The 70,605-nt window shown below is 41.1% G+C and overlaps 1 protein-coding gene across 2 annotated transcripts; it reads left to right on the forward strand.

Moving 5' to 3' along the window:
- The first annotated feature begins 28,692 nt into the window (after positions 1-28,692).
- On the forward strand, positions 28,693-36,064 carry GIMAP4 (GTPase, IMAP family member 4). 2 transcript variants are annotated; one of them, XM_054496863.2, is made up of 3 exons: positions 28,693-28,769; positions 31,985-32,056; positions 34,239-36,064. In XM_054496863.2, the coding sequence occupies exons 2-3, from the start codon at positions 31,999-32,001 to the stop codon at positions 35,168-35,170; spliced, it is 990 nt and encodes a 329-aa protein (XP_054352838.1). In that variant the 5' UTR covers positions 28,693-28,769; positions 31,985-31,998; the 3' UTR covers positions 35,171-36,064. The 2 variants fall into 2 exon arrangements, with proteins under 2 accessions (XP_054352838.1, XP_054352837.1); XM_054496862.2 differs by having other exon boundaries at positions 28,714-28,769; positions 31,985-32,098.
- Positions 36,065-70,605: the final 34,541 nt, after the last annotated feature.

The raw sequence follows: 70,605 nt of genomic DNA on the forward strand, positions 1-70,605 counted from the left end.
TCTCCCTACTCCCACTGTCCACCCTAAAGTAGATCCCAGTGTCTGTTGTTTCCTTCTTTGCATTCATAAGTTCTTATCATTTAGCTTCCCCTTATAAGTGAGAACATGTGGTTTTTGGTTTTCTGTTCCTGCATTAGTTTGCTAAGGATTAACAGCCTCCAGCTCCATCCATGTTCCCAGAAAAGACAAAACCTTATTCTTTTTGTGGCTGTATAGTATTCCATGGTGTATATGTATCATATTTTCTTTCTCAAATCTGTCATTGATGGGCATTTAGGTTGATTCCATGTCTTTGCTATTGTAAATAGAGCTGCAGTGAACATTCATGTGCATGTGTCTTTATGGTAGAATGATTTATATGCCTCTGGGCATATAAGTAATGAGATTGCTAGGTTGAATGATAGTTCTGCTTTTAGCTCTATGAGAAATTGCCATACTGCTTTCCACAATGATTGAACTAATTTACACTCCCACCAACAGCGTATAAGCATTCCCTTTTCTCTGCAACCTCACCAGCATGTTATTTTTCTGACTTTTTAATAGTAGCCATCTTGACCAGTGTGAGATAATATCTTATTGTGGTTTTGATTTGCATTTCTCTAATGATCAGTGACGTTGCGCTTTTTTTAATATGCTTGTTGGCTGCATATATGTCTTCTTTTGAAAAGTGTCTGTTCATGTCCTTTACCCACTTTTTAATGGGGTAGTTTTTTTTCTTGTACATTTTTTTAAGTTCTTTATACATGCTGGATATTAAACCTTTGTCAGATGCATAGTTTGCAAAAATGTCTCTGATTCTGTAGGTTGTCTGTGACTCTGTCGATATTTCTTTTGCTGTGCAGAAACTCTTATTTAGATAACTGTTTGTCAATTTTGCTTTTGTTGTGGTAGCTTTTGATGTCTTGGCCATGAAATCTTTGCCCAGTCCTATGTCTAGAATGGTATTGCCTAGTTGTCTTCCAGGGTGTTCTACTTTTGGGTTTTCCATATAAGTCTTTAATCCATCTTGAGATGATTTTTGTATATTGTGTAAGGAAGGGGTCCAGTTTCAACAGTTTCAGTCTTTTGCACATGGCTAACCAGTTATCCCAGCACCATTTATTAAATAGGGAGCCTTTTCTCCATTTCTTGTTTTTGTCATCTTTGTTGAAGATCAGATGGTCGTAGATGTGTGACCTTATTTCTGGGCTCTCTAATCTGTTCCATTTATCTATGTACCTGTTTTGGTACCAGTACCATGCTGTTTTGGAGATTGTACCTCTGTAGTATAGTTTGAAGTGAGTAATGTGATGCCTCCAGCTTTGTTCTTTTTGCTTAGGATTGCTTTTGCTATTCGGGCTCCTTTTTGGCTCTATATCAATTTTAAAATAGCTTTATTTCTAGTTCTGTGGAGAATGCTGTTGGTAGTCTGATAGCAATAGCATTTAATCTGTAAATTGCTTTGGGCAGTATGGCCATTTAAACAATATTAATTCTTCATCTTCATGAGCATGGAATGTTTTTTCATTTGTTTGTGTCTTTTCTGATTTATTTGAGCAGTGTTTTGTAATTCTCATTGTAGAGATCTTTTATCTCCCTGGTTAGCTGTATTCCTAGGTATTTTATTCTTTTTGTGGCAATTGTGAATGGGATTACCTTTCTGACTTGACTCTGTTTGTATCTTGTTGGTGTATAGGAATGCTAGTGACTTTTGTACATTGATTTTTGTATCCTGCAGCTTTGCTGAAGTTGTTTATCAGCTCAAAGATTTTGGCCCAAGACTATGGGGTTTTCTAGACATAGAATCATGTTGTCTGCAAACAGACATAGTTTGACTTCCTCTTTTCCTATTTAAATGTTCTTTATTTCTTTCTCTTGTCTTATTGCTCTGGCCAGGACTTCATCCTATGTTGAATAGAAGTGGCAAGAGAGGGTGTTCTTGTCTTGTGCTTGTTTTTAAGAGGAATGTTTCCAACTTTTGCTAATTCAGCAATGTTAGCTGTGGGTTTGTCATAGATGGCTCTTACTATTTTGATGTGTGTTCCTTCAATATCCAGTTGATTGACAGTTTTTAACATGAAGGAATGTTGTATTTTGTCAAAAGCATTTTCTGTGTCTATTAATCATGTGGTTTTTGTCTTTAGTTCTGTTTATGTGATGAGTCACATTTATTGATTTGTGTATGTTGAACCGATCTTGCATCCCAGGAATAAAGCTGAATTGACGATAGTGAATTAGATTTTTGATGTCCTGCTGGATTCAGCTTACCAGTATTTTGTTGAGAATTTTTGAATCAAAGTTCATAAAGGATTTTGGCCTGAAGTTTCCCTTTTTTGTTGTGTCTCTGCCAGGTTTTGGTATCAAGATGATGCTGGCCTCATACAATGAGTTGGGGAGGTGTCCCTCCTCCTTAATTTTTTGGAATAGTTTCTGTAGGAATGGTACCGGCTCTTCTTTGTACATCTGGTAGAATTTGGCTATGAATCCATCAGGTACTGGGCTTTTTTTTTTTTTTTTTTTGGTTGGTAAGCTATTTATTACTGATTCAACTTCAAAGCTCATTATTGGTCTGTTCAGGGAATCAACTTCTTCCTGGCTCAGTCTTGGGCTGGTGTATGTGTCCAAGAGTTTATCCATCTCTTCTAGGCTTTCTAGTTTGTGTGCACAGAGGTGTTTATCGTAGTCTCTCATGGCTGTTTGAATTTCTGTGGAATCAGTAGTAACATTCCCTTCATCATTTCTGATTGTGTTTATCTGGATCTTCTCCATTTTCTTCCTTATTAGTGTAACTAGAGGCTTGTCTATCTTACTATTTTTTTCAAAAAGCCAACTCCTAGATCTGTTTGTCTTTTGAATTTTTTTTTGTGTGTGTGTGTATGTCTCAATTTCTTTCACTTCAGCTCTGATTTTGGTGATTTATTGTATTCTGCTAGCTTTGGGGTTGATTTCTTCTTGCTTCTCTAGTTCTTTCAGTTGTGATGTCAGGTTTTTAATTTGAGATCTAACTTTTTTTTTTTTTTGAGACAGAGTCTCACTCCATCACCTAGGCTGGAGTACAGCAGCACGATATTGGCTCACTGCAACTTCTGGCTCCTGGGTTCTAGTGATTCTCCTGCCTAAACTTTCTGAGTAGCTGGGACTACAGGTGCTTGCCACCATGCCTGGCTAATTTTTGTATTTTTAGTAGAGACAATGTCTCACCATGTTAGCCAGGATGGTCTTGATCTCCTGACCTTGTGATCTGCCCATCTTGGCTTCCCAAAGTGCTGAGATTACAGGCATGAGCCACAGTGCCCAGCTGAGATCTAACTTTTTAATGTGGGCATTTAGTGCTATAAATTTCCCCCTTAACATTGCCTTAGCTGTGACCCAGAGATTCTGGTATTTTGTATCTTTCTTCCCATTATTTTCAAAAAACTTCTTGATTTCTGCCTTAATTTCATTATTTACCCAAAAGTCATCCAAGAGCATGTTGTTTAACTGCATGGCTTTAAGCAATTTTCTTGGTCTTGACATCTATTCCTATCGTGCTGTGGTCCATGAGTGTGTTTGGTATGATTTAAGCTCCTTTGCATTTGTTGATTGTTTTATGTCCAATTACATGGTTCATTTTAGAGTATGCACCATGTGCTGATGAGAAGAGTGTATATATATTCTGTTGTCTTTGGGTGGAGACTTCTGTAAATGTCTATTAGATTCATTTGATCCAATGTTGAGTTGAGATCCTGAATATCTTTGTTAATTTTCTGCCTTGATAATCTGTCTAATATGGTTAGTGGAGTGTTGAATTCTCCTACTATTATTGTGTGAGAGTCTATATCTCTTTGTAGGTCTCTAAGAATTTGCTTTATGAATCCAGGTCCTCCTGTGCTGGGTGCATATATATTTCAGATAGTTAGGTATTCTTATTGAATTGAACCCTTTACCTTTATGTAATTCCCTTCTTTGTCTTTTTTGATCTTTGTTGGTTTGAAATCTGTTTTGTCTTAAAGCAAAAAAAAAAAAAAAAACATATTTGGTTAGTTTGTACCTTGCTAAACTAATTGATGCTAGAGAGGCAAAATAAAAAAACAAACCTGGACTCAAATAAAAATTTAGTTATTATAATTTAAATGAGATTATTTACATATGCAAGTCTACAAAATATTTTTTCTTAGGTAGACCAGCATTAACATTACTTAATAAAAACTCAGGTGTAAAAGATTCCATATTTTTTCCTTATTTTTCATCTTCTTTTCTTCTAAATTGAGGTCAATAACATTTTCTTCTCACTAAAAAAAAAAAAGAAATCTGTTTTGCCTGAAATTAGGATTGCAACTCCTGCTTTTTTCTCTTTTCAATTTGCTTGATAGATTTCCCTCTATCCCTTTATTTTGGGCCTATGAGTGTCATTACATGTGAGATGGGTCTCTTGCATCAGCATATCACTGGGTCTTGCTTCTTTATCCAGCTTGTCACTCTGTGCCTTTTAAGTGGGGGCATTTAGTCCATTTACATTAAGGTTAGTATTGATATATGTGTATTTAATCCTGTCATTGTGCTGTTAGCTGGTTATTATGTTGCCTTGTTTTTATGGTTGCCTTATAGTGGTCTGTGTGTTTAAGTGTGCTTTTGTATTAGCTGGTAGCAGTCTTTCCTTTCTATATTTAGTGCTCATCTCAAGATCTCTTGTAAGGCAGGAATGGTGGTAATGAGATCCCTCAACATTTGCTTATCTCAAAAGGATCTTATTTCTCCTTCACTTAGGAAGCTTAGTTTGGCTGGATATGCAATTCTTAGTTGAAGATTTTGTCTTTAAGAGCGTTGAATATTGGCCCCAAATTTCTTCTGGCTTGTAGGGTTTCAGCTGAGAGATCCACTGTTAGCCTGATGGGTTTCTCTTTGTAGGTGGCTTCCCTTTCTCTCTAGCTGCCTTTAACATTCTTTCATTTCGACCTTGGAAAATCTGACAATTATGCGTCTTGGGGATGATCTTCTTATGTAGATTCTTGCAGGAGTTCTCTGTATTTCCTGAATTTGACTGTTGGACTCTCTAGCAAGGCTGGGGAAGCTTTCATAAACAGTATCCTGAAATATATTTTCCAAGTTGTTTGCTTTCTCCCCTTCCCTTTCAAGCAATGCCAATTGGATTTGCCCCTTTACATAATCTCATAATTCTCAGACATTTTGTTCATTCACTTTTAGCCTTTTTTCTTTTTTTTTTGTCTTATTTCAGAGAACCAGTATTCAAGTTCTGAGATTCTTTCCTCAGCTTGATTTCTTCTGCTTTTAATATTTGTGATATTATTGTATTATGTTATTCAGCTCTGTCAGATGCATTAGGTTCTTTTTTATACTGGTTATTTTGTCCTTCAGCTCCTTTATTGCTTTATTGTGATTCTTATTTTCCTTGGACTGGGTTTTGCCATCCTTCTGAATCTCGAAGATTTTTGTTTCTATCCATATTTTGTCTTCTATTTCTGTCATTCCAGCCATTTCAGCCTGGTTAAGAACCCTTGTTGGAGAACTGGTGTGCCATTTGGAGGACATATGACAATCTGGCCACTTGAGTTACTGGGGTTCTTGTGTTGGTTCTTTCTCATCTCTGCATGTTGGTGTTCCTTTAACTGCAGTGTAGATTGAATACAATCAATAGACTTCTTTTTCTGGATGTTTTCACAGGGCCAAGTCTTTGTGCAGGGTCTTTATTTGAAGCTGACTTCTTGTCTCTGGTTTCAGAGGAGCGTATGTTAGTGAGGTATTTTTGGTGTTAAAGCTCTTGGGTGTGATCCAGCAGGTGGCACTTATGTTTGTTGGTCAGTTCATAGACTCTTGCTTGGTTGTGTGGCTCCCCTATGTTTCCTCACAGTTGCAGCCATGTTCCCTCTCAATGCTCTGAAATTGTTGGTTTCTCTCTCCCTTGAGTTCTGGCTGTAGATCATGGCTTGGCACTCCTGGGCTGCCCACTGCAGCTCTGGGCTGATCTCAGTGTTTACATTCCTTCCTCAAATTGGAGGCAGTAAAGGAAGAACCTTAGTAGTGGTTGTGGACTACAGTATTTTGCTTGTCTCCCAGGGGCCCCACCCCAGAAAGATGCAGGTCAGCAGTTGCTCAGTGCAATTAGCCCAAGATGGAGGGTCTGTGCTGGACGGCCCAAGCCAGGGATTCCCTGTCTGGTGATGAGCAATGGGGGTGTGGGGGACCCATGGAAAATGGACTGGCTTCCTCTTCTTGGATGAAATGTAGCTTGTTGGAGGTGTGTATAAGGCACTTAGGACCTTTGCTCCTATGTTAGTCCATGGGTGGCAAAGGCAGTTCCACTGCAGAGGCAGTGGCAGAGAGGCTTACAGTTGCCCTGGAAGGCTCTGTCCAGGGAGTTGCTGAGTTGCTATTGGCTTGATAGCTCTGGTGGTGGGTGTCTGGAGTACAAGCCTGGAGGACCTGTCTGGTAAGGAGATATGGGAATAGGCACCCACATAACAGTCTGGCCAATTTTCCATAGGGCTTCTGCGGTATGCTGGGGGCCCACTCCAGTCTCTAGTCACCTCGGATTTTCCAGTACCTGGAGGTATCACCAGTGAAGGCTGTCAAATAGCAAAGATGGCAAACTGCCCTTCCCTCTGGGAGCTTCATCCCAGGGAGGTACAGGCCTGTTGCTAGCCTGAACACACCTGTAGGAGGTGGCTGGAGACCCCAATAGAAAGGTCCCACCCAGTAAGGAGAAATGTGATTGGAGACCCACTTTAAAAAGCAGTCTGGCCATGATTTCATAGAGCAGCTAAGCTGTGCCGGGGATCCACTTCAGCTCCCGGTTGCCTCGGACACTCCAAAGCCTGAACACTGGAATAGCTAATTTGCCCAGACAGCAAGGATGGTGGTCCACCCTTCATGCTGAGAGCTTCGTCCCAGAGAATTAAAATCTCTGTTGGCTGGAGAACACTAATGGGGGTGGCTGGAGGCCCTGGTTGGGAGATCCTACTCAGGGAAGAGGAATGGGATTGGGTACCCACTTAAAGAAGCAGTTTGGCCACGTTTTGTTAGAGCAGCTGTGCTGTTCTGGGTGGGTCTCTTCTGCCTGTGGTCAGCTAAGACTCTCCAAATTCTGAAGACTTGGTTGGGGGCTAAGTAGCTCAAACAGCAAAGATGAAAGATGGCAGCCTGCTCCTTCTCCTGGGAGCTCCATCACAGGGAAGTGCAATGCTGCTACCAGTGGCTGGCTAGAACTCCAAGCTAATGGGTCTTATCCTGTGAGGTGCCATGGAAGTGGGGCATGCAGGCTGTCACTGCTCAGTCCCCTGGATTCAGCCTCTTTCCTAGGGGTATGTACAGGGATCTAACCTCCCACTTTGCTGGAGTTGCAGCTACTTTTGCCAGAAAGCTTGAGTATCTAAGGTTCCCAGGACTCCATGCATGCCTGAGCAGCTGCTGCACTGAGACTCCATAGCTCTGTTTGTCCACCAAAGACCCCAGTGGAATGGGTTCACAAGAAGATCTCCTGGCCCATGGGTTGCAAAAATTTGTGGGAAAAGTACGGGTTCCTGGGGTCGCACATGCACTCACTGCTTCCCTGGGTGGGGGAGATTCCCCTGCCTCTGTGTTGCTCCTGTGTGGGCCGTCATGCTGTCTTGCTTTTCTTCATTCTCCAGGGTCAAATTATTTCCTTGATTAGAGGCAATGCAAGTACCTGATGTTTCACGTTGAGATAATGTATTTACTTGTTCTTTTTGTTCCTCTCCATGAGAGCCATGCATATTAATTGCTTCTAGTTGGCCATCTTGGCCACCTTAAAGGTACACTCTTTCTGTACTTAACTTGTTGAGCATTTTTGTCATGAAAGGATACTGAATTTTGTCTAGTGCTTTCTTTGCATCTATTGAGGTGATCACATGATTTTTATCCTTTATTTTGTTAGTGTAGTGTGTCACATTTATTTATTTGCATATGTTGAGCCACTTTTGCATTCTAGAGATAAATCCCACTTGCTCAAAGTGTATAATCTTTTTAATATGCTGTTGAAATCAGTATGCTTATATTTTATTAAAGAGTTTTACATCTATGTTCATCAGAGATATTGGCCTGTAATTTTCTTTGCTTGTAGTGTCCTCTGGTTTTGGTATTAGGGTAATCATGGCCTCATAAAGTGAGTTTGAAAGTGTTCCTTTTCCTTCAATTTTTCAGAAAAGTTTGAGTGGAATTGGCATTACATTCATTTTGCTATAAGTGTTTGTTAAAATTCACCAGTGGAGCCTTCATGCCTTGAGTTTTCTTTGTTAGGAGGGTTGCAACTATGGATTTAATCTCCTTACTTGTCATTGATCTATTAAGATTTTCTATTTCTTGGTGATTCAGTCTTGATAGGTTGTATGTGCCTATGAATTTACTAATTTTCTCTAGGCTATCAAATTTATTGGTCTATAATTATTTATGATAATTTCTAGTGGTCCTGTGTATACCTGCAGTGTCAGTTGTAATGTTTCTGCTTTTATTTATAATATTATATATTTGAGTCTTTTTTCTTTTTTCTTAGTTAGTATAACTAAAGGTGTTTCTATGGCCCCAGACTCCAGGCCTTTCCCACTGTTAGGTGGCCCTTTGCAGCCCCAGGCTCTAGGGCCACCTTGCAGACACAGGTCCTAGGCCAACTCCAGCAACAGGTCCGCCCTCATAGCCTCAGGCTCCAGGTCTGCTCCGGCACTGGGCCAGCCCCACAAAGCCCCAGGCTTCAGGCTTGTCCCACAGCCTCAGGCTCCAGGTCAGCCTCTGGAGTCTCATTCTGTAGACTAGCACTCATGGGATGAGGGTTCATGTTGGATCTGAAGATTACCCTTAAGGCCTGCTCCAGGACCAAGCTGGCTCCCATTGACCCAGCCTTTGGGCTGACCCACATGGGCCCAAGTTCAGGTTCATCCCAGGACCAGGCTGGTCCCATTGCTCCAGGATGCACGCCTGCTCTGAAGACTAAGACTTCAGACCAGACATCACAGCCCCAGGATCTAGAATGTACCCGTGGACCCTGCCTTCAGGCTTCTGTCCACAAGCCCAGAACCCAGTGAACTCTGGTGCCAAGCTAGCCACTATAGACCTGAGATTCAGGTGTAAACCCAAAGACCCAATTTCCAGCCTCACCATAGCACCAGGATGGCCCCTGTAGACTCTAGGCCTACAGACTCAGAACCAGGCCCATCCCCATGGTCCCAGATGTGAGGCCTTTCTTAGTGACAGGCCTGCCCACAGGACCTAAGCTCCAGTGCCACCCTAGTGGATCCAGGCTCCAAGCTGGTCATTGTAGATCCAAGCACCAGGCCTGCCTACCTACTTGCTGAGGGACCAGGGTAGCATGCTCAAGGACTCCAACACCAAGCTGTGTTAGGCCATTCTTGCACTGCTATAAAGAAATACCTGTGGCTCAGTAATTTGTAAAGAAAAGAGTTATAATTGCCTCATCAACCTGTAGGCTGTACCAACATGGCTACAGCATCTGCTTCTGGTGAGGGTCTCAGGAACCTTACAATTATGGAGGAAGGTGAAGTGGGAATAGGCACGTCACATGATAAGAACAGGAGCAAGAGAGGAAGGTAGGGGCCACGCACGTTTAAACAACCTGGTCTCACATGAACTCAGAGCAAGAACTCACTTATTACCAAGTGGATGGTGCTAAACCCTTCATGAGGGATCTGCCCTCATGATCCAGTGACCTCCCACCAGGCCCCACTTCCAACATTGGGAATCAAATGTCAACATGAGATTTGGAGGGGAAAAACATCTAAACCATATCACAAGCCCACTGATAAACCCCATTAGCTGGCTTACCTAGAATCTTCGGGCTGACTGGTGAAGGGCTTTCCCTGCTGAAGCCAGTCTGTAAAGAATGAAAAAGCTGCCTACTTCTTTAAATATGCAAACACCAATTTAAGGCCCCAAGGATTACAGATAATCAGAAAAACATTACACCAAAAGAACAAAATAAAACACCATTAATAGACCTTACAGAAATGCAGATCTATGAACTGCCTAAGAGTTCAAAATAATTATCTGAAAGAAGTTTAGTGAGCCACAAGAAAACACAAACTAAACAATAATCAGAATACATAAACAAAGAGTTGTTCAACAAAGAAATGGAAACCATTAAAATGAACAAAATTCAGAAGCTGAAGAACACAATAACTGAACTGAAAATTTCAGAGAGCTTCAATAGCAGATTTGAATGATAAGAACTAGTGAGTTCAAAGACACATCATTTGAAATTACCCAGTACAAGGAACAAAAAGAAGAATGAAAAAGTGTGAAGAAAGCCTACAGACTTATGGGACATCATCAAGTGAACCAACACACATTATGGAAATTTCAGAAGCAGAGAAAGATTAAGAAGCAGAACATTTATTTAAAGAAATAATAGAAAATTCCCCAAATCTGGAGAGGGAAATGAACATCTAGGTCTATAAAGCCTAAAGGACTCTAGACATCATAGCCCCAGGATCTAAGTTATAACTGTGGCCCCTGCCTTCAGGCTTCTGCCCACAAGCCCAGGCCCCAGTGGACCCTGGTGCCGATCTAGCCCCTATAAACTAAGTAGATTAAATGTAAAGAGATCTTCACTGAGATGCATTTTACTCAGTTCTCAAAAGTCAGTAACAAATATAATTTTCAAATCAGTAAGAGAAATACAGCTTAACAGGAAGAAATCTTCTTTTTTTCTTTGAGACAGAGTTGCTCTGTCATCCAGGCTGGAGTGCAGTGGCACAATCTTGGCTCACTGCAAACTCCTCCTCCTGGGTTCAAGTGATTTTCCTGCCTCAGCCTTCCAAGTAGCTGGGATTACAGGTGCCCACCACCATGCCTGGTTAATTTTTAAATTTTTAATAGAGATGGGGTTTCACCATGTTGTCCAGGCTGTTCTCAAACTCCTGACTTCAGGTGATCTGCCTGCCTTGGCCTCCCAAAGTGCTGGGATGACAGGAGTGAGCCACCACACCTGGCCAAGGAATCTTCATATGACTGTTAGCAGATCTCACCAGAAACTTTGCAGGCTGAGAGAGTGAAATGATATATTCAAAGTGCTAAAAGGAAAATATTGCCAACCAAGAATCTTATACCCAGCAAAGCTGTTCTTTACCAGTGGAGGAGAGATAAAAGGTTTTCCCAAATAAAAGCTGAAGGAATTCATCACCATCTACCTTACCATGCATGCAAAAGGGAGTATTTTAGGTTGAAATTAAAGAATGCTAACCAATACCATGAGAATATATAAACGTGTTATTGAGCAATGGGCTTACCAATTAATGTGCATAGAAGCCAACACTATGGCACTGGCTTTTGAGAATAAAAGCTTCATTTTGAGTTTACTGGCAAGGAGACAGGAGGAAATGCTCAAATGTGTCTCTTCAATTTGGGGTTGGGCCAAGCTTTTATGGCATTTCTAACTAGGCCTAGGTGATGCCACTGCAGCTGGTCTGCCAGATTGGTAGTGTTAAAAATCAGGAGGTTAACATTGTTTGTGGTGGGGGTAAATGATTTGCAATTTTGCCTCTGCAACATCTGTAACAACTTAAGCAGTGGTTAATTGGTTTGAGCTGGTCCCACGGTTATAAGCCCCCTGTATTATGTCATTCTTGCATTGCTATAAAGAAATACCTGACACTGGATAATTTATAAAGAAAAGAGGTTTAACTGGCACAGTTTTGAAGGCTGCTCAAGCATAGCTCTGGCATCAGCTCAGTTACTAGAGAGATGAAAAAAGGGAGCTTTCATTCATGGCAGAAGGTGAAGTGGGAGCAGACACATCACACGGCCAGAGCAGTAGCAAGAGAGAGAGTGGGGAAGTTGGGGGAGGTACAAAACACTTAAACAACCATATCTCAAGAAAGCTCACTCACTACTGCAAAGACAGAACTAAGCCATAAGGGATTCACTCCCATGACCCAAACACTTCTCACCAGACCCCACTTCCAACATTGGGGATTATAATTCAACATGAGATTTAGGAGGGACATATATTTAAACTGTATCATTCCACCCCTGGCCTTCCAAATTTCATATCCTTCTCACATTGTAAAATAAAATCATGCCTTCCCAACAGCCCCCCACCCCACACACAAATCTTAACTCATTTCAGCATCAACTCAAGGAAGAGTTCCAAGTCCAAAGTCCAAAGTCTCTTCTGGTAATGAGTTCCTTCCACCTATGAGCTTGTAAAATCAAAACAAGTTATTTACTTCCAAGATACAATGGGGTATAGGCATTGGGTAAACCACTCCAAAACAAAGAAATCAGCCTCAAGAAAGAGACTACAGGCCTCATACAAGTTTGGAACCCAGACTTGTATGGGAAGTCATTAAATCTGTTTTTTTTTCAAGATGGGGGTCTCTTTTTGTTGCCCAGGTTGGTCTCAAACTCCTGGCCTCAAGCAATCCTCCTGCCTCAGCCTCCCAAATGCTGGGATTACATGCATGAACTACCATGCTCAACCCTGAAGTAATTAAATTTTAAAGTGCCAAAATAATCTCCTTTGACTCCATGTCCCATATCTAGGGCACACTGATGCAAGGGGTGGGCTCCTAAAGCCTTGACCAGCTCCACCCATCTATTTTCCACACTGAGGTTGCAAGTTGTTGGTGGATCTACCATTCTTGGGCATGGAGAACAGTGGTCTCCTTCTCACAGCTCCACTATCCAGTGCCCCAGTAAGGAATCTGTGTGGGGCCTCTAACCCCCACTGCCCTATTAGAGTTTCTCCATGAGGGCTCTGCCCCTGCAGCAGCCACTCAGGCTTTCTCATACACCTTCTAAAATCTTGGTAGAAGATGCCAAGCCTCCTTCAGTCTTGCATTCTGTGTGCCTGTAGGCTTAACACCTCGTGGAAGCCACAAGGCTTATGGCTTACACCCTCCAAAGTAGTAGCCTGAGCTGTACCTGGGCTCCTTTGAGCCACAGCTGGAGTTGGAGTAGCCAGGAGGTGGGGAACAGTGTCCCAAAGCTGTGCATGGCAGTGGGTCCCCAGAACAGGCCCATGGAATTGTTCTCTCCTGGGCTTCTAGGCCTGCGGTGGGAAGGGCTGCCTCAAAAATCTCTGAAATATCTTTAAGGCCCTTTTCCCATTATGTTAGCTATTAGCACCTAGTTCCTTTTTAGTTATGCAAATATCTCTAGCAAATGGTTGCTCCAAAGCCTGCTTGAATTCCTTTCCCAAAAAAGTTTTATTTCTCTGCCACTTGGCCAGGCTGCAAATTTTCCAAACTCTCATGCTCTACTTTCTATTTAAATATTCCAACTTTAAGTCATTTATTTGCTCCTGCATCTGATTGTAAGCTGTTAGAAGCAGCCAGGTAACATCATGAATGTTTTACTGCTTAGAAATTTCTTCTGCCAGATATCCTAAATCACTCTTTGGTTGAAACTTCCACCAACTCTTATGGCATAAACACAATGCAGCCAAGTTCTTTGCTAAGGCATAACAAGGGTGACCTTTGCTCCAGTTCCCAGTATGTTTCTCATTTCCATCTGATACCTTGGCAACCTGGACTTAATTGTCCATATCACTATCAGCATTTTGCTCAAAACAATTTAACCAGTCCCTAAGAAGTTTCAAACTTTCCCTCATTTTCCCACCTTCTTCTGATCTCTACAAACTCTTCTAACCTCTGCTACCCAGTTCCAAAGCTGCTTCCACATTTTCAGGTATCTTTATAGCAACACCCCATTCCTCAGTACCAATTTTCTATATTAGGCAGTTCTTACATTGTGATAAAGAATTACCTGAGACTGGGTAATTTGTAAAGAAAATAGGTTTAATCAGGTCTTGGTTCTGCAGGCTGTACAAGCATAGTGCTGGCATCAGCTCAGCTTCTAGGGAGGTCTCAGGAAGCTTTAACTCCACTAGGCAGTGCCCCAGTAGGGATTCTGTGTGGGGCTTCTAACTCTGCATTTCCCCTCCAAACCCTGCTATTAAAGGTTCTCTGTGAGGGCTCTGCCACTGCAACAGGATTCTTTCTGGGCACCCAGGCTTTCTCATACACCCTCTGAAATCTTGGGGGAGGCTGCCAAGCTTCCTTCACTCTTGCATTCTGTATGCCTGTGGGCTTAACACCACATGGAGGCCTCCACAAACTCTTCCAACCTCTGCCTGTTACCCAGTTCCAAAGCTGCTTCCACATTTTCAAGTATTTTTATAGCAGTGCTCTATTCATCAATACCATTTTTTTAATGTGACAATTTTGTTTTGATTTTTTAAAAAATGAGTCTCTTGATTTAATCAGGGCTTTGGGGTCATAAGACATTAATCACTGTCATAGTCATAATGATGCATTTATTCAGGGAAAATTTTAATTTTTTTTGTCTTCCTCTGAAACAGCTGCAGGAACACCTAAAATTAAGCAACGTTCATCTATAAAACATTTACTGAAACTTGATTCCTTTCACCAGAGGAAGGTCCTTACCATAGTTGATGGTACAAGTAAACCTTCTCATGCACTATTTCCAGGCATCATCTTCAGACTCCCTGCCACCACAAATGTGCTTTTCTCCTCCAAGTGCACCTGCAACCTCAGCTCTACTCATTGGAATATTGACATTTACAATGCCACAGTTAGATCCTTTAGGTCCAAGCCAGTGGAAGATTTTGCCCAAATCTTTGGTAAAGATGCTACTTGAAATACCCTATTTTACTTCATTATTTCACACAAAGAGCTCTTCTTCATTCTTAAATTTAAAAACATAGAGAATTGGAGCAAAAGTCTCTGTGTATAGAAGCAGGAACAGACACATCACATGGCAGAGCAGGAACAAGAGAGAGAATGGGTAGGGAAGGTTCCACACATTTAAACAACTGGATCTTAAATGAATGCACTATGACATGAGAGTCTGCTCTTATGACCCAAACACCTCCCCCAAGACCCCACCTCCAACATTGGGGATCACAATTCAACATGAAATTTGGCAGCAACACATATTCAAACCATATCAACTCCATTTCTGTTGCGTATTCCTCAATCTTGAGGGATATGGGGCAATGGCCATTCTAGCTACTTTTTGCTGACAAGGGGAATTGGTCTAGGTTTGAGGAATAAAACTGTTTTACATTTAATTGTAAATATACATGGGTCCCAGAATGTGGTCAAGGCTTTGGGTTTGGGCTCTTATATTAAAGCAGAAAATTTTTTTCATGATTGAGAAAGATGGAAAGGGGGCATATAATGGCTCAGGAGGCAAAGTCCATCAGTTTACCCCCTGTATAGGCATGTGTGTGCCTGCCCTTGATTTTGGGGGTCTGAACCCCTTAAAACTGGCCCTTACAATCTCATGCATCCACCTCTTCCCTGGTAGTCCTTGGGCCTAGAGGAAGGATATATTGCTAACAGAACAGTGTTTGGCCCAATGGGATTTTAAAGGAAGGAGATTTGCAGGCTTTGTTGAGTTATTTCTAGTTTTCAGGATACCATTATTCTGGCTTTCTTAGAAAAAGTAAACAATGAGAGATGAATAACATTGTTAATTTGAGTAGTACAATCAAAAGAAAATGTCTCTGACAGAATGAAAAAAAATCTTATTAAATTAGGAAGCAAAATAAAAACATCATGAAGAAAATTATGGGTCCACCATTACTGAGGCTTGAGAGGGTGGTTTTCCCCTCACAATATGAACAAAGCTGCTGGAAAGTTTGGACTGGGTAGAGCCCACTGCAGTGCCTCAAAGCTGCTGTGGCCAGACTGCCTCTCTATATTCATCTTCTCTAGGCAGAGCATCTCTGAAAGAAAAGCAGCAGCCCCAGTCAGGGGCTTATAGATAAATCTCCCATCTCCCTGGGACAGAGCACTTTGGGGGAGGGGTGGCTGTGTGTGCAGCTTCAGCAGACTTAAATATTCCTGCCTGCCAGCTCTAAAGAGAGCAGCAGATCTCCCAGCACAGTGCTCGAGCTCTGCTAAGGGACAGACTGCCTTCTCAAGTGGGTCCCTGAACCCCGTGCCTCCTGATGGGGAGACATGTCTCATCAGGGGTCGACAGACACCTCATACAGGAGGGCTCTGGCTGGCATCTGTTGGGTGCCCCTCTGGGATGAAGCTTCCAGAGGAAGGAGGAGGAAGCAATGTTTGCTGTTCTGCAAGCCCTGGTGGTAATACCCAGGCAAACAAGGTCTGGAGTGGACCTCCAACAAACTCCGGCAGACCTGCAGCAGAGGAGCCTCACTGTTAGAAGGAAAACTAACAAACAGTAAGCAATAGCATCAACATCAACAACAAGAAAACAACCATGCAAAAACCCCATCTAAAGGTCACCAACAGCAAAGACCAAAGGTAGATAAATCCACCAAGATGAGGAAAAACCAGTGCAAAATGCTGAAAACTCCAAAAACCAGAATGCCTTTTCTCCTCCAAAGGATCACAACTCCTAACCAGCAAGGGAACAAACCAGGATGGAGAATGAATTTGACAAATTGACAGAAGTAGGCCTCAGAATGTGGGCAATAACAAACTCCATCAAGCTAAAGGAGCATGTTCTAACCCAATGCAAGGAAGCTAAGGACCTTGATAAAAGGTTACAGGAATTGCTAACTAGAATAACCAGTTTACAGAAGAACATAAATGACTTGATGAAGCTGAAAAACACAGTACAAGAACTTTGTGAAGCATACACAAGTATCAGTAGCCGAATCGATCAAATGGAAGAGAGGATATCAGAGACTGAAGATCAACTTAATGAAATAAAGCATGAAGACAAGAGTAGAGAAAAAAGAATGAAAAGGAAGGAACAAAGCCTTCAAAAAATATGCGACTATGTGACAAGACCAAACCTATGTTTGATTGGTATACCTGAAAGTGATGGGGAGAATGGAACCAAGCTGGAAAACACTCTTCAGGATATTACCCAGGAGAATTTCCCCAACCTAGCAAGGCAGGCCAACCTTCAAATTCAGGAGATACAGAGAACACCACAAAGACACTCCTCAAGAAGAGCAACCCCAACACACATAATCATCAGATTCTCCAAGTTTTAAACAAAGCAAAAAATGTTAAGGGCAGTGAGAGAGACAGCTCAGGTTACCCAGAAAGAGAAGCCCATCAGACAAATAGCTGATCTCTCTGCAGAAACCCTACAAGCCAGAAGAGAGTGGGGGCCAATATTAAACATCTTAAAGGAAAGAATTTTCAACCCAGAATTTTATATCCAGCCAAACTAACCTTCATAAGTGAATGAGAAATAAAATCCATTAGGGAAAAGCAAATGGTGAGGGACTTTGTCATGCCCAGGCCTGTCTTACAAGAGCTCCTGAAGAAAGTGCTAAATATGGAAAGGAAAAACCAGTACCAGCCACTGCAAAGACAATCAAACTGTAAAGACCATTAACACTATGAAGAAACTGCATCAACTAATGGGCAAAATAACCAGCTAGCATCATGATGACAGGATCAGATTCATACATAACAGTGTTAACCTTAAATGTAAACAGGCTAATCCCCCAATTAAAAGACACAGACAGGAAAATTGGATAAAGAGTCAAGATCCATTGGTGTGTTGTATTCAGGAGACCCATCTCACATGCAAAGACACACATAGGCTCAAAATAAAGGGATTGAGGAAGATCTACCAAGCAAATGAAAAGCAAAAAACAAAACAAAACAAAAAGCAGGGGTTGCAATACTAGTCTCTCATAAAACGGACTTTAAACCAACAAAGATCAAAAAAGACAAAGAAGGGCATTACATAATGATAAAGGGATCAATGCAAGAAGAAAAGCTAAGTATCTTAAATTTATATGCACCCAATATAGAAGCACCCAGATTCATAAAGCAAGTTCTTAGAAACATACAAAGAGACTTAGACACCCACATGATAACAGTGGGATTCTTTAACACCCCACTGTCAATATTAGACAGATCAATGAGACAGAAAATGAAAAAGAATATTCAGGATGTGAACTCAGTGCTGGACTAAGTGGACCTAATAGATATCCACAGAACTCTCCACCCCAAATCAACAGAATATACATTATTCTCAGCACCACATAGCACTTATTCTAAAATCAACCACATAATTGGAAGTAAACACTTCTCAGCAAAGGCAAAAGAATGGAAATAATAACAAACAGTCTCTCAGACCACAGTGCCATCAAATTAGAACTCTGGATTAAGAAACTCACTCAAAACTGCACAACTACGTGGAAACTGAACAACCCACTCCTGAATGACTACGGGATAAATAACAAAATGGAGGCAGAAGAAAATAAGTTCTTTGAAACCAATGAGAACAAAGAAACAATGTACTAGAATCTCTGGGACACAGCTAAAGCAGTGTTTAGGGAGAAATTTATAGCACTAAATGCCCACAGGAGAAAGCAGGGAAGACCTAAAATTGACACACTAACATCACAATTAAAAGAACTAGAGGAGGAAGAGCTAACAAATTCAAAAGCTAGCAGAAGACAAGAAATAACTAAAATCAGAGTAGAACTGAAGGAGGTAGAGACACGAAAAACTCTTCAAAAAATCAATGAATTCAGGAGCTGGTTTCTTGAAAAGATTAACAAAATACATGGACTGCTGGCCGGACTAATAAAGAAGAAAAGAGGGAAGAATCAAACAGACAAAATAAAAAATGATAAAAAGGATATTACCACTGATCCCACAGAAATACAAACTATCATCAGAGAATACTATAAACACCTCTATGCAAATAAACTAGAAAATCTAGAAGAAATGGATAAATTCATGGACACATACACACTCCCAAGACAAAACCAGGAAGAAGTCAAATCCCTGAATAAACCAATAACAAGTTCTGAAGTTGAGGCAGTAATTAATAGCCTAGAAACCAAGAAAAGCCCAGGACCAGGTGGATTCAGGGCCAAATTCTACCAGAGGTACAAAGATGAGCTGGTGTCGTTCCTTCTCAAACTATTCCAAACAATAGAAAAAGAGGGACTCCTCCCTAACTCATTTTATGAGGCCAGCGTCATCCTGATACTAAAACCTGACAGAGACACAACAAAAAAAGAAAATTTCAGGCCAATATCATTGATGAACATCAATGCAAAAATCCTCAATAAAATACTGGCATATCGAATTTAGCAGCACATTAAAAAGCTTATCCACCACGATCACATCGGCTTTATCCCTGGGATGCAAGGCTGGTTCAACATACGCAAATCAATAAATGTAATCCATCACATAAACAAAACTAATGACAAAAACCACATGATTATCTCAATAGATGCAGAAAAAGCCTTCAACGAAATTCAACACACTTTATGCTAAAAACTCTCAATAAACTAGGTATTGATGGAACATATCTCAAAATAATGGGAGCTATTTATGACAAACACACATCCAAAATCATACTGAATGGGCAAAAGATGGAAGCATTCCCTTTGAAAACGGGCACAAGACAAGGATGCCCTCTCTCACAACTCCCATTCAACATAGTATTGGAAGTTCTGGTCAGGGCAATCAGGTAAGAGGAGGATATAAAGGATATTCAAATAGGAAGAGAGGAAGTCAAATTATCTCTGTTTACAGATGACATGATTGTTTATTTAGAAAACCCTATCATCTCAGCCCCAAAACTTTTTAAGATGATAAGCAACTTCAGCAATGTCTCAAGATAGGAAATCAATGTGCAAAAATTACAAGTATTCCTATACACCAATAACAGACAGCCAAATCATGAGTGAACTCCCATTCACAATTACTGCAAAGAGAATAAAATACCTAGGAATACAACTTACAGAGATGTGAAGGACCTTTTCAAGGAGAACTACAAACCGTTGCTGGAGAAAATAAGAGAGCACACAAACAAATGGAAAAACATTCCATGCTCATGGATAGGAAGAATCAATACCTTATAAGTGGCCATACTGCCCAAAGTAATTTATAGATTCAATGCTGTTCGCATGAAGCTACCATTGACTTTCTTCACAGAATTAGAAAAAAACTACTTTAAATTTCATATGGAACCCAAAAAGAGGCCTTATAGACAAGGCAATCCTAAGCAAAAAGAACAAAGCTTAAGGCATCATGCTACCTGACTTCAAACTACACTACAGGGCTACAGTAACCAAAACAGCATGGTACTGGTACCAACACAGATATATAGACCAATGGAACAGAACAGAGGCCTCAGAAATGACACTGCACATCTACAACCATCTGATCTTTGACAAACCTGACAAAAACAAACAATGAGGAAAGGATTCCCTATTTAATAAATGGTGTTGGGAAAACTGGCTAGCCATATGCAGAAAACAGAAACTGGACCCCTTCCTTACACCTTATACAAAAATTGACTCAAGATGGAGTAAAGATTTAAATGTAAGACCTAAAACCATAAAAACCCTGGAAGATAACCTAAGCAATACCATTCAGGACATAGGCATGGGCAAAGACTTCATGTCTAAAACACCAAAGGCAATTGCAACAAAAGCCAAAATTGACAAATGAGATCTAACTAAACTAAAAAGCTTCTGCACAGCAAAAAAAAAAAAACACACAAAAAACAAAAAAAACAACAAAAAAAACTATTATCAGTGTGAACATGCAAACTACAGAATGGGAGAAAATTTTTGCAATCTCTCCATCTGACAAAGGTCTAATATCCAGAATTTACAAGGGAGTTAAACAAATTTACAAGAAAAAAACAACCTCATCAAAAAGTGGGCAAAAGATATGCACAGACACTTTTCAAAAGAAGACATTTATGCAGTGAACAAACATAAAAAATTAGAGAAATGCAAATCAAAACCACAATTAGACACCATCTCATGCGAGTTAGAATGGTGATCATTAAAAAGTCAGGTAGCAATAGATGCTGGGCAGGATGTGGGAAAATAGAAATGCTCTTACACTCTTGGTGGGAGTGCAAATTGGTTCACCCATTGTGAAAGACACTGTGGCGATTCCTCAAGGATCTAGATCTAGAAATGCCATTTAACCCAGTGATCCCATTACTGGGTATATACCCAAAGGATTATAAATCATTCTACTGTGAAGACACATGCACACATATGTTTATTGCAGCACTATTCACAACAGCAAAGACTTGGAACCAACCCAAGTGCCCATCAATGATAGACTGGATAAAGAAAATGAGGCACATATATGCTTGGAATAGTATGCAGCCATAAAAAAGAATGAATTCAAGTCTTCGCAGAGACATGGATGAAGCTGGAAACTATCATTCTCAGCAAACTAACAGAGAAATAGAAAACCAAACACCACATATTCTCACTCATAAGTGGGAGTTGCACAATGAGAACATATGGGCACAGGGAGGGGAACATCACACACCAGGGCCTGTCAGGGGGTTGGGGGCAAGGGGAGGGATAGCATTAGGAGAAATACCTAATGTAGGTGACAGGTTGATAGGTGCAGCAAACCACCATGGCGTATGGATACCTATGTAACAAACCTGCACGTTCTGTACATGTATCCCAGAACTTAAAGTATAAAAAAAAATAATTAAATACTTAAAAGAAAAAAGAAAATTACGAGTTTTTTCTTCTTTAATGACTTGTCAAATAATAAAAACCAAAAACAGTGTTTAAGGCTAGAATCTAATAACAGGTATGTTATAGGTTTCTTTTGAAATACAATTTCTTTCTTTCTTTCTTTCCTTCCTTCCTTCCTTCCTTCCTTCCTTTCTTTCTTTTTTTCTTTCCTTCTTTCTTTCTTTCTTTCTTTCTTTCTTTCTTTCTTTCTTTCTTTCTTTCTTTCTTTCTTTCTTTCTTTCTTTCTTTCTTTCTCTTTCTTTCTTTCTTTCTTTCTTTCTCTCTCTCCCTCTCTCTCTCTCGTTCCCTTTTTGTACCAGATACAAATTATAGTAAAACTAATTTCTGTGCAAAGTAGATTTTTGTCTGGTTAAATGTTGTCTATTTGCATAAAGTGCAGCAAGAATAATGTTTTTCTTTTTTGATTGGCTTTGTTTGAACTTTTCATAAGGAATCTCTGATTTGAAAGACCTCTCTTTTGAGAAGTGTCTGTTCATATCCTTTGCCCACTTTTTGATGGGGTTGTTTGTTTTTTTCTTGTAAATTTGTTTGAGTTCATTGTAGATTCTGGATATTAGCCCTTTGTCAGATGAGTAGGTTGCAAAAATTTTCTCCCATTTTGTAGGTTGCCTGTTCACTCTGATGGTAGTTTCTTCTGCTGTGCAGAAGTTCTTTAGTTTAATTGGATCCCATTTGTCAATTTTGGCTTTTGTTGCCATTGCTTTTGGTGTTTTAGACATGAAGTCCTTGCCCAGGCCTGTGTCCTGAATGGTAATGCTGAGGTTTTCTTCTAGGGTTTTTATGGTTTTAGGTCTAACGTTTAAGTCTTTAATCCATCTTGAATTAATTTTTGTATAAGGTGTAAGGAGGGGATCCAGTTTCTGCTTTCTACATATGGCTAGCCAGTTTTCCCAGCACCATTTATTAAATAGGGAATCCTTTCCCCATTGCTTGTTTTTCTCAGGTTTGTCAAAGAGCAGATAGTTGTAGATATGTGGCATTATTTCCGAGGGCTCTGTTCTGTTCCATTGGTCTATATCTCTGTTTTGGTACCAGTACCATGCTGTTTTGGTTACTGTAGCCTTGTAGTATAGTTTGAAGTCAGGTAGCTGTGATGCCTCCAGCTTTGTTCTTTTGGCTTAGGAATGACTTGGCGATGTGAGCTCTTTTTTGGTTCCATATGAACTTTAAAGTAGTTCATGCTGCTATAAAGACACATGCACACGTATGTTTATTGTGGCACTATTCACAATAGCAAAGACTTGGAACCAATCCAAATGTCCAACAATGATAGACTGGATTAAGAAAATGTGGCACATATACACCATGGAATACTATGCAGCCATAAAAAATGATGAGTTCATGTCCTTTGTAGGGACATGGATGAAATTGGAAATCATCATTCTCAGTAAACTATCGCAAGGACAAAAAACCAAACACCGCATGTTCTCACTCATAGTTGGGAATTGATCAATGAGAACATATGGACACAGGAAGGGGAACATCACACTCTGGGGACTGTTGTGGGGTGGGGGGAGGGGTGAGGGATAGCATTAGAAGATATACCTAATGCTAAATGACGAGTTAATGGGTGCAGCACACCAGCATGGCACATGTATACATATGTAACTAACCTGCACATTATGCACGTGGACCTTAAAACTTAAAGTATAATAACAATAAAATAAAAAATCAAATAAAAAAAGAAAATTTTTGGGATTCAGCTAATGCAATATTAGAAGGAGATTTATAGCTCTAAATGCTTGTAATAGAAAAAAAGAAAAATTTTATATCAATGACATCAGTTTCCACATTAAGAAATAAGAAAAAAGAGCAAATTAAACTCAAAGTAAGCACAAGAAATAAAGATCAACATGGAAATCAGTAAAATAGAACACAGAAAAATATTTTAAAAAAGGAAAAAATCCAAAGCTGTTTTGTTAAAAAGATCAATAAAATTGGCAAACTTCTATCCAGGTGTATAAGAAAAAATATGGAAAAAGTATAAAATATTAATTATTGCATCACTACAGATTCTATATAAATTAAGATCATAATAAGGGAATGTCATGGAAAACTTTAGGCCAATAAATTCAACAACTTTGATGAAACAGAGAAGTTTCTTGAAACTACCAAAGTTCACTTAAGAAGAAATACATAATCTGAACATTCCTGTATTGTTAGGTGTTGGGGGAAGTCAGGGACCCCGAATGGAGGGACTGGCTGGAGCTGCAGCAGAGGAACATAAATTATGAAGATTTCATTTTAATATGGACATTCATCAGTTCCCAAATAATACCTTTATAATTTCTTATGCCTGTCTTTACTTTAATCTCTTAATCCTGTTATCATCGTAAGCTGAGGATGTATGTCACCTCAGGATCACTGTGATAATTGTGTTAACTGTACAAATTGATTGTAAAAACATTTGTGTTTGAACAATATGAAATCAGTCCACCTTGAAAAAGAACAGAATAATGGCAATTTTTAGGGAACAAGGGAAGACAACCATAAGGTCTGACTGCCTGTGGGGTCAGGTGAAAAGAGCCATATTTTTCTTTTTGCAGAGAGCCTATAAATGGACGTGCAAGTAGGAGACATATCACTAAATTCTTTTCCTAGCAAGGAATATTAATATTAATACCCTGGGAAAGGAATGCATTCCTGGGGGGAGGTCTATAAATGGCCGCTCTGTGAATGTCTGTCTTATGCAGTTGAGATAAGGACTAAGATACTCCCTGGTCTCCTGCAGTACCCTCAGGCTTACTAGGATGGGGAAAAACTCTGCCCTAGTAAATCTGTGGTCAGACCAGTTCTCTGCTCTTGAACCCTGATTTCTGTTGTTTAAGATGTTTATCAAGACAATACATGCACCGCTGAACATAGACCCTTATTAGTAGTTCTGCTTTTGCCCTTTGCCCTGTGATCTTTGTTGGACCCTTAGCAGTAGTTCTGCTTTTGCCCTTTGTCCTATTCCCTCAGAAGTATGTGATCTTTGTTAGACCCTTATTAGTAGTTCTGCTTTTTGCCCTTTGAAGGATGTGATCTTTGTACCTACTCCCTGTTCTCGCACCCCCTCCCCTTTTTAAAACCCTTAATAAAAACTTGCTGGTTTGAGGCTCAGAGGGGCATCATGGTCCTACCAATACATGATGTCACCCACGGCAGCTCAGCTGTAAAATTCCTCTCTTTGTACCATCTCTCTTTATTTCTCAGCCAGCTGACACTTAAGGAAAATAGAAAGAACCTACATTGAAATATTGGAGGTGGTTTCCCCCAATAATTAGGGAAACATTGTGTTCATGAGAGAGGCATTCTTTCCTTGGGAACTGAGGCCAACAGAACCCAAAGCTGTGGGAAAGGGAAGCCACAATTTCACATGGCTCATTAGGATCAATAGTGGGAAGATCCACTCTGATATCAAACATTGGTTCTGCTCTTTCTATCATAGAAGTGGATGCATGCCACCAGGTGGCCAACTGATCTCCCTGGGATATGGTGTTGGATCAAAGGCTCAGTGTTGGTCTTGGCTCTATTAGTTTGGTCGCTTAACAGTGGCTGTAGCCAGCTTGGCCTCAGAGACTGGGAGTCAAAATTGCTGCATTCATGCATAACCCCCATCCCTACCACCATGTGATGAGCCTATTAAGCAAGGACAGGTGTGGCTGGGAGAAGAGGCTGGCTGATGTGCACAGAATTGGGTATATTAATTAATATCCTTTTCTGAATTCTCTTTAATGAGTGTTAACATGAGGTACACATGTCTGTACACTTCATGCTCTTCAGAGATGTCCATCTGCATCTCTGTCCTCAAAACTGCATTACTACAGTCCATTATCATCCCTTTTGTTGGGGTCCAGCCTCAACACTACCCACGGGTACCCAAAGTCTGGTGGTGACAAAGGAATGAGAAAAGACAAGTTAAGATTTAAAGTAGGTCCAGGGGGCCAGTTGCTGGAGTGAAGGCTGCAAAAGGCCCAGAGCTCTGGCTGCCTGACAATTTATTGAGTACAATCTTTTGATCTAAGAAGGGGATGGTATAGGGTGAAACGGTGAAGGAGGGGTACATGTGTCATTCAGTTGTGAAAGATCTATAGCGTGACAGTTACATGAATTTCCTTTAAGCTAAAAGTGTATGTCTAACTACTGGGATAATCTTTAACTTATTGGTCTGCAGCTGGTAGGAGTTGGTTTTACAAAGAGTCAGGATGCCTGGTCACATTCCAGTGCTTAAGGGAGTGTTTCAGCCATGCTCACTGGCATGGGGACACAATGGGAATAAGGAGATGTTTCTTCTCAGGGGCCCCCATGGTGTTGCATAGGTGTCCTACACAGGGGTGACTGGCTAAGCTGGCACCCCATAAACACTTCCACCAGCACTTGCCCCCCACTTTTTTTATTAATAACTGCCATTGCTATCACGGCTTGCTCGTGGTGTCTGGCTTCTTTCCCAAGGCATCTTTTGCACCTGTAGACTAAAAATCAACAGCATAGACAAACAGAAATTAAAGCAAAGTTTGTAGCAGTTGATTCTCCAATGGTTTTAATCCATTTCAGAGGATTCAGGTCAGAGAGCCCATCAACAGCTCCATTAAGGGCATTAGCACAAGGTAAGAGAGTTAAGTGGGCTTGAGATGCCTCAAAAACTTGTTCCTTTAATTTTGCTATATCCAGTGTTAGATTTTCCTCTCTTCCTTCTAGATGGCATTTAACCTTTTCCCAATGAGGCACAGAGGCATTATAAGATTGAGGAGTAATACAAAAATCAGAAGTATTCCAATCACACTGTATTTGTATTCTATGTTCCAAGTTTATAATTCAATCCCCCATTCATGGAACTGTTTGATGGAGATCGTTAATCTGATTAGCTAATTTTTGATCAATTTGTTTCTGGGTATTCCAAAGCTTAGAAGAATTCTTTTGCCACTGGTTAACAAAATAAGCAGTTTGAACAGAAGAATGTAAAGCAACACCTGTGGCTGCTGTCGTGGCTGTTATAGCTATGGTACCCATAATGACTGCAATAAGAGTGAAAATAAACCTTTTTGTTCAATTAAGCATTCCCTTTAGTATTTCAGTGACAATATGAAAGGAAAGGGAAGCTTCCCAAGGTCTATTAAGGGAAACAGGTATCCAAACTCCCTCTCAGGCTCTGACAAGCAAGATACTATTATTCTTATCAAATGTAGAGTCAATGCAAGTGAAAAGATGACAGCCAAGACATGATATAGTTTGAAAATCAGGTAAAATATTGATTTGTCCTACTGCCGACATAAGAGGAGGTTTAACACAACCCTGTAATGGGACATCTGATTAGAGGACTAAGCTACAACAAATTGAAGTTTTTTACTATGGGTTTCTGTTTTATATTCTCCTTTTCAAATCCATATTGGGGTTTGAACCATCATTAATTTCTACAGTTCTGGGTGTTCTGGGCCTACTATTGGATCAATCATTTTAGGGCATGGAGGAGCCATATCACTGCCTTCCCAGAAGATAGGAGTCAGCTTCTATTCTACACTTTTGGGTAGGTGCCTTTTTGGAATAGTCAATTGGCAAGCTGCGCTCTTGACATCCCTTGTGCTGTCCAGTACAATTTACTGCAAATTGCCCCTTAGGGGTCCAGTCAATAACGATTCCATAGGAGTTATTTTGCAGTACCACAGCACTGTTTGCAATGCAATCTTCCCAAGTCAGCACCTCACCTTCCTTAGACCATAATGTCAATTGTTCTGGGCATTTTTTCTTTCTTGGCCTAAATTGATTAGTAAGACTATTAGCTATATGATAGGAATTTCCTGAGGATATGACTTTTGTTTTAGATTGAAAGCTCCTTCCACTAACTATATGAATAGAGGCCTCTGATCCATTATGTGCAGGGACATAAACCATCCAGCTTTGTTTCTCATAATCTAAACATCCTGCTGCAGGCCCCAGACATATAGAAGGAAAGCAATACCAATGGACACATTTATTAACATACCTTCCTCCTCTGGATGAGTAGGGCCTTGGTTATCAGTTGGTCCAGGCATCCAAACACTATCATTAACATAAACCTCAACTGGGGAGTCCAGCCAAGTAACAGGTCTAATCAGTGGAGGGAATGGAATATAATCCCAATAGGTATAATTTTGATCAATCTCAGGTACAGGGAGACTCACCGCCAGGGTAATTACCACCATCATAGCTACCAGCAGATTGCAGGAGGTCCGCGGCTTGTCCTGAGACTTCAGGTCCTCTTCTGCAAGCTGGGTCAATCTCTTGATCTGACCCCAGGTCAGTGGAGTTGCCTGGTGAATCTTGCTGGTCACCTTCTGCTCAGCAGAAATCTTCATTTGAGCCATCAGGCAAGTTGGGGGTGCAGAGAAGTTCTGAGGGCTTCTCCTCTTCCTTGGATTCTGACTCACAGCACAGCTTAAGATGTCTTGTAGGCACCCAGACAGGAAGCTGATTTTCTCCTGGTGAAATATAAGCAAACCCTCTACCCCATATAATGATTCTCCCCTCTTCCCAGGTCTTTGTTCTGACATCTTTCCACCACACAAGTTTTCTTTCATGGGGATTTAGTTTTTGCCCTGTTAGATGCTGATCTGCTGAAGTTGTAACCTGATCTCTGGACAAGTTCAAAAAATTTAAAATAATAGGAGCCAGTTGTAGCTGCATATAGGGAGTGGAGTATTCCCCCGTCTCTGCCTTTTGTTTTTGTAATTGAGTTTTTAAAGTTCTGTATGCAAGTTCAACAATGGCCTGTCCTTGAGAATGGCTCAGCTGGGAGGCCTGTTGTACTGAGCAGGGGTTCAGGGGCTCAAGGGTCTTTCAGAATAACTGGTGACTCTCTGGTTTTGGCCCGGCAGTTTCTTCCAGAATGTCACAGCATGACCCATGTTTTTTGTCTCCCTGCAGAGCCTTTGCAAGGTTCAGTATGGTAGCCACCAGGCATACCAAGCTGAATATTACTTCTTTCCTTCTGGGGAAAATGCCTGGTGCAAGTTGTTCTGCCTGACTTTGCCTTTTAGAATTCTGACAATGGAGTAGTTATTTAACTTTAAATAAATTGAAACAAAATAAAATTTAAAATTCAGAACTGCAATCACACTCATCACATTTCAAGTGCTCAGTAGTCACATGTGGCTAAGGGTCACCATCTTGGACAGCACAGAACAACCCCATCCCTGCAGAAAGTTCTATTAGAGCTGCTGGATGATCAGGTGGGCAGGTCCCTTGCACAAGTAAATCTGGACAGCTCCTCCCCTCACTTCCTCTCTTTTCCTGTTTCTCAACATCCTGGCTTAGTATTGTGCGCAAAATCAGAGAGGGGTGCAAGATCTTGATTTTCCAGGTAAGGGAATAGGGGCATGTGTGGTGGGGGTCGGGACAAATGTGTGATTTTGGTGAGGAGGAACCTGTACCTTAAATTGTCTGGTAAAATGTTTTCAGACTATATTCTCATTGGTTCCTGTTTCCTGTCTTTGCTAATTTTAGGTTGTAATCTGTTTTGAAGGCTGAGCCCTACAAATTAATGCCTCTTTCAGGGATTGCTGCTCAGAGGATACTTGTTTTACAAATAAATGTTTCCTTTCACTGGTTGTGGAATTTATATAGAAACTTTGATTCTTCCAGGGATAAAGTTGGGTGAGCAGACAGAATTAGCTCTGGGGGAGCTGGTGGGAAGAAGAACACTGGGATGTGTAAGGAGCACAGCTCCGTATGTGGCCCCACAAAGACTGCACCCAGGTCAGGATTGGAGGCTCTGCAGTCTGAGGTCTTGTTACAGGGTTAAATGTCTGCTTGGAGCTGCCCGTTAAGAAAACTGCCTCCTCAGGGACAGTCCTGGTTTACTGGGCATTGAGCTCCCCTTTAGCGGGTAGGAGGAGGGAGATGCCACCTGGTGTGACTCTCTACAGTTCAGGAGAAGCTGGGTTCTGATGGGTGCTTGTTCCTTAGGCAGAGAGAGGAGAACTCAGCCACCTGAGGTCAGCACCTACAGAAGCACGGTCTCCTGGCTTTGCCTCTGAATTATTAAAAGCAGAGCAGCATTAAAGAGCCCACATACTGAAGGAGGATATGAAGAAACACGCAGAGAATGTCACAAAAACCTAGAATGTCACAGTATTGTTTTCTTCTTGCTGGTGTCCTATCTTCTCTCCTAACACCAGCCACCAAAGCTGATTTTTAAAAATTCTATGATTTCTCTTGTTTACAAGAAGCTATTTCCTATACCCTATTCTTGAAGGATAAAGAAATAGTCATTATTTCAAAAGAAATATCTGGCTTTTCACAGTGTCTCATATTTGTTGGCTTCCTATGAGGTGACTCTGTCTTTAACAACTACCATTTTCTGCCTGTTTTGTTCAAAGTCTGCTCCAATAAGAGTTCTTCAAATATCTTTCTCCATTGCAAAATGTTTGTAGGTAGCAATGAAATAAAACATTTAAAATTAATACCATGTTTCTATAACACTACATATTAATTAATAAAGGAATGGATTGTCGTTTTCACAGATCAGATGTGGGCTGGACATAATGATCAATCAAAGGCAAGAAGCAGGCAGATTATCCATTTATTTATTTAACATTCATCGATAACCATTCTTTGCCCAGTATTGTGCTAGTCCCCAGGGAATAATGAGAAATACAAGACACATGTGGTCTTTCCATCACAAAGCTTGTAATATAAGAGGAGACAGTAAAAAAATCAAACAATTAACTTCCTAAAGTAATACATATTCTGTAAGAACCCTCTGGGGTGCAGTGGATCATAACAGAGGGTGTTGCTGGTAGACAGTGGTGTTGGGGAAGAGTCTCTGAAGAGCCGAGGCCTGTGGGTTGAGCAGGAACAAGCTGGGCACTAGGTTGGAGGGTGAGTGCTCCAGACAGAAGGAATGATAACTGCAAAGGCCTTGAAGGTGGAAGGAGCCTAGAAGATTTCCAGGACATTGAGGGTAGTGTGGCTCACACATAGGAGAGAGGAGAGAGCTGATCACACAGGGCCTATGGGCCATTCTGAGGACTTCAGTTATTTTGAAATCAATAGTAAGCCACTAGGAAATTTAAACAAGAAAAAATATCAAATTTTAGTTTTTTTTTTTTTGAATTTTGCAACCATATGTTTATTTTTGTCACATTTTTCTAAATCTCTTTAGGATATAACAAACTGTTTATTTATTTATTTATTTATTATTATTATACTTTAGGTTTTAGGGTACATGTGCACAATGTGCAGGTTAGTTACATATGTATACATGTGCCATGCTGGTGTGCTGCACCCACTAACTCGTCATCTACCATTAGGTATATCTCCCAATGCTATCCCTCCCCCCTCCCTCCACCCCACAGCAGTCCCCAGAGTGTGATGTTCCCCTTCCTGTGTCCATGTGTTCTCATTGTTCAATTCCCACCTATGAGTGGGAATATGTGGTGTTTGGTTTTTTGTTCTTGTGATAGTTTACTGAGAATGATGATTTCCAATTTCATCCATGTCCCTACAAAGGACATGAACTCATCCTTTTTTATGGCTGCATAGTATTCCATGGTGTATATGTGCCACATTTTCTTAATCCAGTCTATCATTGTTGGACATTTGGGTTGGTTCCAAGTCTTTGCTATTGTGAATAATGCCGCAATAAACATACGTGTGCATGTGTCTTTATAGCAGCATGATTTATAGTCCTTTGGGTATATACCCAGTAATGGGACAGCTGGGTCAAATGGTATTTCTAGTTCTAGATCCCTGAGGAATTGCCACACTGACTTCTACAATGCTTGAACTAGTTTACAGTCCCACCAACAGTATAAAAGTGTTCCTATTTCTCCACATCCTCTCCAGCACCTGTTGTTTCCTGACTTTTTAATGATTGCCTGATTGTAGAGTAGAAAAGGGATTGAAGGGGAGATGATCAATTAGAAGCCTGTTAAGTTGCATACAATTGACAGTGGGTTGTATTAGCACAAAGATGGAGAGAAATGGGTAATTTTGAGTTTTTTGGAAGTAGAATCAATAGGATTTGGTGATGGGCTAATGAGAGAGACAGGATAAAAGAGTTGTAGATGACCCCAAGGTTCTGCAGGAGCCATGGGCTAGATGTTGGTGCCATCTGCTGAGAGGGGAGCCAGGAAGGCAGACAGGATGTGGAGGTCAGGGCTTAATTTCAGCCAGGTTCTGTCTGAGATGCCCATGAAATAGCCAAATGGAGTGAGATACAAAAGTCTGGAACTTTTATAAGCTGAGTGAGATATAAAAGTTTGGAACTCTGAGGAGGGTGTAGGCTACAGACCTCATATAAACTCATCCAAGCCATGAATCTCTAGGTAGAGGGGGGAAGGGGCCAGAACCAGTGTGAGGAAGCACTGGAAGCATTTATGTTTGTGTAAAGAAAAAGGAACAATCTGAAAATGAAACTGGAAATGGAGGGTTGAGGAGACTTTTGGGAAATGGAGCAGGAGAAATCAATGTAGCAAGCTCATGGCAAAAAGAAAGTTGTTGACCACAGGCAGTCAGGGATTCTAGTTGCTTCCATTTCCCTAAAATGACATGGTTATGTTTCTTGATCTACAGGAGTTCAAGTGACAATGGAAGCCCAATACCGCAGTGTGAGCTTCAACCCCAGCACACCAGGGGCCAGTTATGGTGAGATGGCATTCAGTGCTCCCCAGACCAGGCTGCAGGGAGGTTAGCAGGTGGGGGTGGGGGACATGGGGGGGGAATAGGGGTGTGGGTTCTCCTGCCTTGCCACCCAGTCCCCATTTGAGCAGGAGAAAAATATTTCCGACCTCCTTTCTCATTTTCTCCTCATTTGACCTGCTCTTTTATCTTTCTTGACCCTCTGCACTTTCTGCCCATGGTGTGGCTGTAGCAGCTAAGCAGAAGAGAGATTAAATATCCTCTGATTGACCCAGGGCTCGGCACAGTTTCTTACCTCCTGCTTCCTACAACATGGACACACCAGAACAGCTGGTTGTAGCCTCTCTGATTGTTTTTCTGCCCCTTTCTTCAGCCTGGAGGAGAACTGGGAATGAGGAATGTGGGAGTAATTGATCCCTCACCCTGGTCTCTAATTTCCCAGCTCCTGGTGGTCTCACTATAATCAACAAATTAAACTGGCTGGCTCATTCAGTGTATCACATGACCCTCCATTTTCTTCCTTATCCATAGAAATTGACTATATCAGTTGAGATTTTGCTGGTTAAATAAACTATCCCAAAGTGTCACAGCTTAAAACATCAGCCATTTAGTTGGTTCTTAATTCTGTGGGTTCACTGGGCCGTTCTTGGGTCTGGACCAGCTTGGCTCATCTCAGGCACTCACTTATGCATCTGGGGTGAGCTAGTGCTTGGTATGCAACTGAATGGTCTAGGATAGCCTTATGGACATGTCTGGTAGTTAGCAGGCTCTCAGACAGCAAGGGTAATAGAGATAACTGGGCCTTGTTGTTATCATTAAGAAGGCTAGTCCAGGCTTCCTTTCAAGGCAGTTGCAGGAGGAGCAGAAAGAAAAGGCAAGCCACAGTGCATAAGCACTTTTGGAGTCTCTGCTTGCACCAGGCTTTCTACTGTCCTATTGTCCAGAGCAAGTCATAAGGCCCACCCAGATTCAACAGTTGAAGAGACAGATAGCATCTTGATGGGAAGAACTGCAAATCTACATCCCAGAGGCATGCATCCAGGGATGGGAATAGATTGCGGCTACATTTACAATCTCCTCCATGGATTGTCACCATATGTTGTCAACACTGACTAACAGTTGCAGTGTTGGAGCTGGCCTTTGGTGCTTTGTCATTTTGCCTCCCATGATTCTCCTACTTCCTTCCCTATGGCCAAAAAATGCCCTCAGGATATCCTTAGGACGGAGCCTTCTGCTGTGATGCTAACTAAAGATGTGAACGCCAGCCCACGTTTTTCCTTAGATAATCTTAGCCTTCCTGTATCCAGTGTTCTCAGTCACATCACTTTCGGAAATATGCTTCTTTCATTCCAGAATTCGGGTTATCAAACGTGGGAAGCTGTATTTTAAGAATAATGATAAGTTGTATAACCCACTTCCCTGGCTTCTTAATGGGAAGAAGAAATGCTTCATTTTGAATATAAATTGGGAAAATAAATCTCCACTACAGATATGCTAAAGTCAAATCTTGGGTTACTCCCTGCACGACCTTATTTAGAAAGAAACAGCTGGCCGGGTGCAGTGGCTCATGCCCGTAATCCCAGCACTTTGGGAGGCTGAGGCGGGTGGATCACCTGAGGTCAGCAGTTTGAGACCAGCCTGACCAACATGGCGAAACCCCATCTCTACTAAAAATACAAAAATTATCCAGGCATGGTGGTGCATGCCTATAATCTCAGCTACTTGGGAGGCTGAGGCAGGAGAATCACTTGAACCCATGAGGCAGAAGTTGTAGTGAGCTGAGATCATGCCACTGCACTTCAGCCTAGGCAACAAGAGTGAAACTCTGTCTCAAAAAGAAAAAAAGAAAAAATAAAGGTACAAACAGCTATTATTGACAGCTCATAGTTCTCTTCTGAAACCATTTTATTTCTTCCTCTGGGCTACATAGCTACAAAAGGTCAGACTGAGAAGCTCAAAGGAATCCTAAAAAGCAAGACTGAAGATAGGAGATTAAGGGAAGGGCCAGTTGCCCAAGTACTGCAAAATGAGCATCAGGCCCACAGGACTCTCTGAGTGCAGCAGTAACATCAGGAGAAGCCCCCACAGCCAGTAACAGAGGAGGGCACTGGGGGTGAGGACTCTGCAGGGGAATCTAATAGAGGTAGATTCTAACAGCATGGCTTTTTTTTTTTTCTTGATGTCCCAGGGCCTGGAAGGCAAGAGCCCAGAAATTCCCAGTTGAGAATTGTGTTAGTGGGTAAAACCGGAGCAGGAAAAAGTGCAACAGGAAACAGCATCCTTGGCCAGAACGTGTTTCATTCTGGCACTGCCGCAAAATCCATTACCAAGAAGTGTGAGAAACGCAGCAGCTCATGGAAGGAAACAGAAGTTGTCGTAGTTGACACACCAGGCATTTTCGACACCGAGGTGCCCAATGCTGACACGTCCAAGGAGATTATTCGCTGCATTCTTCTGACCTCCCCAGGGCCTCATGCTCTGCTTCTGGTGGTTCCACTGGGCCGTTACACTAAGGAAGAGCACAAGGCCACAGAGAAGATCCTGAAAATGTTTGGAGAGAGGGCTAGAAGTTTCATGATTCTCATATTCACCCGGAAAGACGACTTAGATGACACCAATTTGCATGAGTACTTAAGGGAAGCTCCAGAAGACATTCAAGACTTGATGGACATTTTCGGTGACCGCTACTGTGCGTTAAACAACAAGGCAACAGGCACTGAGCAGGAGGCCCAGAGGATGCAGTTGCTGGGCCTGATCCAGCGCGTGGTGAGGGAGAATAAGGAAGGCTGCTACACTAATAGGATGTACCAAAGGGCCGAGGAGGAGATCCAGAAGCAAACACAAGCAATGCAAGAACTCTACAGAGTGGAGCTGGAGAGAGAGAAAGCACAGATAAGAGAGGAGTATGAAGAGAAAATCAGAAAGCTGGAAGATAAAGTGGAGCAGGAAAAGAGAAAGAAGCAAATGGAGAAGAAACTAGCAGAACAGGAGGCTCACTATGCTGTAAGGCAGCAAAAGGCAAGAACGGAAGTGGAGAGTAAGGATGGGATACTTGAATTAATCATGACAGCATTACAGATTGCTTCCTTTATTTTGTTACGTCTGTTCGCGGAAGATTAAACTTAATGAAAATCTGTTTGTATTTTCTGCATATTCTCTGGCAACCTTGCCCCATACTTACTTATTTAGCATAGTCAGAGTGCTCTAGTTTCTGCCTCTCAGGCACTCATAACTAAGGACCACCATTGGCCATTGGTAGATGTTTGATTGACTTAACAAGAGAGGGACAAATTTTCAATTTGTGAAACTCCAAAGCGGAAAGTATTGGTGCTTGCTACCTTGTGAATTCTTCCTTAGACATGCAGAGAAATTGTATGCAAGAGACCAAAGAAGATGGCTCCAAGCTATATCATGTTACCTCTAATAAAATCTTTTCTTCTAGATTCTTTCTATGTTAGCAGATAATCTCCCATTGTAGCTTCCACTCACTTATTCTTGCGTTCAGAGTCACAGTGATCGTCTTACCCATGTGGTTTGTAAGAAAGAAAGATCAATTCTTTGTTTGCAGTAGGTAATCTTAGAGATGGAGATGATTGTAGAATTATTTCTAGATGAGTGTCAATTTATTTAATTCCATTGTCATATAAGGAGTCAAATTGTTTCTTATCATTTGTTCATTGAAGAAGAGAGACCTGTCTGGAAAATCGATCTCTACAAATTCAACTAAATAATGATCCCCAAATGCTGAAAAAATGAAAGCAGCAATTCAACAGATAATAGAGCAATGTTTAGTATATTCAGCTGTATCTGTAGAAACTGTTTGACCAACCTCAGTTTAACCAATTTGATGAATACCCAGTTCTCTTCTTTTCTTGAGAAAGATAGTTGCAACCTCACCTCCCACACTCAACACTTTGAATACTTATTGTTTGGCAGGTCATCCACACACTTCTGCCCCCACTGCATTGAATTTTTTGCTTATGTTGTTTACAATAAAACTTTTCAATTATCTCATATTTGTGTAGAATTGGAACCTGTTTTGTCTTGGAGAATACTACTGCTACTTCTAATAATACAGGGATGAATTTCGCTTTATGGTAAAAGTTCAAGACAATTTTGGAGCTAGACTTTGTCTACCCTCATGACATCTCCCCTTCCCCCTTTCCCTAGAAGATTTGAGCCACAATCTCAACCCATATATCAGCCAAAGACCACAACTTCCTTGGATCTTCATTATGTGCTGATGGAAATTATGTGTAACCAAGGTGTCTGAGACCTGTGTAGTTTTGTTGGTGCAAAAATTCCCTTTAATATAGAGATAGCAATAGTTGAAGTTCCTATCCGTTTTCTACTTTTCTACTGGGCTCTCCTCACCTAATAATTTCTAGAAATCTTGAAAGCATGTTTTCATGTTCTAACAGTATGTCCTAGAGGTCACATGTGATTATGCCAACTTTCCATGTTCTGCCATCTTGAAATTGGCTTCTCCATGCTCTAAATCATTTTGTCCAAAATAGGATATACATTTCTTTTTTTTAAATTTTATTATTATTATACTTTAAGTTTTAGGGCACATGTGCACAATGTGCAGGTTTTTTACATATGTATACATGTGCCATGTTGGTGTGCTGCACCCATTAACTCGTCATTTAGCATTAGGTATACCTCCTAATGCTATCCCTCCCTCCTCCCCCGACCTCACAACAGTCCCCGCTGTGTGATGTTCCCCTTCCTGTGTCCTTGTGTTTTCATTGTTCAATTGCCACCTATGAGTGAGAACATGCGGTATCTGGTTTTTTGTCCTTGTGATAGTTTGCTGAGAATGATGGTTTCCAGTTTCATCCATGTCCCTACAAAGACATGAACTCATCATTTTTTATGGCTGCATAGTATTCCATGGTGTATATGTGCCACATTTTCTTAATCCAGTCTATTGTTGTTGGACATTTGGGTTGGTTCCAAGTTCTTTGCTATTGTGAATAGTGCTGCAATAAACATACGTGTGCATGTGTCTTTATAGCAGCATGATTTATAATCCTTTGGGTATATACCCAGTAATGGGATGGCTGGGTCAAACGGTATTTCTAGTTCTAGATCCTTGAGGAATCATCTCACTGACTTCCACAATGGTTGAACTAGTTTACAGTCCCACCAACAGTGTAAAAGTGTTCCTATTTCTCCACATCCTCTCCAGCACCTGCTGTTTCCTGACTTTTTAATGATTGCCATTCTAACTGGTGTGAGATGGTATCTCATTGTAGTTTTGATTTGCATTTCTCTGATGGCCAGCGATGATGAGCATTTTTTCATATGTTTTTCGGCTGCATAAATGTCTTCTTTTGAGAAGTGTCTGTTCATCTCCTTCACCCACATTTTGATGGGGTTGTTTGTTTTTTTTCTTGTAAATTTGTTGGCGTTCATTATAGATTCTGGATACTAGCCCTTTGTCAGGTGAGTATGTTGCGAAGATTTTCTCCCATTTTGTAGGTTGCCCATTCACTCTGATGGTAGTTTCTTTTGCTGTGCAGAAGTTCTTTAGTTTAATTAGATCCCATTTGTCAATTTTGGCTTTTGTTGCCATTGCTTTTGGTGTTTTAGACATGAAGTCCTTGCCCATGCCTATGTCTTGAATGGTATTGCCCAAGTTTTCTTCTAGGGTTTTTATGGCTTTAGGTCTAACATGTAAGTCTTTAATCCATCTTGAATTAATTTTTCTATAAGGTGTAAGGAAGGGATCCAGTTTCAGCTTTCTACATATGGCTAGCCAGTATTCCCAGCACCATTTATTAAATAGGGAATCCTTTCCCCATTGCTTGTTTTTCTCAGGTTTGTCAAAGATCAGATGGTTGTAGATATGCAGCATTATTTCGGAGGGCTCTGTTCTGTTCCATTGATCTATATCTCTGTTTTGGTTCTAGTACCATGCTGTTTTGGTTACTGCAGCCTTGTAGTATAGTTTGAAGTCAGGTAGCGTGATGCCTCCGGCTTTGTTCTTTTGGCTTACGATTGACTTGGCAATGCAGGCTCTTTTTTGGTGCCATATGTACTTTAAAGTAGTTTTTTCCAATTCTGTGAAGAAAGTCATTGGTAGCTTGATGGGGATGGCATTGAATCTATAAATTACCTTGGGCAGTATGGCCATTTTCACGATATTGATTCTTCCTTCCCATGAGCATGGAATGCTCTTCCATTTCTTTGTATCCTCTTTTATTTCATTGAGCAGTGGTTTGTAGTTCTCCTTGAAGAGGTTCTTCACATCCCTTGTAAATTGGATTCCTAGGTATTTTATTCTCTTTGAAGCAATTGTGAATGGGAGTTCACTCATAATTTGGCTCTCTGTTTGTTATTCATATACAAGAATGCTTGTGATTTTTGTACATTGATTTTGTATCCTGAGCCTTTGCTGAAGTTGCTTATAAGCTTAAGGAGATTTTGGGCTGAGACAATGGGGTTTTCTAGGTATACAATCACGTCATCTGCAAACAGGGACAATTTCGCTTCCTCTTTTCCTAATTGAATACCCTTTATTTCCTTCTTCTGCCTAATTGCCCTGGGCAGAACTTCCAACACTATGTTGAATAGGAGTGGTGAGAGAGGGCATCCCTGTCTTGTGCCAGTTTTCAAAGGGAATGCTTCCAGTTATTGCCCATTCAGTATGATATTGGCTGTGGGTTTGTCATAGATAGCTCTTATTATTTTGAGATACGTCCCATCAATACCTAATTTATTGAAAGTTTTTAGTATGAAGGGTTGTTGAATTTTGTCAAAGGCCTTTTGTGCATCTATTGAGATAGTCATGTCATTTTTGTCTTTGGTTCTGTTTATATGTTGGATTACACTTATTGATTTGCGTTTGTTGAACCAGCCTTGCATCCCAGGGATGAAGCCTTGCATCCCAGGGATGAATGTAAATGAGCATTTAGCCCATTTACATTTAAAGTTAATATTGTTGTGTGTGAATTTTGTCCTGTCATTATGATGTTAGCTGGTTATTTCGCTCGTTAGTTGATGCAGTTTCTTCCTAGTCTCAATGGTCTTTACATTTTGGCATGTTTTTGCAGTGGCTGGTACTGGTTGTTCCTTTCCATGTTTAGTGCTTCCTTCAGGAGCTCTTTTAGGGCAGGCCTGGTGGTGACAAAATCTCTCAGCATTTGCTTGTCTGTAAAGTATTTTATTTCTCCTTCACTTATGAAGCTTAGTTTGGCTGGATATGAAATTCTGGGTTGAAAATTCTTTTCTTTAAGAATGTTGAATATTGGCCCCCACTCTCTTCTGGCTTGTAGAGTTTCTGCCAAACCCGCTTGATCATGGTGAAGAAGCTTTTTGATGTGCTGCTGGATTCGGTTTGCCAGTATTTTACTGAGGATTTTTGCATCAATGTTCATCAAGGATGTCAGTCTAAAATTCTCTTTTTTGGTAGTGTCTCTGCAGGCTTTGGTATCAGGATGATGCTGGCCTCATAAAATGAGTTAGGGAGGATTCCCTCTTTTTCTATTGATTGGAATAGTTTCAGAAGGAATGGTGCCAGCTCCTCCTTGTACCTCTGGTAGAATTTGGCTGTGAATCCATCTGGTCCTGGACTGTTTTTGGTTGGTAAGCTATTGATTATTGCCACAATTTCAGAGCCTGCTTTGGTGTATTCAGAGATTCAACTTCTTCCTGGTTTAGTCTTGGGAGGTGTATGTGTTGAGGAATTTATCCATTTCTTCTAGATTTTCTAGTTTATTTGCATACAGGTGTTTGTAGTATTCTCTGATGGTAGTTTGTAATTCTGTGGGATCGGTGGTGATATCCCCTTTATCATTTTTTATTGTGTCTATTTGATTCTTCTCTTTTTTCTTCTTTATTAGTCTTGCTAGCAGTCTATCAATTTTGTTGATCTCTTCAAAAAACCAGCTCCTGGATTCATTAATTTTTTTGAAGGGTTTTTTGTGTCTCTATTTCCTTCAGTTCTGCTCTGATTTTACTTATTTGTTGCCTTCTGCTAGCTTTTGAATGTGTTTGCTCTTGCATTTCTAGTTCTTTTAATTGTGATGTTAGGGTGTCAATTTTGGATCTTTCCTGCTTTCTCATGTGGACATTTAGTGCTATAAATTTCCCACTACACACTGCTTTGAATGCATCCCAGAGATTCTGGTATGTTGTGTCTTTGTTCTCATTGGTTTCAAAGAACATCTTTATTTCTGCCTTCATTTCGTTATGTACCCAGTAGTCATTCAGGAGCAGGTTGTTCAGTTTCCATGTAGTTGAGCAGTTTTGAGTGAGTTTCTTAATCCTGAGTTCTAGTTTGATTGCACTGTGGTCTGAGAGACAGTTTGTTATGATTTCTATTCTTTTACATTTGCTGAGGAGTGCTTTACTTCAAACCATGTGGTCAATTTTGGAATAGGTGTGGTGTGTTGCTGAAAAGAATGTATATTCTGTTGATTTGGGGTGGAGTGTTCTGTAGATGTCTATTGGGTCCACTTGGTGCAGAGCTGAGTTCAATTCCTGGGTATCCTTTTTAACTTTCGGTCTCGTTGATCTGTCTAATGTTGACAGTGGGGTGTTATAGTCTCCCCTTATTATTGTGTGGGAGTCTAAGTCTCTTTGTAGGTCACTCAGGACTTGCTTTATGAATCTGGGTGCTCCTGTATTGGGTGCATATATATTTAGGATATTTAGCTCTTCTTGTTGAATTGATCCCTTTACCATTATGTAATAACCTTCTTTGTCTCTTTTGATCTTTGTTGGTTTAAAGTCTGTTTTATCAGAGACTAGGATTGCAACCCCTGCCTTTTTTTTGTTTTCCATTTGCTTGGTAGATTTTCCTCCATCCTTTTATTTTGAGCCTATGTGTGTCTCTGCACGCGAGATGGGTTTCCTGAATACAGCACACTGATGGGTCTTGACTCTTTATCCAATTTGCCAGTCTGTGTCTTTTAATTGGAGCATTTAGCCCATTTACATTTAAAGTTAATATTGTTATGTGTGAATTTGGTCCTGTCATTATGATGTTAGCTGGTTATTTCACTCGTTAGTTGATGCAGTTTCTTCCTAGCCTTGACGGTCTTTACATTTTGGCATGTTTTTGCAGTGGCTGGTACTGGTTGTTTCTTTCCGTGTTTAGTGCTTCCTTCAGGAGCTCTTTTAGGGCAGGCCCGGTGGTGACAAAATCTCTCAGCATTTGCTTGTCTGTAAAGTATTTTATTTCTCCTTCATTTATGAAGCTTAGTTTGGCTGGATATGAAATTCTGGGTTGAAAATTCTTTTCTTTAAGAATGTTGAATATTGGCCCCCACTCTCTTCTGGCTTGTAGAGTTTCTGCCAAGAGATCAGCTGTTAGTCTCATGGGCTTCCCTTTGTGGGTAACCAGACCTTTCTCTCTGGCTGCCCTTAACATTTTTTCCTTCATTTCAACTTTGGTGAATCTGACAATTACATGTCTTGGAGTTGCTCTTCTCGAGGAGTATCTTTGTGGCATTCCCTGTAGTTCCTGAATCTGAATGTTGGCCTGCCTTGCTAGATTGGGGAAGTTCTCCTGGATAATATCCTGCGGAGTGTTTTCCAACTTGGTTCCATTCTCCCTGTCACTTTCAGGTACACCAATCAGACATAGATTTGGTCTTTTCACATAGTCCCATATTTCTTGGAGGCTTTGTTCATTTCTTTTTATTCTTTTTTCTCTAAACTTCCCTTCTCACTTCATTTCATTCATTTCATCTTCCATCACTGATACCCTTTCTTCCAGTTGATTGCATCAGCTCCTGAGGCTTCTGCATTCTTCACGTAGTTCTGGAGCCTTGGCTTTCAGCTCCATCAACTCCTTTAAGGACTTCACTGCATTGGTTATTCTAGTTATCCATTTGTCTAATTTTTTTCAAAGTTTTTGACTTCTTGCCATTGGTTTGAATTTTCTCCTGTAGCTCGGACTAGTTTGATCGTCTGAAGCCTTCTTCTCTCAACTCATCAAAGTCATTCTCCGTCCAGCTTTGTTCCATTGCTGGTGACGAGCTCTGTTCCTTTGGAGGAGGAGAGGCACTCTGCTTTTTAGAGTTTCCAGTTTTTCTGCTCTGTTTTTTCCCCATCTTTGTGGTTTTATCCACTTTTGGCCTTTGATGATGGTGATGTACAGATGGGGTTTTGGTGTGGTTATCCTTTCTGTTTGTTAGTTTTCCTTCTAACAGACAGGACTCTCAGCTGCAGGTCTGTAGGAGTTGCTAGAGGTCCACTCCAGACCCTGTTTGCCTGGGTATCAACAGTGGTGGCTGCAGAACAGTGCATATTGGTGAACAGCAAATGCTGCTGCCTGATTGTTCTTCTGGAAGTTTTGTCTCAGAGGAGTATGCAGCCATGTGAGGTGTCAGTCTGCCCCTACTGGGGGGTGCCTCCCAGTTAGGCTGCTTGGGGGTCAGGGACCCACTTGAGGAGGCAGTCTGCCGATTCTCAGATCTTCAGCTGCATGCTGGGAGAACCACTACTCTCTTCAAAGCTGTCAGACAGGGACATTTAAGTCTGCAGAGGTTACTGTTGTCTTTTTGTTTGTCTGTGCCCTGCCCCCAGAGGTGGAGCCTACAGAGGCAGGCAGGCCTCCTTGAGCTTTGGTGGGCTCCACTGAGTTCGAGCTTCCTGGCTGCTTTGTTTACCTAATCAAGCCTGGGCAATGGCAGGTGCCCCTTCCCCAGCCTCGCTGCCACCTGGCAGTTTGATCTCAGACTGCTATACTAGCAATCAGTGAGACTCTGTGGGCATAGGACCCTCCGAGTCAGGTGCAGGATATAATCTCCTCGTGTGCTGTTTTTTAAGCCCATTGGAAAAGCGCAGTATTAGGGTTGGAGTGACCCAATTTTCCAGGTGCTGTCTGTCACCCCTTTCTTTGACTAGGAAAGTGAACTCCCTGACCCCTTGTGCTTCCTGAGTGAGGCAATGCCTCGCCCTACTTTGGCTCACACACAGTGAGCTGCACCCACTGTCCTGCACCCACTGTCTGGCACTCCCTAGTGAGATGAACCTGGTACCTCAGATGGAAATGCAGAAATCACCCATTTTCTGCATTGCTCACGCTGGGAGCTGTAGACCCGAGCTGTTCCTATTCGGCCATTTTGGCTCTACCCCAGGATATACATATGTTCCTTATTTCCCCAAAGCACAAATAAGTTTAGACTGTACATTTAACAAAAGTTAGCAAAGGCTTAAATATAAGAGAAGCACTACACAATGAAATGTGTGATTCCTTTAGAAATAATCACTCAGAGTAAGACAGCTTCTGTCTCTCACCTATTGTATTACTACCATCTGTAAGCAAATATTTGAACAAAAAGCCACACATACCTCCCAAGAGAAAGTACATTCAGGCTTAATAGGAAAAAATCTCTAACTGCAGTGGTTATTATCAGTGTAACACACACTCAATTATTCTTACCCTTGCATTGAGGTTAATGCTGCAGATGAGGCAAAGAAAAAGATTCTGACTTAAGAAGCAGCAAGCAGATGAGAATCCCAAGTGAAAAACTCTAAGAAGGGTGTTGCCTGTTTGCCTCCCAGGAGAGAAAGCAGACAGAAGTTCCTTGGCAAATAATATGCATTGTGATTAATACAAGAGGAGAGTGAGACATGTTTCCTTCTCTCAAGAGTTTTGAGGGTTCATACCTACTCAAGTACTCATTACCACTCATTGATTCCTTGTATCTCATGGTTGGTTCTAGAGCAGACACTGAGAATCTAGAGATGAGTAAAAGAAGTCCCTTTTGAGATTGGGTTCATTCATCTCAGCATAATGCTTTTGAGAGTCATCTGAGTTGCCTGTTCTTTTTTTTTCTGAGTAGTATTTTATCATATGGATGTTCCACAGTTTGCCTTTCTTTACTTATTCTTGTGCACCTAATTGATTTATCTTGTTTGATTGCATTGGCCAATACCTCCATTATAATGTTGAGCAGTAGTGATACTTCCATTATAATGTTGAGCAGTAGTGGAGATGACAAGCACGCTTGCCTTATTCTTGGCAATGCCTCCAATGTTTCCCAATTAAACAAGTAAGGTTGTGGGTTACAGTAGTATCACTGCTCTGCTTTTCCTCTTCTTAAGATGGAAAGCTCAGATATTTGATTTTAGAACTCTCTTCTTTACTAGCATAAGTCTGTAAAGCTATAAAATTTCTCTCTGTTTATGTTTGTCCACACTTTTATTTGGAGAGGTGGTAAAAGAAAATATTATTTCAATTATGAAAGCTTTCGTGGGAAAATTGAGGAAAAGACTGGATATTTAAATGTTTGCACAACATGAAAGATCTTCCACTGAGGCACCCATTTTGAATGAAACACTTTGAGTCCACTATCAGCTCAGCTGGTAGCTATTTGCCTTGTCCCCAGCCACTGAGAGGACAAGGCAAAAGAGAACAGCAAGGAATTCCCCTGCATGGGTCCTTTCTGGCTGCCTCACTGTCAGGGCTCTGAAGAGATGGATTGTGAGCACAGCTTCAACAACAAAACCGCATTGTGAAAGGTTAAGAGTTTTTAGTACTTATATACCCTGGGGAATGTTTTGTTTTAAAAGATTTCCAAATTTATGAGAGGCGTTGTAAATTCAGGACAAAATTTGAATTCATGGTATAGATGTTTTAAAATCATTTACACTTGTCAAGCAAGAATTCTAGCTAGATATTTGACACAAATCCCTTGTAAGCAGTCTCATTTTCATGTTTCATGACCCAGGATTACTGGACCATGCTCTGTTCCATTTTTGGAACCCAACATAATTTTGCCCTGATTGCTCCCCAAAAGGATTTCATCTTCCTCCACTTATACAGAATATTTGATCAGGAAAATTGAAGCATATGTAGGTATAGGTAGGATATATTTTCAAATCCAGGAAATTAGAGGCTGGCCCACCCCTTGGAGGGCTGGGAACACAGAGGTCTTGGAAGCTTGCTGATGCACAGAGCTGGGTGGTTTTGAGGCACTCATTTGTTGTGACATGCAGGTAGGTCTGCTCATTGTCTCTCTGCTGTTGCTGCCAGAGAATGATCCTTCTTCGTTGTCCACCATCCAAATCTCATGTGAATGTCTCACCTTGATTTATTCTCACTTGGACCATACAGTGTAAGAGGTGATGAGAAATATCATTCTAGGCTCCTCCATGATTCAGAAACAACAGATGATGTTGGAGGTCGAAAGATTGAGGGTCGTGATCCATTCCATATACCACTGGGGCTATATGAGTAGGCAGCAAACTGTTTCTCATAAATGCAGAATGTTGGCAGACTGACAAACTGCATCTTCCACCCAGAAGGGATATTGGGGCAGCCACGCCCCAAGCACAATGTTTCTTGTGATTAGATACATCTGAAGCTTGTTAGTAATCATATGAACCTGTGATTAATTAAGCAGCTGACCAATAGTTACCTCCTGCTCCCTGGCCATTCTACCCAATAAATACAAAGGGCAGTAGAAGCTCAGGGGCTGCTTTTGCTCACTAGAAGGAGGGAGTGCTATTCTTCTTCCCCAGTTCCCCTTCCTTTAAAACAGTTTCTTTTGTCTTAAGCTTTCATTTCTATGTTTGTCCTTTCATTCAGTCTCGTAATGATGGTCTCAAGTAGTAACAGTAGTAACTGTCATAGTGACAGTCTCAAGTAACAACCTTGGCAGTCAGCCAAAAGTGGCACCTGAACAGGGGCAAACAGGGACTATCAGGGACAAACAGAGACAAAAAGAGACCTGAAGGGACCTGAAGAGGCCTGCAGGGACAAATAGAGATAAGTAGGGATAAATGGAGATAAATAGAAATAGAGACAAATAGGGACAAATAGAGGCAAATAGAGATAGGTAGGGAAAGACAGGGACTTGCAAGAACTTGCAGGAACTAACAGGGACTATAGGGACTGAGAGGGACAGATAGGGATAGATAAAGACTAGCAAAACTTGCTGGGACAGATAAGGAGAGTTGGGTCCCAAAGGGACTTGAATGAGGAAGGTCTGCTGGAACAGAAAAAACCGAAGCCCAGAAAAAATTAAAACCAACCAGACAAACGAGAAACCCTGTTACAAGCCTGCCTGCAGCAACGTAAGGTCAGGGCCCTAGAGGTACAAAGAATGGGAAGTTTTTATGGGGAAGAATTTGGCTATTTCTTTGCTCTTTTGTTTGGAGTTCGGTACATACTATCTTTTTGTTATTTCAGGGTTTGAGGGAATTTTTTGCCCCACCTACAGCACCTATCAAAAGTAGTGAACAGGAGAGGGAGAATGGAAATTGGCTTGTACCATCTTCCTTTGAGGCTACAGAAAGGCTAACTTTAGCTTTGGCTTTCTGGGATTGTAAACCTGCATTGGCACCTGTGAGATGTGCAGAGGACTTGGGAGGTTTTCTCGGAGCTTGTCGGGATGTGGGAACTGAGCTTCATTGCTCTGCAGTATTGACTCAGACAATGGCTAATTTGGTAGCTGACAGATCTAAAAGAAGCCAAGGATCAAACCCTAATGTGGGAAAGTGTTATAAGTGTAGAAAAATCGGACGTTTCAAAAAAGAACACTGCCAGACCTCTGGGCAAAAGGGATCTTGTAACACAGTTCCCCTCTTAACAGAAAAAATGCCAGGACTTGGCCCTCATTGCAATAAAGGGAATCATTGGACTAATCAATGCCACCCAAAGTTTCATCAAAATGGCAGCCCCCTCTTGGGAAGCGAGAAGGGGGCCTGGACCTGGGCACCCCAAAAAATGAGGGTGTTCCCCGTCCAGGCCACAGCTTCATTTCAGGGATGGGCTTCCAGAGGCACATTGATTCCCTCTCCCCAGGAACACCTGGAAGCGCAGGATTAGATGGCCCAGTTAGAGAGCAGGTTACGTTAATTGGAAGAAACAAACCCACTAAGATTCCCATTGGCATTTGGGGACCTTTGCCAACAGGATACATGGGATTAATTTTGGGCAAAAGCTGTCTTAACTTACAGGCCCAGGAGTTGTTGATTGGGATTATGAAGGAGAAATTCAAGCAGTGGTAACATCACAAGATCTTTGGGTTTTTGAACCAGGAGAATATATTGCTCAACCATTGCTTATTCCCTATAAATTGTACCCCTCTCTACATAAGAAGAAGTGAGGAGGTCAGGGATTTGGAAGTGCAACTGGGAGAGAGACTTACCTATCACAACCCATGGCATCTAATAGACCCACCTATACAGTGCAAATCAAAGGAAAGAAGTTTTATGGGCTTATGGATATAGGAGCTGATGTGTCAGTGTGTCAGTAATATCTAAAAACAATTGGCCCCTATCTCAGCCCCTAAAACTATCTTCTACATCCCTAGTGGGAGTAGGAACAGCTCAAAGTGTTCAACAGAGTGCTGAGATTCTGTCATGTCTCGGACCAGATGGGCAGTCGTGTTTTGGGTCTCAAGGTTTAAAGGAGTCTTTTGTCCTGCCCATTGAACCCATTGGGGGTTGAGGGCAGGATAAGGAGGATGAGAATTGGCCTGTACTGCCCTTTTCAGTAGTAGAAACACCTGTACTATCTTCTGAAGCAGAAATAGAGACCCTAATAGTTAGGCAGGAATATCATCACCCGTATTCAGCCTGAGGAAGTTACAGAAGACAGATCTTCATCCCTCTGCAACCCTTAGGATTAAGGGTCCTCTTGGAAAAGGGGAGATATGTCAGAGGCATTCGAACCAGGGTCATTTAACTTGTTTCTGGGACTTCAATAAGCTGTTCACTCTCATGCTTCTCCTTTTCATGTTTCTCATGTTCACCCTCACACACAGCTCCCTGGGCTACTCTCTTTGGGTGGTGATGGAATGAGAGACTGGAAAAGGATAAGCCTCGATTTGCTTTCTCTGTGCCTTCTGTTAATCAGAAAGAGCCAGCCTCTCATTATCAATGGAAAGTTTTACCCCACGGTAATTAACCAAAGAGACAGAAGCTGAGTTACAGCTTGCAGAGCAGACGATTCAGCAATGGCATGCCTCCTGGCTACAGCCACAAAAACTTTTTGCTTCTGCTTTGCTAGATTTACTAATGTGGGGATGAGGGTATGCTTGTGTTTTCACAGCAAATGAACAAACCATGTGGGTGCCCTCAAGGTGTGTATGACCATGGAACAGGAGATTGGAGGGAATTATGGATTCCAGCCACAGGCCTGGTTCCCCCAGTGAGAGCCATGAGCCAGTTGAATCTGAATGTGAAGACGAATGAACCACTGACCGGCAATTGAAGGCTGCACATTTTGCAATTGCCTTATTCAATTAATTCAAAAACAAAAAGGGAGAAATGCTGGAGGCCAAAAGATTGAGGGTTGTGGTCAATTCAGCATACCACTGGAGGCTGTATGAGTAGGCAGCAAACTGTTTCTCAAATGCAGAATATTGGCAGACCGACAAACTGTGTCTTCCACCCAGAAGGGATACTGAGGGCAGTGACACCCAAGTGTAATGTTTGTTGTGATTAGGTACATCTGAAGCCTGTTAGTAATAATGTGAACCTGTGTTCAATTAAGCAGCTGACCAATCATTACCTTCTGCTCCCTGGTCATTCTACCCAATAAATACGAAGGGTGGTAGAAGCTCAGGGACTGCCTTTGCTCAGTAGAAGCAGGGAGCCCTTTTCTTCTTCCCCAGTTCCCTTTCCTTTAAAACGGTTTCTTTTGTCTTAAGTTTTCACTTCTACGTTCATCCCTTCATTCAGTCTTGTAATGACGGTCTCAAGTAGTAACAGTAGTAACTGTTGTAGTGACAGTCTTAAGTAATAACCATGGCAGTCAGCCACAAGATGATTTGGCACTGCTGAAAAATTTATAGAGCAGCATTCATCATCTATCTGACCTTTCTGTGGGAAACGTTTCCTAGCCCATTCAAGACACTTACACTTGATGCTGGGTATACCCAGGACAAAGTAGTATTGATCTTGTATTTTGACTACTTGCTATCTGTCTTCTACAGTTATGGCTGATGAAGAACACTTTCTTGTTCACCATTGGATTCCAATATCCTGGAGTGTGGGAAGCACTCGTTAAATATTTTTCACCCACTTGGCAGTGGTACATCCCCCTTGCCCTTGGAGAATGGTAAAACTTGGCTCAAGCTGCATTTCCACAGCACACAGAATCCAAACTCCCTCCTGCAGGGAGGTTTCTGCACTCACTTCCTCATCCTTCCCCTACTTCCTCCTGCATGTGCCACTGTCCTCTGTCTTATCCCATTTCATGCACTTGAAGTTCATTCACTTGAAGTTCAGTTTTCTGCCTAGTTTCCACCATCATAATAGTGATCAGCATTATGTAAGCTTTAGCAGCTTTCCTAGAGATTTTGAGTTACAGGGGAAGGTACCAAAGACAGCACTGGGCATTTCTATACCGAGCTCACTCTCCTCCCTCTGGCTTGGAAAGAGAAACTGTTTATCCCTCTACACCCAGGAGGAAGCAACTCTGGAGTTGCTTAATAAATTGTCGTCTTCTCAGGAATGCAGATGACTGATCAATTCCAGGATGTTAGAGAGCCTGACACCCACTGGACCACTTCCTACTATTGTTTTAACTTTCCAAAAACAGGAAGCAGGCTGTTCTTTTCCCTTTGCCCTGTGGTGACCGGACATGACCTTCATTTTTGCTTTCTCTTTCCACTCTATAGTCACCAGTGAAGGTCTCCTTCTGGCAGCTCTGCCTGGGTCAGATTCTGTTGGTTTTCTCTCCTGGGGCTGTCACTCTGTGGTTGTCAGGTGGCCCAGGATGGGGAATAGCTCCCTTCTGTTCCAGTAGGAGGATTAAGACACTTACTTTGAGTTCTGGTCCCAGCTCTGGTCTCTATTCCATCTTTATTAGAAAGTCATATCCTTCTGGTAAAAAGATGATATTTTGCCTGATTTGATTGAGTTCTTTGTGTGTTCTATGTCCTTCAGAATCCTGCAGGGGAGAAGGGCCTTTGGCACTCTGTCATTTACTAGGAATGTTGGAAATAGGGGAAATGCCTTGAACATTAGGTGTTAGGAATGCCAATTCCCAGGTTCCACTCTACACCTACTTCCTCAGAAAGTTCGTATTTTAACAAGCTTAAATTCATGCTAATGCTTGAGGTTTTTCGAGAATGCAATATTTGCTTCATAGGCATATAGAACAATCAGCTTCCAACATTCAAAAATATTAATAGAATTTTTTCAACCATGTTAACCTGAGTATTTTCTTCAGAATGGATTGTCTGCATTTTATCATTTCTCCAATTTCCATGTCAAAGCCCAGGTTTCCAGGTTACTAGACAATAACGTTTTATACAGAAGTTTAGGTAATAAGAAATGGAAACCCACATCCTCTTCTAGGGGAAAAAAGCCAGAGAGGAATGCAGAAAAATAAAGCAGTCAAATGTGTATCCTGAGTTTTGTCTCTCCAGATGTTGGCTCAGGAAATAGATTTATTAGATACCAGAGTTCTACTCATCCCTTGAACCTTGGTCTGGGGAGTACTTTCAGAGTAACTGTCTTTCTAATGTGGCTGTGGCCACGTGTAGTTCCTCATTTTGAGGATCTAAACACCTTTACTTTTTGTCTGGTTTTTGTCACCCTATGTTGCTTTCCAATATTTTATTCTTTTTTAAAAAATTATACTCTAAGTTCTGGATACATGTGCAGAATGTACAGGTTTGTTACATAGGTATACACGTGCCATGGTGGTTTGCTACACCCATCAACCCATCATCTATATTAGGTATTTCTCCTAATGCTGTCCCTCCCACAGCCCCCCACCCCACAACAGGCCCCGGTGTGTGATGTTCCCCTTCCTGTGTCCATGTGTTCTCATTGTTCAGCTCTCACTTATGAGTGAGAACATGCAGTGTTTGCTTTTCTGTTCCTGTGTTAGTTTGCTGAGAATGATGGTTTCCAGCTTCATACTTGTCCTTGCAAAGGACATGAGCTCATCCTTTTTTATGGCTGCATAGTATTCCATGGTATGTATGCGCCACATTTTCTTTATCCAGTCTATCATTGATGGGCATTTGGGTTGGTTCCAAGTCATTGCTATTGTTAATAGTGCTGCAGTAAACATATGTGTGCATGTGTCTTTATAGTAGAATGATATATAACCCTTTGGGTATATACCCAGTAATGGGATTGCTGGGTGAAATGGTATTTCTGGTTCTAGATCCTTGAGGAATTACCACACTATCTTCCACGATGGTTGAACTAATTTACACTCCCACTCTTGGGTATACACCCAAAGGTTTATATATCATTCTACTATAAAAATGAAAAAGTGTTACTATTTCTACACTCTTACACTGTTGGTGGGAGTATAAATTAGTTTGACCATTGTGGAAGACAGTGTGGCAATTCCTCAAGGATCTAGAACTAGAATTACCATTTGACCCAAAGGATTATAAATTATTCTACTATAAATATACATGCACACATACGTTTATTGTGGCACTATTCACAATAGCAAAGACTTGGAACCAACCCAAATGTCCATCAGTGATAGACTGGATTAAGAAAATGTGGCCCATATACACCATGGAATACTATGCAGCCATAAAAAAGGATGAGTTCATGTCCTTTGTAGGGACATGAATGAAGCTGGAAACCATCATTCTCAGCAAACTATCACAAGGACAGAAAACCAAACACCGCATGTTTTCACTCATAGGTGGGAATTGAACAATGAGAACACATGGACACAGGGTGGGGAACATCACACACTGGGGCCTGTTGTGGGGTGGGGGGAGGGGGGAGGGATAACATTAGGAGAAATACCTAATGTAAATGATGAGTTGATGAGTGCAGCAAAACAACATGGCACATGTATACCTATGTATCAAACCTGCATGTTGTGCACATGTACCCTAGATCTTAAAGTATACTAATAAAAATGTATTTTTTTAAAAAAGTGTTCCTATTTCTCCACATCCTCTCCAGCATCTGTTGTTTGCTGACTTTTTAATGATGGCCATTCTAAGTAGTATGAGATGGTATCTCATTGTAGATTTGATTTGCATTTCTCTAATAAGCAATGATGATGAGCTTTTTTTCATGTTTTTTGGCCGCATAAATGTCTTCTTTTGATAAGTGTCTGTGGATGTTGTTTGCCTACTTTTTGATGGAGTTGTTTGTTTTTTTCTCATAAATTTGTTTAAATTCCTTGTAGATTCGGATATTAGCCCTTAGTCAGATGGATAGATTGCAAAAATTTTCTCCCATTCTGTAGGTTGCCTCTTCACTCTGATGATAGTTTCTTTTGCTGTGCAGAAGCTCTTTAGTTTAATTAGACCCCATTTGTCAATTTTGGCTTTTGTTGCCATTGCTTTTGGTGTTTTAGTCATGAAGTCTTTGCCCATGCCTGTGTCTTGAATGGTATTGCCTAGGTTTTCTTCTAGGGTTTTTATGGTTTTAGGTTTTATGTTTAAGTCTTTAATCCATCTTGAGTTAATTTTTATATAAGGTGTAAGGAAGGCATCCAGTTTCTGTTTTCTGCATATGGCTAGCCAGTTTTCCCAACACCATTTATTAAATAGGGAATCCTTTTCCCATTGCTTGTTTTTGTCAGGTTTGTCAAAGACCAGATGGTTGTAGTTGGGTGGCATTATCTTTGAGGCGTCTGTTCTATTCCATTGGTCTATATACCTGTTTTGGTATCAGTATCAGGCTGTTTTAGTTACTGTAGCCTTGTAGTATAGTTTGAAGTCAGGTAGCATGATGCTCCAGCTTTGTTCTTTTTGCTTAGGATTGTCTTGGCTATATGGGCTCTTTTTTGGTTCCATATGAAATTTAAAGTATTTTTTTCTAATTCTGTGAATAAACACAATGGTAGCTTAATGGGGATAGCATTGAATCTATAAATTACTTTAGGCAGTATGGCCGTTTCCATGATATTGATTCTTTCTATCCATGAGTGTGGAAAGTTTTTCCATTTGTTTGTGTCCTCTCTTATTTCCTTGAGCAGTGGTTTGTACTTCTCCTTGAAGAGGTCCTTCACATCCCTTATAAGTTGTACTCATAGGTATTTTTCTATCTCTGTAGCAATTGTGAATGGGAGTTCACTCATTATTTGGCTCTTTGTTTGTCTATTATTGGTGTATAGGAATGCTTGTGATTTTTGCACATTGATTTTGTAACTGAGACTTTGCTAAAGTTGCTTATCAGCTTAAGGAGATTTTTGGCCAAGAAAGGGGTTTTCTAAATATACAATCATGTCATCTGCAAACAGAGACAATTTGACTTCCTCTCTTCCTATTTTTGAATACTCTTTATTTCTTTCTCTTGCCTGATTGCCCTGGCCAGAACTTCCAATACTATGTTGAATAGGAGTGGTGAGAGGGGCATGTTTGTCTTGTGCTGGTTTTCAAAGGGAATGCTTTCAGCTTCTGCCTATTCAGTATGATATTGGCAGTGGGTTTGTCATAAGTAGCTCTTACTATTTTGAGATACATTCCATCAGTACCAAGTTTATTGACAGTTTTTAGCATGAAGGGGTATGGAATTCTATCTAAGGCCTTTTCTGCATCTATTGAGATAATCATGTGGTTTTTGTCATTGGTTCTGTTTATGTGATGGATTATGTTTATTGATTTGCACATGTTGAACCAGCCTTGAGTCCCAGGGATGAAGCTGACTTGATGGCGGTGGATAAGCTTTTTGATGTGCTGCTGGATTTGGTTTGCCAGTATTTTATTGAGGATTTTCACATTGATGTTCATCAGGGATATTGGCCTGAAAGTTTCTTTTTTTTGTTGTGTGTCTGCCAGGTTTTGGTATTAGGATGATACTGGCCTTATAAAATGAGTTAGGAAGGAGTCTCTCTTTTTCTATTGTTTGGAATAGTTTGAGAAGTAATGGTATCAGCTCTTCTTTGTACCTTTCATGGAATTCAGCTGTGAATCTGCCTGGTCCTGGGCTATTTTTGGTTGGTAGGCTATTAGTTACTGCCTCAATTTCAGAACTTGTTATTGGTCTATTCAGGGATTTGACTTCTTCCTAGTTTAGTCTTGGAGGGTGTATGTCTCCAGGAATTTATCCATTTCTTCTAGATTTTCTAGTTATTTGCATAGAGGTGTTTATAGCATTCTCTGCTGGTAGCTTGTATTTCTGTGGGATCAGTGGTAATATCCAGTTTATCATTTTTTATTATGTCTATTTCATTCTTCTCTCTTTTCTCCTTTATTAATTTGGCTAGTGGTATATCTATTTTGTTAATCTTTTTTTAAGAATAAAAACAGCTCCTGGATTCATTGATTTTCTTGAAGGATTTTTTCATGTCTCTACCTCCTTCAGTTCTGGTCTGATCTTATTTCTTGTCTTGTAGCTAGCTTTTGAATTTGCTTGCTTTTGCTTCTCTAGTCCTTTTAATTGTGATATCATGGCGTCAATTTTAGATATTTCTCTTTTTTTTCCTGTAGGCATTTTAGTGCTGTAAATTTTCCTCTAAACACTGCTTTAGCTGTGTCCCAGAGATTCTGATACATTGTGTCTTTGTTCCATTGGTTTCAAAGAACATCGTTATTTCTGCCTTAATTTCATTATTTACCCAGTAGTCATTCAGGAGAAGGTTGTTCACTTTCCACGTACTTGTGCAATTTTGAGTGAGTTTCTGAATCTTGAGTTCTAATTTGATTGCACTGTGGTCTGAGAAATTTTTACTATTTCCCTTCTTTTGCATTTGCTGAGGAGTGTTTCACTTCCAATTATGTGGTCAGTTTTAGACTAAGTGCAATGTGGTGCTGAGAAGAATGTATATTCTGTTGATTTGGGGTGGAGAGTTCTTTAGATGTCTACTGGGTCTGCTTTGTTCAGAGCTAAGTTCAAGTCCTGAATATTGTTGTTAATTATCTGTCACGTTGATCTGTCTAATATTGACAGTGAGGTGTTAATGCCTACCACTACTATTGTGTGGGAGTCTAAGTCTCTTCATATGACTCTAAGAACTTTATGAATTTGAGTGCTCCTATATTGGGTGCATATATATTTAGGATAGTTAGCTCTTCTTGTTGCATTGATCTCTTTACCATTATATAATGCCCCTCTTTGTCTTTTTTGATCTTTGTTGGTTTAAAATCTGTTTTATCAGAGACTAGGATTACAATCCCTGCTTTTTTTTCTCTCTCTCTATTTGCTTGGTAAATATTCCTCCATCCATTTATTTTGAGCCTATGTCTGTCTTTGCACCTAAGATGGGTCTCCTGAATACAGCAGCACACTGTTGGGTCTTGACTCTACATCCAATTTGCCAGTCTGTGTCTTTTAATTGGGGGCATTTAGCCCATTTACATTTAAAGTTAATATTGTTAGGTGAATTTGATCCTGTCATTATGATGCTAGCTGGCTATTTTGCCTGTTAGTTGATGCTGTTTCTTCATAGTGTCAATGGTCTTTACAATTTGTTATGTTTTTGCAGCAGCTGGTACTGGTTGTTCCTTTCCATGTTTCATGCTTCTTTCAGGTGCTCTTGTAAGGCAGGTCTGATGGTGACAAAATCTCTCAGCATTTGCTTGTCTGTAAAGGATTTTATTTCTCCTTCACTTAAGAAGCTTAGTTTGGCTGGATATAAAATTCTGGGTTGAAATTTCTTTTATTTCAGAATGTTGGATATTGACAACTCCCCCACTCTCTTCTGCCTCATTTGGTTTCTGCAGAGAGATACACTGTTAATCTGATGAGCTTCCCTTTGTGGGTAACCTGATCTTTCTCTCTGGCTGCCCTTAACGTTTTTTTCCTTCATTTCAACTTTGTTGAATCTGACAATTATGTGTCTTGGGGTTGGTCTTCTCGAGGAGTATCTTCGTGGTGGTTTCCGTATTTCTTGAATTAGAATGTTGGCCTGTCTTGCTAGGTTGGGGAAGTTCTCCTGGATAATATGCTGGAGAGTGTTTTTCAGCTTGGTTCCATTCTCCCCATCACTTTCAGGTACACCAATCAAATGTCTTTTCACATAGTTCCATATTTCTTGGAGGCTTTGTTCCTTTTTTCTCTAATCTTGCCTTCATGCTTTATTTCATTAAGTTGATCTTCAGTCTCTGAAATCCTTTCTTTGGCTTGATCCATTTGGCTATTGATACTTGTGTATGCTTCACAAAGTTCTTGTGCTGTGTTTTTCAGTTTCATCAGGTTGTTTATGTTCTTCTCTAAACTGATTATTCAGTTAGCAATTTCTCTGACCTTTTTCAAGGTTCTTAGCTTTCTTGCATTGGGTTAGAACATGCTTCTTTAGCTCAGAGAAGTTTGTTATTACCCACCTTCTGAAGCCTACCTCTGTCAATTTATCAAATTCATTCTCCATCCAGTTTTGTTCCCTTGCTGGTGAAGAGTTGTGATCCTTTGGAGGAGAAGAGGCATTCTGGTTTTTGGAATTTTCAGCCTTTTTGCACTGGCTTTTCCTCATCTTCGTCGATTTATCTACCTTTTGTCTTTCATATTGATGACCTTCAAATGGGGTACCTGTGTGGATGTCCTTTTTGTTGATGTTGATGCTATTCTTTTCTGTTTGTTAGTTTTCTTTCTAACAGTCAGGTCCCTCTTCTGCAGGTCTGCTGGAGTTTTTTGGAGATCCACCCCAGACCCTGTTTGCCTGGGTATCACCAGCCAAGGCTGCAGAATAACAAAGATTGCTGCCTGTTCCTTCCTCTGGAAGCTTTGTCTTAGAGGGGCACCTGCCATGTGCCAGCTGGAGCTCTCCTGTATGAGGTGTTTGTCGACCCCTGCTGGGAGGTTTCTTCCAGTCAGGAGGCACCAGGATCAGGGACCTACTTGAGGAGGCAGTCTGTCCCTTAGCAGAGCTCAAGCGCTGTACTGGGAGATCCACTGCTCTCTTCAAAGCCAGCAGGCAGGAAAGTTTAAGTCTGCTGAAGCTGTGCCCACTGCTGCCCCTTTTCCCAGGTGCTCTGTCCCAGAGAGATAGGAGTTTTATCTATAAGCCCCTGACTGTGGCTGCTGCCTTTTTTTCAGCGATGCCCTGCCCAGAGAGGAGGAATCTAGAGAGGCAGTCTGGGTACAGGGGCTTTGCTGAGCTGCAGAGGGCTCTGCTCAGTTCAAACCTCTTGGGGACTTTGTTTACACTGTGAGAAGAAAACTGCCTACTCAACCGTCAGTAATGTGGGATGCCACCCCTCCCCGCCCACCCCCGCAAGCTCAAGCATCTCAGGTTGACTTCAGACTGCTGCACTGGCAGCGAGAATATCAAGCCAATGGGTCTTAGCTTGCTGGACTCCATGGGGGTGGGATCTGCTGAGCTAGACCACTTGGCTCCCTGGCTTCAGCCCCCTTTCTAGGGGAGTGAACAGTTCTGTCTTGCTGGCATTCCAGGCACCACTGGGGTATGAAAAAAAATCTCCTGTAGCTAGCTCAGTGTCTGCCCAAATGGCTGCCCAGTTTTGTGATTGAAACCCAGGGCCCTGGTGATTTAGGCACCCAAGGAAATCTCCTGGTCTGTGGGTTGTGAAGATGGTGGGAAAAGCAGAGTATCTGGGCTGGAATTCACCATCCCTCATGGCACAGTCTCTCACGGCTTCCCTGGGCTAGGTGAGGGAGTTCCCTGATCCCTTGTGTTTCTTGAGTTAGGCAATGCCTCACCCTGCTTCTTCTCATCCTCCCTGGGCTGCACCCACTGTCTAACCAGTCCCAATGAGATCAGCCATGTACCTCAGTTGGAAATGCAGAAATCACTTGCCTTCTGTGTTGATCTTGCTGGGAGCTGCAGACCGGATCTGTTTTTATTTGGCCATCTTGAGAAGTTTGAGCAATATTTTATTCTTAATACTTTCTCCAAAGCTTATCTCTAGGACATTTAGCAAGTTACAAGCCTCTGTGTTATTTTGGAACCAGAGTCTGACTCTGAGTTTTGATTTTCTTGACCTATCCTTGGGGTATGTTTAGAATGTACAAGATTTGGTTTTGAGATTGTCAAAAGACATCACCTTAGTAGGTGAGATTGAGGGAGTTCCCAACAAAGTGCAGAGCAATTTCATCCAAGCTGTGCATGGCGCATGCTGCTAGTTATGTGCTTACCATCCATTTTCCCTTTCCTCCTTACTAACAAAACTACAAAATAGACATCTTTAAGAAGCAGGAAATATGAAACAATACCCATATCAAAGACAATTATCAGAAAGGAAACAGACCTGCACAAATATCCATCATGTCAGAGAAGCATCTAAAGTAACAGTGATAAATATGAAAAAGAACCCTCATGAAAAGATAATCATAATGTGTTTAAGAATGGAGAGTTTCTGAAGAGATTAAAACTGTAAAGTTTAAATATCTGAAATAAAACTTTATTGGATGCAGTTAACAGCAGATTAGATACAACATTTTAAAAAGAACAGTGTGCCTGAAAACAGATCAAGAGAGATTATCCTAATTTTATCACAGAAATGAAAAGCTTTAGAAAAAAAGGAACAAAACCTTAATAACTTGTGGGATAGTAGGAAACAGCCCCCCAGCCCGCCCCCACACACACACAGGAGAGAGAGAGAAAGGGAGGGAGAGAGAGTCTGAATGTCTGGGTCTTTCCAGAATTCTCATTGAAACTTAATCCCCATTCAATTGTATTAAAAAGTGAGAATTTAAGGAGATTAGGGTTATGAGACTCTGCCTTATGAATGGGATTAATAACCTTATAAAAGAGTAAGCATTGGTCCCTTCTGACCTTTTTCTCCTTCTGTTGTATGAGCACATAGCATTAGCCCTCTCTGGAAGACACAGCAAGGCACCATCTTGGAAGCAAGGAGTAAGCCTTTACCAGGCACAGAATCTGCTGATGACTTCAGCTTGGATTTCCTAGCCTACAGAATTATGAGAAATAGATTTATATTATTTATAAATTAACCAGTCTGTGGTATTTTGTTATAGCAGTACAAACACACACATATCACACACACACATATATACACATATACATACACACACAAATGCACACACACATAATTGAAGATCCAGAGGGGAAAAGAGAGAAAATGGGCAGAAAAATATTTTAGAAAATATTAACTGAAAATATCTCATATTTGGTAAAAATTTTCCACCTACTTATTCAAGATTTCTGTAATTAGGCAGAATAACCTGAGTCACCTAGGTTCACAAGAGTCAAACTATTGTAAGTGAAAGATAGAAAAAGGTAATATCTTAAAAGCCACCAGAAGAAAAAGACACATACATGGGTGAAGAATGATAAAAATGAAGGTTGACTTCTCATTGGAAGCAATGAAGGCAAGAGCAAGTAAACATTTTAAATGCATTCATGTTTGGGTTTGTAGGATACTATTTGTAGAATAATATATCCAGTGAAAATATATTTCAAAATGAAGGTAAGATAAAGACATTAAGATTGAAAAAGAAGGAATTGCTGTGAATACAGTCACACTTCAACATAAGAACATTTTCCTTCCTTCCTTCCTTCCTTGCTTCTTTCCTTCCTTCCTTCTCTCCTTCCTTATTTATTTATTTATTTATTTATTTATTTCTCTTCTTTCTTCTTTCTTTTTTTCACATTTATTCCCCTTTTGTTAACCAATTTAAAAGGCAACTTTACAAAACAATATGCATATAATCGTATTGTAGAATCTATAACAGAGAAATATAATGTTTACTAATAAAAGTACAGAGAAGGTGATGGCAATAAAGCTATATTGGAGTAAGAAAATGACAAGAGGAGGGAGGAGCTAAGATGGCCAAATAGGAACAGCTCCAGTCTACAGCTCCCAGTGTGAGCAATGCAGAAAACGGGTGATTTCTGAATTTCCAACTGAGGTACCAGGTTCATCTCACTGGGGAGTGCCAGACAGTGGGTGCAGTACACCGTGTGTGAGCTGAAGCAGGTTGAGGCATTGCCTCACCCGGGAAGTGCAAGGGGTCAGGGAATTCCCTTTTCTAGTCAAAGAAAGGGGTGACAAACAGCACCTGGAATATCGGGTCACTCCCAACCTAATACTGCATTTTTCCAATGGGCTTAAAAAATGACACACCAGGAGATTATATCCCGTGCCTGGCTCAGAGGGTCCTACACCCATGGAGCCTTGCTCATTGCTAGCACAGCAGTCTGAAATCAAACTGCAAGGCAACAGCAAGGCTGGGGGTGGGGCGCCTGCCATTGCCAAGGTTTGAGTAGGTAAACAAAGCAGCTGGGAAGCTCGAACTGGGTGGTGCCCACCACAGCTCAAGGAGGCCTGCCTGCTTCTGTAGGCTCCACCTCTGGGGGCAGGGCACAGACAAACAAAAGGCAGCAGTAACCTCTGTAGACTTAAATGTCAGTGTCTGACAGCTTTGAAGAGAGTAGTGGTTCTCCCAGCATGCAGCTTGAGATCTGAGAATGGGCAGGTTGCCTCCTCAAGTGGGTCCCTGACCCCCGAGTAGCCTAGCTGGGAGGCACCCCCCTATAGAGGTGGACTGACAACTCACATGTCCGGGTACTCCTCTGAGACAAAACTTCCAGAGGAATGATCAGGCAGCAGCATTTGCTGTTCACCAGTGTCTGCTGTTTTGCAGCCACCACTGCTGATACCCAGGCAAACAGGGTCTGGAGTGGACCTCCAGCAAACTACAATAGACCTGCCACTGAGGGTCCTGACTGTTAGAAGGAAAACTAACAAACAGAAAGGACATCCACACCAAAAACTCATCTGTATGTCACCATCATCAAAGACCAAAGGTAGATAAAACCACAAAGATGGGGAAAAAACAGAGCAGAAAAACTGGAAACTCTAAAAATCAGAGCACCTCTCCTCCTCCATAGGAATGCAGCTCCTCACTAGCAACAGAACAAAGCTGGACAGAGAATGACTTTGACGAGTTGGGAGAAGAAGACTTCAGATGATCAAACTACTCCGAGCTACAGGAGGAAGTTCCAACCCACGGCAAAGAAGTTAAAAACCTCAAAAAAAAAATTAGACAAATGGCTAACTAGAATAACCAATGCAGTGAAGTCCTTAAAGGACCTGTTGGAGCTTAAAACCAAGGCATGAGAACTACGTGATGAATGCACAAGCCTCAGTAGCTGATTCGATCCATTAGAAGAAAGGGTATCAGTGATGGAAGATGAAATGAATGAAATGAAGCGAGAAGGGAAGTTTAGAGAAAAAAGCATTAAAAAAAAAAATGAACAAAGCCCCCAAGAAGTATGGGACTATGTGAAAAGATCAAATCTACGTCTGATTGGTGTACCTGAAAGTGACAGGGAGAATGGAACCAAGTTGGAAAACACTCTGCAGAATATTATCCAGCAGAACTTCCCCAATCTAGCAAGGCAGGCCAACATTCAGATTCAGGAAATACAGAGAATGCCACAAAGATACTCCTCGAGAAGAGCAACTCCAAGACACATAATTGTCAGATTCACCAAAGTTGAAATGAAGGAAAAATTTTAAGGACAGCCAGAGAGAAAGGTCGGGTTACCCACAAAGGGAAGTCCATCAAACTAACAGCTGATTTCTCGGCAGAAACTCTACCAGCCAGAAGAGAGTGGGGTCCAATATTCAACATTCTAAAAGAAAAGAATTTTCAACCCAGAATTCCATATCCAGCCAAAATAACCTTCATAAGTGAAGGAGAAATAAAATACTTTACAGACAAGCAAATGCTGATAGATTTTGTCACCACCAGGCCTGTCCTAAAAGAACTACTGAAGGAAGCACAAAACATGGAAAGGAACAACCAGTACCAGTCACTGCAAAAACATGCCAAATTGTAAAAACCATCAAGGCTAGGAAGAAACTGAATCAACTAACGAGCAAAATAACCAGCTAACATCATAATGACAGGATCAAATTCACAAATAACAGTATTAACCTTAAATGTAAATGGGCTAAATGCTCCAATTAAAAGTCACAGACTGGCAAATTGGATAAAGAGTCAAGACCCATCAGTGTGCTGTATTCAGGAAACCCATCTCACGTGCAGAGACACACATAGGCTCCAAATAAAGGGATGGAGGAAGATCTACCAAGAAAATGGAAAACAAAAAAAGGCAGGGGTTGCAATCCTAGTCTCTGATAAAACAGACTTTAAACCAACAAAGATCAAAAGAGACAAAGAAGGTCATTACATAATGGTAAAGGGATCAATTCAACAAGAAGAGCTAACTATCCTAAATATATATGCACCCAATACAGGAGCACCCAGATTCATAAAGCAAGTCCTGAGTGACCTACAAAGAGACTTAGACTCCCACACAATAATAAGGGGAGACTATAACACCCCACTGTCAACACTAGACAGATCAATGAGACAGAAAGTTAACAAGGATACCCAGGAATTGAACTCAGCTCTGCACCAAGTGGACCTAATAGACACCTACAGGACTCTCCACCCCAAATCAACAGAATATACATTCTTCTCAGCACCACACCACACCTATTCCAAAATTGACCACATAGTTGGAAGTAAAGCACTCCTCAGCAAATGTAAAAGAACAGAAATTATAACAAACTGTCTTCAGACCACAGTGCAATCAAAGTAGAACTCAGGAATAAGAAACTCACTCAAAACCACTCAAATACATGGAAACTGAACAACCTGCTCCTGAATGACTACTGGGTACATAACGAAATGAAGGCAGAAATAAAGATGTTCTTTGAAACCAATGAGAACAAAGACACAACATACCAGAATCTCTGGGACACATTCAAAGCAGTGTGTAGAGGGAAATTTATAGCACTAAATGCCCAGAAGAGAAAGCAGGAAAGATCCAAAATTGACACCCTAACATCACAATTAAAAGAACTAGAAAAGCAAGAGCAAACACATTCAAAAGCTAGCAGAAGGCAAGAAATAACTAAAGTCCGAGCAGAACTGAAGGAAATAGAGACACAAAAAACCCTTCAAAAAAATTAATGAATCCAGGAGCTGCTTTTTGAAAAGATCAACAAAATTGGTAGACTGCTAATGAGACTAATAAAGAAGAAAAGAGAGAAGAATCAAATAGATGCAATAAAAAATGATAAAGGGGATATCACCACCGATCCCACAGAAATACAAACTACCATCAGAGAATACTATAAACACCTCTATGCAAATAAACTAGAAAATCTAGAAGAAATGGATAAATTCCTTGACACATACACCTTCCCAAGTCTAAACCAGGAAGAAGTTGAATCTCTGAATAGACCAATAACAGGCTCTGAAATTGAGGCAATAATTAATAACTTATCAACCAAAAAAAGTCCAGGACCAGATGGATTCACAGGAGAACTCTACCAGAGGTACAAGGAGGAGCTGGTACCATTCCTTCTGAAACTATTCCAATCAATAGAAGAAGAGGGAATCCTCCCTAACTCATTTTATGAGGCCAGCATCATCCTGATACCAAAGCCTGGCAGAGACACAACCAAAAAAGAGAATTTTAGAGCAATATACTTGATGAACATTGATGCAAAAATCCTCAATAAAATACTGGCAAACTGAATCCAGCAGCACATCAGAAAGCTTCTCCACGATGATCAAGTGGGCTTCTTCCCTGGGATGCAAGGCTGGTTCAACATATGGAAATCTATAAACACAATCCAGCATATAAACAGAACCAAAGACAAAAATCACATGATTATCTCAATAGATGCATAAAAGGCCTTTGACAAAATTCAACAATGCTTCATGCTAAAAACTCTCAATAAATTAGATATTGATAGGATGTATCTCAAAACAGTAAGAGCTACCTATAACAAACCCACAGCCAACATCATACTGAATGGGCAAAAACTGGAAGCATTCCCTTTGAAAACTGGCACAGGACAGGGATGCCCTCCCTCACCACTCCTATTCAACATAGTGTTAGAAGTTCTGGCCAGGGCAATCAGGCAGGAGAAGGAAATAAAGGGTATTCAATTAGGAAAAGAGGAAGTCAAATTGTCCCTGTTTGCAGATGACATGATTGTATATCTAGAAAACCCCATCATCTCAGCCCAAAATCTCCTTATGCTGATAAGCAACTTCAGCAAAGGCTCAGGATACAAAATCCATGTGCAAAAATCACAAGCATTCTTATACACCAATAACAGACAGAGAGCCAAATCATGAGTGAACTCCCATTCACAATTGCTTCAAAGAGAATACAATACCTAGGAATCCAACTTACTAGGGACATAAAGGACCTCTTCAAGGAGAACTGCAAACCACTGCTCAATGAAATAAAAGAGGATACAAAGAAATGGAATAACATTCCATGCTCATGGGCAAGAGGAATCAATATCATGAAAATGGCCATACTGCCCAAGGTAATTTATAGATTCAATGCCATCCCCATCAAGCTACCAATGACTTTCTTCACAGAATTGGAAAAAACTACTTTAAAATTCATATGGAACCAAAAAAGAGCCCGCATTGCCAAGTCAATCCTAAGCCAAGAGAACAAAGCTGGAGGCATCACACTACCTGACTTCAAACAATACTACAAGGCTACAGTAACCAAAACAGCATGGTACTGGTACCAAAACAGAGATATAGATCAATGGAACAGAACAGAGCCCTCAGAAATAATGCCGCATATCTACAACTATCTGATCTTTGACAAACCTGAGAAAAACAAGCAATGGGGAAAGGATTCCCTATTTAATAAATGGTGCTGGGAAAACTGGCCAGCCGTATGTAGAAAGCTGAAAACTCACTCCCTTCCTTACACCTTATACAAAAATTAATTCAAGATGGATTAAAGACTTAAACATTAGACCTAAAACCATAAAAACCCTAGAAGAAAACCTAGGCATTACCATTCAGGACATAGGCATGGGCAAGGACTTCATGTCTAAAACACCAAAAGCAATGGCAACAAAAGCCAAAATTCACAAATGGGATCTAATTAAACTAAAGAGCTTCTGCACAGCAAAAGAAACTACCATCAGAGTGAACAGGCAACCTACAAAATGGGAGAAAATTTTTGCAACCTACTCATCTGACAAAGGGCTAATATCCAGAATCTACAATGAACTCAAACAAATTTACAAGAAAAAAACAAACAATCCCCTCAAAAAGTGGGCAAAGGACATGAACAGACACTTCTCAAAAGAAGACATTTATGCAGCCAACAGACACATGAAAAAATGCTCACCATCACTGGCCATCAGAGAAATGCAAATCAAAACCACAATGAGATACCATCTCACACCAGTTAGAATGGCAATCATTAAAAAGTCAGGAAACAACAGGTGCTGGAGTGGATGTGGAAAAATAGGAACACTTTTACACTGTTGGTAGGACTGTAAACTAGATCAACCATTATGGAAGTCAGTGTGGCGATTCCTCAGGGATCTAGAACTAGAAATACCATTTGACCCAGCCATCCCATTACTGGGTATATACCCAAAGGATTATAAATCATGCTGCTATAAAGACACATGCACACGTATGTTTATTGCGGCACTATTCACAATAGCAAAGACTTGGAACCAACCCAAATGTCCAACAATGATAGACTGGATTAAGAAAATGTGGCACATATACACCATGGAATACTATGCAGCCATAAAAAATGATGAGTTCATGTCCTTTGTAGGGACATGGATGAAATTGGCAATCATCATTCTCAGTAAACTATCGCAAGGACAAAAAACCAAACACCGCATGTTCTCACTCATAGGTGGGAATTGAACAATGAGAACACATGGACACAGGAAGGGGAACATCACACTCTGGGGACAGTTGTGGGGTGGGGGGAGGGGGAGGGATAGCATTAGGAGATACACCTAATGCTAAATGACGAGTTAACGGGTTCAGCACACCAGCATGGCACATGTATACATACGTAACTAACCTGCACATTGTGCACATGTACCCTAAAACTTAAAGTATAATAATAATAAAATAAAATAAAATAAAATAAAAAAGAAAAGACAGTTTGAGAGAGAAAGTGGTCCCAGGGGGCCAATGTGAGTGTGGAGGCTGCGAAGGTCCCAAGCTCTGGAAGTCCAGACTATTTATTGGTGATCAAACAAAGAAACAGGTCATGAGAATGTGGGGTTGGAAGGTAGTATTTCATTAAGCACGATTTACAGCTGTGATGGTTTAGCATATGCTCTGCTACTTGAGAAAATGGAGAGAAGGTTCTTCTAACTCAAGATACAATTGATCCTGGGAGAGCAAGAAGCAAGGAGCCAACATCTAGACACATTCCAGAGGCCATGAGGGGTTTTATGCCCTGAGCCCTGGATTCTATCCAAGCCACAAGGGGTTTTATCCCCTGGGCTTAGATTATGGTGCATCAGGGTAGCCTTCCACCCTTTAGCACAGAGCTTGGTGTTCCAAAGGCCAAGAGAGGTTTTAGACCCTGGACCCTAGACAGATTCCAAGACTCTTTTACATTATTTCAGACATGCAAGCCCCAACTCAGTTTTTCCCGACACTCAGCTTTTCCCAACATATCCCCCGTTTCTTTTTTGTAAAACCACCACAGCTATCATTGCTTGTTCTTGATGGCAGCTTTCTCTTCAGAGGCGGCTTCCTCTTCAGAGGCAGCTTCCACATCTGCAGACTAAAAGGAGACAGCACAAGCACACAACCACCAGAAAAAAAACTCACAGATGTAGAGCCTCCCATGGCCTTCAACTATAAATCTTTTGGAACAGGATAAAAGTTTTTTAAGAATCTCAGTTACAATATAAATACATGGTGATATTTCCCATGGTCTATTTAGAGACAGAGGGATCCAAACTCCTTCCCTGGCTTTAATTATCAAGATAGTTTGATTTTTATCAAAGGTTGAATTAATGCAGATAAAGAAGCAACATTCAGGGCATGTAATAAAGTGTGTATTATATCAAGAGTAACACTTCCTATTGCTAGCACAACTTTGAATCCAAAAGGTCCTGCTGGAGAGAAAAGAAAGAGCATTTTTATCCTTACCTCCTTCCCCTATATTCCTTTTATATTTGCCCTCTCAGATTTTGATTGGACTTTGAGCCATAGCTAATTTCCATAATTCAGAATGTTCTTGTCTGTCCCTGCAAATCTCTGCTTGTCTTTGCTAGTCTCTACCTTTGTACCTCTTTAGGGCACTGACCAGTACCTCTTTAGGGCACTGACCTTATATTGCTAGTCTTTGCTTTTGTACCTCACTGACCAGTACCTCTTTAGGGCACTGACCAATACCTCTTTAGGGTACCGACCTTATTTGCTAGTCTTCATCTATCCCTATCTGTCCCTGTCTGTCCCTATGGTACCTGTTAGTTCCTGTGAGTTCCTGCAAGTCCCTGTCTTTTCCTACCTATCTCTACTTATCTCTATCTCTACTTACTTATCTCTATCTCTATTTACCTCTATCTCTATCTCTAGTTATGTCTATCTCTATCTCTATTTATCTCTATCTCTATCTATGTCTATCTCTATTTATGTCTATCTCTACTTACTTATCTCTACGTCTTCCTGGAAACCTCTTTTATGACCCACATCAGCATCATCCTCAATTTCCTGGAATGAATTGTTGATCATGGCAATTAACACATTTAGCAAAACAATGACAATTGTAACATTATAGACTCCATAAAGAACATAACCAATGTTTTCAATGAATTTGTGGTTATAGTTGATGATCACTGAATTCACTTCAGAAAGTCCAAATATAGCCCAGAACATTGTCTTAAAACTCCCTTCAACTGTTGTGAAGGCTTCATTTTGTTTTGCACCAATGCAGTAGGAGTAGAGGTTGAACATTCCAATCATAAAGGCCACAAACACCATAATGAATATGACCATGAACCTGAAGATGTCTTTGACTGCTCCTCCAAGTGACATCTGCAGAGGTCCAAAGCTTGCATTTGCTGGCAAAATACAAGCTATCCCAGAGAAACTCAAAACCACAGCAACTGCACAGAGACCTTCAGACACCATCCAAGGATCAGAGGGGGCCCACTCCCTCCGGCCAAATTGTAGTATTTCACATTATCTCCCAATGTTAGTTTTGTCAAGTCCTTCAAAGTATCATTTGCATCAATGATGCTTTGGGCTTTGGAAGCATGCCAGAATGCCCTGAATCTTGCAATGAACAATGCTGTGAAAATCGCTAACATACCAAAATCAAGCATATTCCACAACTCAAACAAATATTCCTTGGGCCCTTGAGTCCACATTTCTTTAAATTCAGCCCATATCATGCCTCTGTGCTCATTAAATCTGTTTTTCTCTAGCAGAATCAGGTTAACCGTGAAACTGAAGCTTCAAGATGACTTTACTTGCCCAGGCTCCTTCTAAGTCCTCACTTTGTCTTCTTTTTCTCTAAATGCGGCCTTCTGAATAAACAAGCCTCAGATTCTACTGGGTCTTACCCCATGCTTCACCCTCTTCATAATAAGTGCCTCAAGAAATTCAAGTAAGCAGAATGTTTGCTTTCACTTTGTCCCATTGTTACCCTGTTTCTTCCAAGTGCTCAGCTTTCCTGGAGATTCTTTCATTGGTCCTCAGGTGTTCCTTGACAATGCATCCTCCACTTTCACATGCTCTAGCATTCCTTCACTGGGGTCTTTGTCATCCCAAGTTGGGCAGCCAGGAATGTTGGGGTGATTGGACCCAACACCACGTCGTGGGGGTGACAAAGTCTGGGGGAGTCAAAGGAATGAGAAAAGACAGTTTGAGAGAGAAAGTGGGCCCAGGGCGCCAAAGCAAGTAATGGAGGCTGTGAAGGCCCTGAGCTCTGGAAGCCCAGACTATTTATTGGTGATCAAACAAAGAAACAGGTGGTGAGAATGTGGGGTTGAAAGGGAGCATTGCATTAAGCACATGATTTACAGCTGTGATGGTTTAGCATATGCTCTCCTACTTGAGATAATGGAGAGAAGGTTCTTTTAACTCAAGATACAATTGATCCTAGCAGAGCAAGGAGCAAGGAGCCAGCAAGTCTAGACACATTCCAGAGGCCATGAGGGGTTTTATGCCCTGAGCCCTGGATTCTATCCAAGCCACAAGGGGTTTTATGCCCTGGGCTTACATTATGGTGCATCAGGGTAGGCTTCCACCCTTTAGGACAGAGCTTGGTGTTCCAAAGGCCAAGAGAGGTTTTAGACCCCAGACCCTGGACAGGTTCCAGGACTCTTTTACATTGTGTCAGACATGCAAACCCTGCCTCAGCTTCTCCCGACACTCAGCTTTTCCCAACACCATGGAGGGTGAGCAGAAGCAGGGTGGGCATCACCTCACCCAGGACATCCAAGCAGCCAGGGGCCTCCCTCCCACAGCCAGGGGAAGTCGTGAGGGACTATGCTATTTGGCCCAGATAGAACTAACTACACTTTTCCCATGGTTTTCGCAATCCACAGACCAGGAGATTTCCTCGTGTGCCTACACCACCAGGGCCCTGGGTTTCAAGCACAAAACTGGGTGGCTATTTGGGCAGACACAGAGCTAGCTGCAGGAGTGTTTTTTCATACCCCAGTGGCATCTGGAACCCCAGTGGGACAGAATGGTTCACTCCCCTTTAGAGGGGGCTGAAGCCAGGGAGCCAAGTAGTCTCGCTCAGCAGTTCCCAATCCCTTGGAGAACAGCAGGCTAAAAGCCACTGGCTTGAAATTCTCACTGCCAGCACAGCAATCTGAAGTTGACCTGGGATGATGGAACTTGGTGGGGGGAGGGGCACCCACCATTGCTGAGGCTTGAGTAGGCAGTTTTCCTCTGACAGTGAAAATACAGTCATGTATCCCTTAACAGGGATACCTTCTGAGAAATGCATTATTAAGTGGTTTCATTGTTGTGTGAAATCATAAAGCATACATACACAAATGTACATGGTACCGCCTACTACACACTGAGGCTACATAGCCTATTGTTGGGGATAGCCTATTGCTCCTAGGCCACAAATCTGTACAGAATGTTGCTGTACTGAATACTGCAGACAACTGTAACACAGTGGTATTTGTATATCTAAACACACATAAACACAGAAAAGGTACAGTATAAAATATGGTATAAAAGATAAAAAAATTGTATACCTCTATAGGGCACTTACCATAAATGGAGCTTGAAGGACTGAAAGTTCCTCTAGATGAGTCAGTGAGTGACAGGTGAGTGAATGTGAGGGCCTAGGACATTAGTGTACCCTACTGTAGACTTTATAAACACTGTACATGTAGACTATATTAAATTTATAAAAGATATTTTCTTTTTTCAGTTTATTTTATTTTGTTTTTTATTATCGTTTAAGTTCTGGGATACATGTGCAGAACGTGCAGGTTTGTTACATAGGTATACATGTGCCATGGTGCACCTATCAACCCATCATCTATGTTTTAATAATATTCATTGTGCTATAAATTTCCCTCTTAACACTGCTTTAGTTGTGTCCCAGAGATTCTGGTACATTGTCTCTTTGTTCTTATTGGATTCAAAGAACTTCTTTACTTCTACCTTAATTTTGTTATTTACCCAGTAGTCATTCAGGAGCAGGTTGTTCAGTTTCCATGTTGTTGTGCAGTTTTGAGTGAGTTTCTTAATCCTGAGTTCTAATTTGATTGCACCGTGGTCTGAAAGATTGTTTGTTATGATTTCAGTTCTCTTGCATTTGCTGAGGAGTGTTTTACTTCCAATTATGTGGTCGATTTTAGAATAAGTGCTATGTGGTGCTGAGAAGAATGTATATTCTGTAGATTTGGGGTGGAGATTCCTTTAGATGTCTATTAGGCCCGCTTGTCCAGAGCTGAGTTCAAGTCCTGGATATC

This window comes from Pongo pygmaeus, chromosome 6 (genome assembly GCF_028885625.2).
Source record: "Pongo pygmaeus isolate AG05252 chromosome 6, NHGRI_mPonPyg2-v2.0_pri, whole genome shotgun sequence".
In the NCBI taxonomy this organism is placed as follows: domain Eukaryota; kingdom Metazoa; phylum Chordata; class Mammalia; order Primates; family Hominidae; genus Pongo; species Pongo pygmaeus.

Coding starts and splice junctions, on each gene's coding strand:
- GIMAP4 (XM_054496862.2), top strand. CDS start 31,999: ATGGAAGCCCAATACCGCAGTGTGAGCTTCAACCCCAGCACACCAGGG. Junction 32,099..34,238: donor CCAGACCAGGCTGCAGGGAG/GTTAGCAGGTGG, acceptor TTGATGTCCCAG/GGCCTGGAAGGCAAGAGCCC.